Source organism: Emydura macquarii, unplaced genomic scaffold (genome assembly GCF_026122565.2).
Source record: "Emydura macquarii macquarii isolate MOO-44397 ecotype Brisbane River unplaced genomic scaffold, CSIRO-AGI_Emac_v2 contig_1027, whole genome shotgun sequence".
In the NCBI taxonomy this organism is placed as follows: Eukaryota; Metazoa; Chordata; order Testudines; family Chelidae; genus Emydura; species Emydura macquarii.
Window position 1 is genome coordinate 20958439 of NW_027131164.1, and position 72089 is coordinate 21030527.

Consider the following 72089-nt stretch of genomic DNA (forward strand, 5'->3'; position numbering starts at 1 on the left):
TCCCAGTTGGACCACATTTATCTATCTCATTTCCATCTTTCGCGGGCCCTGTTCTCGGACCACCATTTCGTTACCATGACAGCCTATCTTGCCATGGAGAGGCCAGGGCCAGCCTATTGGCATTTTAATAACAGCTTGCTGGAGGATGTGGGCTTCATAGACTCCTTCCGGGAGTTCTGGATGGCTTGGCGAGGGCAGAGATGTGCCTTTCCCTCAGCGCAGTGCTGGTGGGATGTGAAGGAAGGTTTGTTCCTGGCTCTTGTGCCATGACTACAGGGGTTAGCAGAGTGATATCATGACAAAGCAGCTGGAGAGGCATCTGGCCGCCAATCCCTGTGATCCATCCCTCTGCAGAGCATGCTGGGAGAAGTGGGAGGAGCTCTGAACCCTCAAAGAGCACTGGGCTTGGGGCGCCTTTGTTCAATTCCGCATCTGTCTTCTTCAGGAGATGCATCACAGCTCCCGTTTCTTCTATGCCCTGGAGAAAAAGAGGGGGACTAAGAAGCACATCACCTGCCTTTTGTCAGGGGATGGCATCCCCTCACGGATCTGGGGCAGATGTGTGGGAGGGCCATTGCCTTCTATGACAGCCTCTTTTCCCCAGATCCGACCAATGCTGATGCCTGCAGGAGATCTGGGATGGACTTCCAACGGTCAGCATGGGTGACCAGCATGGATCTACAGCTGCCTCTCACTCTGGTCGAGTTCTTGGAAGCTCTCTGTCTCATGCCTATTAATAAATCTCTGGGCATGAATGGGCTGACTGTAGAATTCTACCGTGCATTATGGACATTCTGAGCCAGGATCTTGCCATCGTCTGGTCTGAGTCTTTAAGGAATGCTGTGCTCCCCCTGTTGAGCAGGCAAGCCATGCTCACCTTGCTGCCAAAGAAGTGGGACCTTCACGACCTTTGGAATTGGTGTCCTATCTTGCTCCTCAGAGTGGACTACTAGGTCATGGTGAAGGCCATCTCACAGGGAGACGTGGTCCAACCTGACCAGATCTACACCTGGGCTGCATCATCTTTGATAATCTTTATTTGGCCCAGGATCTCCTCAAGCTTGGCTGTAGGGATGGGGGGGGGGAGGGGGTCTATCATTCACCCTCCTGTCCCTGGACCAGGAGAAGGCATTTGACAGACATGGACCTGACTGTGCAGGCAGAACAGGCCCATGGGTATCTCCTGGGCACTCTGTGGGCATTTGGCTTTGGGCCCCAGTTTGTGGGCTTTCTCCAGGTATTGTAAGCCTCTGTGGAGTGTTTGGTCAAGCTTATACTGGACGCTGACTGAACCTGTCCGCTTTGGGTGAGGGGTGCATCAAGGCTGTCCATTCTCAAGCCAGCTGTACATTTTGGCCATCAAGCACTTCCTTTGTCTCCTCTGTAGAAGGTTGATGGGGTTGGTGATTCATGAGCCAGAGTTACAGGTGGTTCTATCAGTGTACGCTTATGATGTGATCCTCGTGGTCCAGGTGGGTCAACTGGGTCAACAGCTGTAGCTTGATGGTTGGGGATGGGTGGCAAATGAGCTCCCTCCCACGTGTGCTTCAACTATACGGTGGAGTGCAGGTCTGCTGCTCTTTATCTGGATGTTTACCTTTCTGCCACCCATCCTTCTTCACTGGAGAACTGGCAGGATTGGGAGGACAGGGTGGCTGAGCAAATGTGGAGGTGGACAGGAGAGCTCCGGTGCCTTTGTATGTTGGGGAGGGTGAGGATGCTCAACCACGTGGTCCTGTCCATGCTCTGGCAGCAGCTCAACACCCTGAGTTCGGCCCTGGGTATCCTGGTTGGCCTCCAGTGGTTAGCTCTGGAGTTCTTTTAGCCAGGACTGCACTGGGTCTTTGCAGATGTTCTGAGTCTTCCCTTGGAAGAGGGAGGATGGGCCTGTTCTGCCTACACAGTCAGGTCCATGTCTTCCACCTCCAGGCCCTACAGAGACTCTTTTATGGTGCAGTGAGTCCGGTGTGGAGTATGTTGGTGCACATCCTCCTCTGCGGCCTCTAGAAGGATCCGATATGACCAGCAACTCTTTTATCTCCATCCAAGGGGTCTTCCGTGAGACCTCTCCAAGCTATGGTCTTCTACCAGGATTTCCTCCGGACCTGAAAGCTGGTTTCAGTGACCAGATCTGTGGTGGCCACTGAGGGGGCAGATCTCCTCACAGAGCCCCTGCACCGAGCCCTTAGCATGGTGTGCAGAGGTTGGTCCTGGAAGGAACCACCAGAATTGGAGACCTCCTGGACTACAACCAGGGACAGTGCTTGGTGCCTGGTGCTTGGCCGGTGCATGAAGTTCTCCACCCCTCAAACTCTCAGGCTCCAGGAGGTGAGGGCAGTCTTATTGCCCACCTCTCAGACCTTCCTTGAGCAGGTTCCACGGGAGGGTGCTCCCTGCCCACCCTACAGCCTCCAGATCTTTTCATTGGGCCTTTGCCTCATAGTCACCCTCCCCCTGGGGTACCCCCCTCTTCACACTCTGAGCCGGCTGCTTGATTCATTTCAGAACTGTTCCTAGACATTAGCTGTACACGCTCGTGCTCCACACATTCCATTTCCTCATACTCATGACCTGCCCCGACGCTAAGTGGTAGGACCTCCTTCCACCTGTTGAGGGTGAGGAACCCTGGTGGGCCAGCCTGTATTCCACCTTGGTCCCACGCCCTCCGGGGATATCAGCTGGTGGCTCCTTCATGGAGCCATGAGCACAGGCGTGTACCAGACGCAGTTCACCATCCTCCCAACACCTGCCCTTTCTGTGGCATCAGGGAAACCCTGACACACGTCAAACTGGAGTGCACCAGGTTGCAGCCTCTTTTCCAGCTCCTGATCCTTCTTCTTAAGTTTTGGCTACACCTAAGACACCTCCTGATTTATGCACACCCTATCCATGGCCCCATGAAGTTGTGAGACCGTCTTGTCAACCTCCTTCTGGCACTGGCCAAGGTGGCCATGTATAACACCAGGAGGAGGATGTTGGATGAGGAGATGCTGTGCAACTTTGGGGCCTATTTTCATTCCTCTATTCGATCATGCATCTGGGCAGAGTTTCTCTGGGCTGCATTCACTGGCTTCCTAGACACCTTTGAGGAGTAGTGGATACTGTCCAGTGTTCTCTGCTCAGTGTTCCCTTCCAGTTTCCTACTTATGACCCTGTGACCCTCACACCCGTTCCCATTTTATCATTTGTTGTCCCTGCTTTCATTGGAATCCTGGGCCTAGTAGCTCCTCCACTTAGGCTGAGGAAGGGCTTTCAGATGTTGCCCCAGGGATTCAATAGGTCCTGTTCCCCAGCACTCTGTCAGAGGTTCTGCTCTGGACTTTATTCTCCATGCACGTTATAAATGTGATCAAGTCATGATCAGTTGTACCTGAACTACCAGTAATTTTTAGTTTTGTGATCAGTTCCCTCTTTATCTCTTAGGACAAGATCTAATAAAGAATTTCGGCATGTTGGCTACAACACCTTTTGAGTTGGGAAATTGTCATCTGTAATGTTTAGAAATTCCAAGGATATTTTAGTACTGGCAACATGAGACCTCCAGCATACGTCACTCAAATTGAAGTCTCCCATGATCAGTTTTTTCCCTCTCCACATTGCATAAGGAGGTGGTCATCCTGCTCCCTAGAGTGATTTGGTGGTCTGTAGTGGACATCAACTAATACCCCATCTTATGCTTATCTGTTAGGACATTTATCCAGAAACATTCAAGCTTGGGCAGCAGATATAAGGTATGCTATTGGAAGCTCCCACTCGGCCTCTGCCCCCGTGGTCCCATCCATATTGTTCCTCTTCCCACCCCTACTCTGCCTCTTACCCAAGTTCCCCTCTTTGCACCACTTGCACCTCTCGGCCCCCTCCCTCTCGGCCCCCCTTTGTCCACCACTTGCACCTCTTGATCCCTTCCCCCGAGGCTGCTGGGCATGCTGCTGATGCTGGAGCAACTCAGTTAGGACCAGCGATGGAGAAGGGGAACCTTGGGGGAGGGGTGTGGACCGGCACGAGCAGTGGGCAGGAGGGTCTCAGGGGAGAGGGCATACTGACGCAAGTGGCGGGTTGGGGGCTGAGCAGGGGTGGAGTGTGGGTGGGCGGTCTCAGGGGAGAGGGGGTGACCAGGGGTGGGGCCTGGGGTGGAGCATGGGCAGGACCTCGCGTGGAGCATGCGCAGGACCTTGGGGGGGAGGAGGCTGAATGTGGGCAGGGCCTCAGGGTGGAGCCAGCCTGCCCAAATGCAAGAGGCATGTGCTGCCCACGCATCCAAAAACATTTTCTTCCGAGTTATTAGTGACTTGGAAACAGGTGATGCCATTTATGACAGAGTTTTCACTCCCCTTCCCTTTTACCCACTCAGTCCTTCATTAATAGATTGGAACTATTGATTTTAATGTTCCAGTCGTGAATTGTCCCACCAGCTTTCAGTAATACCAACTAGATTGCATTTATACTCATAAATGAGCAATTCTAATCCTTCTTGCTACTCAGGTTCCTAGCATGAGTTTGTGGGCAATTCAAGAATTTCTTCTCTTTTCTCAAAGCCCCTTCCTCCTGGTATGTGTCCATGGCTTTTGTTACAGTGTCTAGATGGGAAGTCTTCCTTTTTCTTTAGCCTGGCTAGCCAACTGGGAAAAAACAGCATCTAAGAGCATATTCCCATGATAGTTGCTCCATTGTTTGGCAGTTAGACCCATTCAACTTCATTGACTTTCAGTCCTTTGTCTTGTGACAATGGTGGAGTATGCTGAGACTGACTGCCCCCCTTAAACATTCCAACATACCACCTCAGAGATCCTATACCTCAGCCACATTTTGGGGGTACAAGTCAGCATGCACCATAGAGTACCCTCACATTCATCACAGCTGAGTTTTGCACTTAAAGCAGGGGTTCAGCCTCTTTGTTATGTATGAAGATTTGTGTTGTTATATTAAGATCATTCAGGCCAAAAAAGGGAACACATTTGGTGAGGGATTTCTTAATGGGCTCATTTTAAATTATTTTAACTCAGTTGACAGATTTTAAATTCACAAAATTTTAAGAGCTGTGCATTTGAAGAAGAAACTATTCAAAGAAGTGTCCATGTAACCTTGATACTAGAGTCATCGGTATATACTTGAAGAGTCCGAAAGTTTCAGCTGTTTGATCACGTATTTTTTTCTACAAAAGGATTCAAAAGAAAAATGGTAGTCTCCTACCTTACCCTCCCCAACAGTGGACAGGAGGAGTCAACAGCTCAGTCAGGCTCAGTGAAAAGTACCTCAAAACTTTTAAGACATTTAGATTTATTTCTGCTTCCTTCTTGGGTAGATATCCTGAAATATAAGATGTTTACCTGAGCAATTCACAACATAACCAGTCAACTTCACCATAGTCGTATTGAAAATATAATTGAGACAATAGAGAGCTTATTTGTTTCTTATTCCACCTCCATTGTATAGCATGACCCATATGTCCAATTTACAACCTTTGCTGTTTGATATTTTTTGAGTCTTGGCTACACATCCATGGCTAGACAGAAAATTGAGGTCCTTTTATCAGTTTATACAGGGAATATCATGAAAAATGCAGTATTTGCTGTTTCCAGCAATCAGCAGAGAGAAAACAAATTTCTAGTATCTGTGTTGGTATGAGAGATCTTATAGAAAGAAGGCCTGACTCATATTCCCTAGGTAAACACATCTTTGTGCCTATGCATTTATGCTCCTCCTTTCCAATACCTATTACCACGTAAATCCTCAATTTGCATATGCACCTTTGCTGATGCACATGACTCGATGAATGGCCAAACATATGTCTACATAAGGTCTGCGAACAAATCCCCTGATTATCAGGTAAAAAATGTATTCCGAAATAAAGATAATCTCTACATTAAAGCTGTCACTTGTAAAACTGTATCTGATGTTAAGATACTTTACATTTCCTTTTATCTCATGTATTGCATGCTTTATGATTAAAATTCCCTGAGTCTCATGTAAGTTCAAAGAGAAGTAAGCAATTATGTAGTATATTAGCTAAGAGTAACACAAAAGTGTTAGAGAGAGGGATATTTTAATTTTTCAATTCTTTCTGGGTTACACTTGTCTAAATTGTTACATATACTTTAGCCCTCAGACTTCAAAGGGAGCCTAAACCAATTGACCTGGTAATATTGCATCTCTATTTTCCTGAATCCTCAGGGGGTATAGCATCTACCAAAGAATGTACATGTTACTCATTGAGTTCTTTGATTCATAGTTGATGCAAAAGCTTTAATATAGTGGTTATTTGATGACACTGACTCGGTAGTTTGTAATTTGAAAGGAGAATGCTAATTTAATAAATTTTAGGACTAAGAAAAGGCAATGTATATATAAGCCTGTGATAAATAACTATGATTCTCCACCACCATGCTGCATCATGTGTAAGCTACTTAAATTTTGATCCAGCCATTAATGAGTTTATATCCAGTATACTGTGGGCCAAGATTCTCCTTTACACTGAGGCCACTTTACACCACTCTGGAAATGTAAAGAGACCCTAAACCAAGTATAAATGTAATGTACACACCCGTTAGGCACTATTATACATGTAAAGGACCTTAATATAAATGAGAGTAAGGCCCTATAAAATTAGAACCTCTTTTCATTTTGGAGAATTTTGAATGTGGTCTGTTTTGATGGCACCTATCTTTTTGGGCAGTTAAGAAAGGCAGGAGTCGTCTGTACTGCTGTGATGTAAAGACAGGTACACTTCAGTTGATTTGCTACAATAAGAATAAGGTTGTCCAGTTTAATCACTTTTCAGTTCAGTTATTATGGATGAGACTTTGATTTTAGGTGCAGCCCTGAGCCAAGGGTGTGTGTGTGTGTAAGCTTCACGACCCCAGATAAAATGCGAGGAGGCATTATGCCTCAGAAAACCTTGCTTCAGGAGGTTAGTAATTTGCCGGGAAATGAGGATGTTCTCCATTATTCACCAAACCTACTCTATGGAAGGCATAAGCAGACCTGCCTGCCAACTCTACTGGTTTTCAGACCTTGCTAGGGATTAGCGAGGAAGAGAAACCTATCAGAACTGCTTTCTCTGCAAAGGGTCAGCCTAGTTTCAGGTCAGGAAGCCTGGAGAGCTTCTGCTTCCCATTTCCCAGCTGATGGACTGGGAAGCTTCTCAGTGCTACAGCCAGCTAGGGATCAGCTGCTCCTACTGGCACTGCAGCTCCTGTTATGGTTCCTTACACTGTCCTGTCTTCTAGGTTGGGGGCAGGGAGAGAAGTAGAGAAAGTGAAGATCTTCCTGGAATGAAATCTGTTGGCCTAAACACACCAGGTTTGGGAGATTGGAAGGAAATGATCCTCCCAGCACTGTTGTCCCTTCCCTTCTCTGGGTCTCTAAAAGTCAGGGAGGGGAAGTTTTTTATGTGAAATTGGTTGGGGATTTTTTTGCACAATGAAGTTTGTTTTTTGGTGGGTGTCGGTGTGAAATGTTGATGCTGAGATGGGAAAGAAGAATAAAATGCTTCCATTGGGGGGAAAGCAGATGGAGACTCCAGTAATTCATGATCTCTCTCTCCCCTTCTCACTCTGTCCTCCTTTGTCTCTTTCTGTACATCTCTAGGCATGTTTAGGAAAATCTATTCACATCTATGCATATATCTATATCATATTTGGAGTATTGTGTCCAGTTTTGGGGCCCCCACTACAGAAATGATGTGATCAAACTGGAAAGAGTCCAGCAGACGGCAACAAAAATTATTAGGAGGCTGGAGCACATGACTTACGCAGAGAGACTGAGGGAAACTATGCTTATTTAGTCTGCAAAAGAGAAGAATGAGGGGGAATTTGATAGCAGCCTTTAACTACCTGAAAGGGGGTTCCAGGGAGGATGGAGCTAGGCTGTTCTCAGTGGTAGTAGATGACAGAACTAGGACCAATGGTCTCAAGTTGCAGTGGAGGAAGTCTAAGTTGGATATTAGGAAAAACTTTTACACTAGGAGGGTGGTGAAGCACTGGAATGGGTTACCTAGAGAGGTGGTAGAATCTCCATCCTTAGAGGTTTTTAAGGTGTGGCTTGACAAAGCCCTGTCTGGGATGATTTAGTTGGGGTTGGTCCTACCTAGTGCAGGGGGTTGGACTAGATGACCGCCTAAGGACTCTTCCATCCCTAATCTTCTCTAATCTATAGATTTTACATAAATCTGAAATCTAGTGGTGTTTGCTCTGAGAATTTTGGCAGCTTTAAATAAGCAGATCGGCCGCACCTGATTATCCATGTGAGCCTGGCTTCAAAGCCTGGGTAGCCCACAGAAGAGTTTAAGGGGAGATTCTGTTATTTCTTATTCTTCTGCAGAGACACATAGTGATTTGGACTATATAGTTATGTATTATTAGGATGTAGGTCAGCTCATGATATGACTGACTCAATTTTTTTGATTCTGTGGGACTGATACAGAGGCAGAATAAGCTTGTATGAGGTTTTAAGTACACCTGGCTTTTGTGGCTTCTAACTCTTAATTTTTTTTGAGTGTGATGTTGGTCTCTTCTAGGGGAGCCATGCTGAGATAGCTTAATTAGGGAAAACTGCAGAGAATGGAACAGGCAATTTCCTTTATCTTGTGGTTATTTCTAAAAAATTAGATTCACCAAGCCAGCAACAAACAGCTTCTCAGTACCTCACTGGTTATCCAGAAGCCAAAAACACAGTTCCCCTAAAACAGGGGTGGGGAACCTCCAGCCCGCGGGCCGAATCTGGCCCGCGAAAGAATTTGATCCAGCCCGCGGGCGGGCGGGAAGTGCACGCCGCCGAAAGCCTGCCGCCGTCTGCCCATTTTCGGCGGCGGGGGAGCTCGGAGGGGGTTACTGGCCCACGGCACCCCGCGGACACTGTGAAACCGCGCCGCCGAAAAGGCGGAAACGGCGGCGGCATTTCTGCGGCGGGGGTGGAGTCAGCGGCGGCGCGGTTTCACGGCGGCGGCGGGCAGTGCCCCTTTTCGGCGGCGGCGGCGGGATTCGGCGGCATGGCCCGCGAATGACGGTAGGCATATCAAAATGGCCCTTGGCAGGGAAAAGGTTCCCCACCCCTGCCCTAAAGCCATCATGCCGGTCTGTGGCTTCCACCCAGACAGGCAAGTCAAATATGATGGGGATCTATGAAAATCTTATCCATTGCATGAAAAGTTCTATCAATCGCAAAGGACCAGACAGGTCAATGAATATTTCAGATCTTACCCAAATAAACATTTACAGCCAATTCTTATAAACTAAACTAATTATTTTTTTAAAAGAAAGAGGAATGATTAAATGATCCATTATATATACAGATGAGAACCATAGGTCAGTTTCATAGCAGAGATGGTGAGCTGAGTTGCAAAAGTCCTTTTAAAATCAGTTTCACAGCTTATAGTCCAATAGACAATCCATATGCAAAGTATGGGACCATAAACTGGCGACTTGAACTCCCCCTGATGAAATCCAAGCAGTCCTAAAATGACAGATTTAGGGCGATAGAGACCTTTTATAGATCCTTGGTAAGCTTATTGATATCTTCTTTATAGCAGGTATCTCCATGAGCAATTAAGTAGTGATTGCTATGGCTTTGAAGTAAAAAACCCCTATTAACTAGCTACATTAGCACAAGGTAATCAGCCATTTACAACAATTCACAGATAGTTACTACTTAAATTCCAAAGATAAATGAAATAATAACCACTGACAAGATTATAGGTACATACAGACATACGCAGCCATTATTTACTTCCAAGTTCTAACAATATAAGTTTACACTTCAAAGTTTTAGTTATTTTACAATGAATGGCTCTAATTACCATTTGTATTTCCTTCAATGTGTTCTCAAAGGGTGTGTTTGGGTCATTTAGCCTGCTAGGCTTAACTCTTTCTGTCTTAGTGTCACATTGAGAAAACTGCAACATTGTCTTAAGGTCCTTCCTCCCTTTAAACAACAGCAGGACTATGGTCAGTACAGTTTATGGTATTTTTTATGATTGTGTGCCACACAATGGCTGGATCTATTGTCAGTCATCAGTTCTTTTGGTATCTTCTAGTTTGTTCAGGGGAAAAATATATATATGTAATATGTGAAATCACTTCATATGACTATGAGCTAAAATACTGGGAGAGCCAGACTTTAAATGTATCCTTTAATGATGAACTGTTTTCAATATATGGCCAGATTCTCACCTGGTGTAAATCAGTGTCTCCTAAATTAAATGGAAATGCACACAATTTACAATAGGTGAGGATCTAGCTCATAGTATGTACACCGATATGTACGGGGGGAAGCTGCAACATATAAAAGTGATTTGGGATGTGTAGATAATATCAGTTTGATGGAAGATGAGTTGTGATTTAAACATTTAATGCTGGTAGGCAAAACCAAGCTAATTTTTATCTTGATTCTGAAGCCTATATATAAGTTATACTACTGGTTCTTCAATAAAAATGAACTTCCATTGAAAAGCTACAAGTGTTGTTGGTGATGTAAATATTTCAGTGGTAAGTCAAACCAGAGTGCCCACCTTAAAAAAAAAAAAAAATCCCATGCTCTTACATTTATCTTTAGTACCTATCTGGTCCACATTATTGTAGTATGTGAGCACCTCACCGTCTTTAATGTCTTATCTTCATAACACTCCCCATTTAGTAAATAGGAAATAGAGAGAAAGAGGTCTAGATTCACAAAAGGACTTAGGGGTCTAACTACCACTTTAGGCACCTAAATTCCAGAATCAGGCCCCCACAGGGTTTTACAAAACTCTTGCTCAGCAAATCTTTTAGGTGATTTTTGTTTATGTGCCTATGTTTCTGCTTCTACAACCTCACTCTAGGTGTCTAGACTCTTAAACGCCAGAACAATGCATGAACTATGGGTATTCCTCTATCAAAAACCCAGGGCAAGGTAGGAAGAAGGAAGGGAGTAGGAGTTCCCTTATAACTTTTAGCCTTGCAGTTAGGGTACTGTCATAGGTCATAAGTGAAGATCTTCTTTGAGCTAAGTCCATAGGATGGTTCCCTGAAAGTTCATTCCACCATCAGTCACTGACAACCACTACTCCAGGTCTTCTCAACTACCACTGTGCTTTATTATATGTTATACTTATAATCCCTAGTCTCCCTACTTACCTCTAGGACTACTATAACAGCCAATCTTACCTGCTTCTACCTTTTTTCATGCCCTGTACTCACCTTCCACTATAGCCTTCCAATTTGCTTATATAGTGTGAGCTGCTGGGGGCTACTTCTGAATTAGCCCTTCTGCTGTATCTCTGCTCAGATTGGCCTGTTCTGCTAGCTGCTTGTCTTTCAATCAGAGCTCAATTGATATAAATGGGGAGGGAGGATTAGCAGGAACTGAGTCAGCATGCCCTGTTACATGTATTTACCTAAGATGTGGGAGTCTCTCAATTCAAATCCCCCTCTGCCTGACGGAGAGAAGGAATTTGAACAGAGATTTGACATCTTTCAGGTAAGTGCTTTAACCGAAGGGCTGTGGGCTATTCTGATGTGGGGCTCCTTCAGTCTCTCCCGTTGAAGCTGATGCACTGTGGATAAATAATGAAATTGTTATTGGGCCCTAGAGAGAATGATTTTGTGGCCTGGTAGTTAGGGTCCTGTCATAGAAGATGAGGGACCCAGGATTCACTCATTCAGCATCACTGACAGTTGCTTGCAAAAACCGTATGTGACTACCACCCAGGGCCGGATTCAGGGGCAGGTGACTGCATGGGGTGCCAGGCTTAGGGTGCTGTTTTGTAAATGCAGACTTTCAGATCTTAGTATGCAAAGTTATCATCTTATATGACTGGGCTAAATCATGCATGCAAATTGCACATAAAAATCATGAAAGGGGCTAGAAATGCGATAAAAACAAGGTATTCAAAAGTTTAACAAATTGGGGGGGGCTGCACCACAGGTGAGGAGTGTCTTGGCTGCTGTTTGGTCTGGGGCTGGTCCTGCTAACACTGAGAGGGTTTACAGCTGAGAATCCTAAGCAGAGAGAGGTGTGTGAATTCACTGAGAGGGCTGGGGCTTAGGATACATCTTTGTCATTGGCTAGTTTAGGTGGGGAGCTGCCTGGTGTGCTCACCTTTGTGAATCCTATTTGTTGTACAGGGAACTGAAGTACTAAACTCAGCCTTCATGAAACCCAGTGATTTTCTAGATGCTTCAAAGTTAGGGATGGCAGTGCTGAGCATCACCATGCCCACATTTCTTTGTGAATCTAGACTAGAGAGATTAGGGTCCTATTTTTAAAGGTAATTAGGCAGAAAGACACCTAGTAGGATTTTCAAAAGTGTTTAGGCACTTAATTCATTCACTGGAAGTCTGGTGCCTGAAGTTCTGCTAAACCCTAGCAGGAGTCACAAACTAGGTATTCCCTGGCCTATTTTGTCTGTGGGGCCAATCTAGAGGGCATGGTCAGAGGCTGCCTATCAGATCAAATGCCACACAAAACATGGCTGAAGGAAGACATGGTGGTGGCTCCCCTTCCCCCCCGCCCCCTTTACTCAATAGCTGGAGCACTCATCCAGGATGTGGCACTCCCAGGTTCAAATCCCCATCCTGCCTGGTTCGGAGCAAGAATTTGAACCCCGGTCTCCTATCTCCAAGTAGCATACTCTTATCATTGGGCCATTCGGGGGTGCTCTCAATTTCTCTTGTTGAAGCTGTTCCACTTTTTATAAAATAATTAAATATTAATTGGAGCAGGGACCAGAACCCAGGACACCGCCTCCCAGGTACAAGCCCTAATCAGCAAGTTATAGAGTCATTCTCACTCCCATGATGCCCCAATGAATGATTTGAACCCAGGTCTCCTACATCCTGGGTGAGTGTGCTAACCATTGGGTTAAAGGCTGCCATCTCTAAATTCTGCACACTTTGTGATCAGTGTGACACGGTATGCCCGATTTGCAGATCAATAAGGTTTTATGTGCAAGGTTTTCTATAGATATACTAGTTGAATACAAAACCTAAAATTAACTACAATATGTCATACTCACTAAGCCTGGAGAGCTAAGCAGTCACTCAGAAGGCTGTATACAGGAACAGCTTTCTTCAGGGGCCCCGCCAGGGAGTCAGTGGATCCTCTGGTCCAACTGGCAGCACCTCTCATGGAGTCAGGTGTTGATGGAGTGCCCCCCTTTATCTAAGTGGTGACTACTTATACCCATCCATAAACAACCTTCACCTAATTATCTCTCTCTTATTATCATATATGCTAATTACCTACATTGGGTTTCCACCCTTAACTACATTCCATTCTCACCATAAAAATTGGGGTCGTCAAAACAATATCTGGTGATAGGAGGGGTGGAGTAAAAATATGCCCGTTGGCAATAAAACAGTGTACCCCCAGATGTTCAAGGATAACTTCTTGTTCCCATCACTGTTATTTATGTGCAGCTGCAAGCAATACAGTATCTGTATTTTGTCTTATGTGCCGTGGTATGCAGAAACTGAGACATCTATAAGGTTATTTAGTCTCTGCCAACTGGAAGATGTCATGCTACAGGGGGCAGAATAGCCAAGCAAGCAACTGAAGCTATGCTAGGCCTGTAGGAGAGTGATCAAGCAACTCAAATTGTACTGGGCCTCCAGCACCATCTTGTGTTCATTTTTTTTTTACTGTGAGAAAGGTGCCAAAATCAGGTCAGCCCTAAGTCCAGGAGAGAGTTCAAGACTGAGAATCTTGAGCAGATGGAGACTCATCCCATTAAATGCCTATCTCCCTTTGAGGGACAGGGCTCCGGCAACTTCCCTCTCCTCAGCATTTCCTATTAGCTGCCTTAGGTGGCTCCCCATTTAACATGCTGGATTCTGTGAATCCTAATTCTCTCCTTGCATTGTGTAGAGAGCCTGGGTGCCTAACTCAGAGCTGTAGATTCCACTAGTGGAACGGTGCCTAAAAGTTAGGCAGTGCAATGATGAACAAATCTGCTTTGAGGACCCACTCTCTGGCACCTCTGAATCATCTTCTTACTACAGTAGTAAGAACACCCTCACTTTGGCTCAGTTTTATTGGCCACTGCACTGGGGAGACAGAGTCAAGACTTGTCCATTCCCTGCCTTTCTGTACAGTGTGGGAAGTGGAGGCTGCATAGTTATTCTTGTGTGCCCAGACTCAAAGTCTGGGTAGCCCATGGAGAAGTGTCAGAGGGATCCCTGCGTGAACATATCCCAAGTCGCAATCTAGACCAGTGTTTTATTTTCTGGGCAGTGGAAATGGATATTTTTTCTCTTTCACCGCATAACTGGCTGAATGATCTCACTGCTGATTTTATTGATTTGTACCTACGATACACTATCTGCTAGAATCAGAAAAGTTACTTTATTTTTTTCTTTATTAAAAGACTATTTGTTTTTTATGTGAGATGGGCCTCACATTTCTTGGGATTTGAAAGGGGAAGTGTGGTGAATACTGAATACATTTTCCATTTGGTGGGGGCTATTAGTGAAACATGACACTACGTTGATTAGTTTAAGAAATTGCAATATTTGTTTTAATCAAATACTCTCTATGTATGAGTAAAATACACAATACATGCTCTATTTTGCAAGTGCACAACCGGAAGAATCAGATACTACATTTTGTCTGTAATCCAATAGCATGGTTTGCATGTAAAGAGCAGAAGAAGTGATGAGAACTGCTAGAAAAATACACAGTGGCAAAGTTAAACTAATCTAAAACTCTTTCCTTGGTATGATTGTTGATGTGCTTGCTTGTTTCATGCTACATTGCTGTGCTCAATTTAATTAAATGCTGCTTGGGACCATTTTTGTTTTATGTGCACACCACATGGATTTATATTTTACTTTTTCTTTGGTGGGGGTGGGGGGTCTTTTGCATTTTTATCATATTTTTCCCCATTTCTATTCACTCCTCATCTTAGGATTTCAGATCCTCTGAAGCGTGAGTGTAACCACTGCAAGTTCATCCACTGCTGCTACTTGCGAATGCCTGCAACGTGCACAAGGCTCAGACATTATGGGGACAACTCAGGTACTGTTTTAACCTCTAGGACACAAATGCCTTGTATTTCCACTGAAGAAATTACTTCCCCACTTCACTGAGAATGCAAAATGGCTATTACTAGTGTTAGATAACTTCATATGTGGGCTAGGTCTGCCATGCTTACTGATACTGGGCTGTATTGAAATCAGTGGGAATACTTTTAGAGTGTGGTCCTCTTCAAGGTGAGTAGAAGTGGCAGAATCGGGCCCAAAGGAGAATCATCGGTGTCCTGCATTCATGTTTGCTACTGACATAAGAACTTTTACATTATGTTTGCTAATTAGAATGCAAGTTAGCAATTTAATTGCAACAAAGTTTAATTTTTAACATTTAAATATTACAACAAATTAACAAATATTCTGTACTGCAATTCTGTTAAAACGAGAGGAAATGAAAATTGTGTGGAAAGAAGTGCACTGCATCATATAAAGACTATTACAGCAACGCCCCCTAGTGTTGCTCTAGTTACTGTGTCAATGTTGTCAAGATAAAATCCCATTTTAAGAAATAAATTAGAGACCCAATCCTGCACCTTCTACTCACACGAGCAAGTCATTAAAATATGCAAATAAGGGGAGAAGAGCACTGTGTAAGCTCGAAATATCTTCTCTCTCACCAACAGAAGTTGGGCCAAAAAAAGATATTACCTCATCCACTTTATCTCTCTAAGTGGAGAAGGATCAGATTCCAGGTATTTGTATGGGATGGGTTTCAAATTTCTGAATATGGTATTATTTAGCATGAGGTATTTTTATACACTTTTTTAAAATTGGGGAAATGTCACTTTTATCAAATTATAAAAACTGTATTTATTATTTTTTTGTTTGTGGTTTTTTTTTCTTGCATATCCAGAAGTCAAAACTGAATAAAAAGTCCAAGCCTTAAGCCCTTTTTAGAGTCCCTTTGGAGTTTGATTTTAATTAATTTTGAATACATTAAAAGGATCAATTTGTTATTAGCATTCTAACTCCCTTGACAAGAGTGAACTTTTTCCAACAAAAAGTATTTTAGTTTCTTTTAACACTGTAACAGTATTTCCAGGGGAGAGGTAGGACTTAGAAATCAAATTTTGGATTATTTATATAATAGTATGGAATATTAACTACAGAGCATGACTGCAATCATATTTTTGTGTTTGAATAATACGGAAGTGGTTCATGTATTGAAGTGTATTTGTTCCCTCTTGTTTGTGTGGTCACTTTTTCATATGGCCACCGTGTATTGGCGAAAGTGTAAATGAATCCCTAAATTTGCATGAATGATTCATCTAAAAAATCACACCAGAGGCAAGTTGTTCATTATGATCATTTAAGTTTAAGTCATCCATTCAAAGAGCAGAAACAATATCATGTGACTTCAGTGACAAATCACACCACAAATATCAAATGACAAATATTAAATAGTCAAAGTGAACAGAGAAATTAGTTTGAATAAACTATTTCAACAAATAGATGTTAAAATACCTTGACTATCAGGAATGTTTTTGTGGGAATGAGTCTGATAATACAAGAATTTCCTGGAAAGGAACTCAATATGCAAAAGGAAATATATACACGGTTATCACTATCTTTTCCAGACTCCTGCTTCAAACTAGCTAAATCATTTTTTTTCTTTACATTCTAGGTTCTCTAACCTTGAGCAGATGAGGGTCATTTGTTTTAATGGCTCTTACTTTTTGATCTGTTTTGTGAACAAAGTATTGGCCGTTAGTGCTGGCAGGCTACTTATCCTTGCAGCATTAAAACTAATTAAGTTACCAGGAGAGTCTTAAATGCCATTCTTAAATCCCGATGTGTGAAGGCATATGTTCCTACATAGAGAAAGATATATGCTAACATACATAAACTAACACAATAGCAGGAGTAATTAAGGATGAATTAAAAAGATTACCATCTTGGCCAAACCTAGCAATTTACCTATATTCCTTTTGAATCTTCTTCCTCTGGCTGAATGTAAAGCAGTGTTAATAACCATGAACACCATTTCCTGCACTCCAGGTTTTTTACAATGTAAATACCCTAACCACTCTTGTTTTGCTGACCTAGATTCAATTTTAATCTTTTATGGGCTCTTTGTTTTAGATTCTTACCTACTAAAACATAAATTCAGAATAGCACAGTTTATTTTGGGATATAGAATAACCTCTAAAATAACACTTTCATTTGCCTGTGAAGTCCGCAGGTATGTGGTGTCACCAGTTCATTGCATGGCAGTTTTTGTGTTGCATTTCATTCAATTTTTAACTTTCTGCCATTAGTTTGTATTAAACATTTTCTAACCATAAATACAGTTAGTAATTGTTAAAGCACATAGCATCTGATACTTATTCTGTTGTATTGATGTGGCTACCATGCCCCTAATCTGTTGACCCTCACAAAAGCTGCAAAGGGTAAAATTCACCCTTTTGCAGAGGTTAGCACGAGGCCTGTGAGTGATGGATGCGATATTCTGGAAGCATGGAATATTCACACTATTATTCTGAGATGTGACATATGCTGTGGTCACATGGAATCTTCAAAGACTACTATATCACTGCTATGCTATAAATGTCTTATGTATGTTCATGGACTGGAGAGTGATTGTGTTTCTGGCTCTTTGGGTGAGCTAAAAGATGTTTTAACAGGAACTAAAGTCACATGGGGAGTAATTAATGCAGATGCCTAATGTGGCAGTTTTGGCCTCTGGGACAACAGCATATACTGGTTGGACCTGGTTCAAGACGGTTGGCAGTCAAAGAACATGAAATAGTGAATAGGCCTCAACTACTCTAACTGAATGGACTTTGCTTATACCTACCTTCCCCATTGTTGTTCCTTACCTTTGGATGTATATATATGCCTCCTATCTGATTATATTCCTTATATCTGATGAAGTGGGTTACAGCCCACGAAAACTTATGCCTGCAGAAATTAAATTTGTTAGTCTTAGTTAGTTAGGACTCTTGTTGTTTTTGCTGAAATAGTATGAAGACTGTCCTGATCCAGGAAAAGAGGTCTATCAAAATTCAAAGCAACTGTACTTGTATTCCCTCTCTATGGTCCAGCAAAGGCACCCACTCCTCAACCATTACCTCTCTTGGGCAGAGATCTGTATCTCCTTCCCTCCTGGCTGGGGTTTTTCCACGTTTCATAGTTCCTTGCCTACACTGTGAGCTCAGTTACAAGTTCATAACAGTTGTTGGCTCAGAACAAGCCACCCATGGCTCCGTGAATCATTCCTTTGTATGGATTGAACCTTTGATCTTACAGGTAATCAGCAATCACCCCCTCCTCAGAGTGTAGCTTCAAAGGACTGGATTTTTGCATAGGTGAGTCAGGGGAGAGGGCGGGGGAGAACAATTTGCATACGTCTTCTGCCTAGATATTTCCCAGGAAGTCCACTGAACACATAATGTGGCAGACAAGAATGAATCTTTGGGACAATGTTTAATATAGTTCTTGGATCATCCAGGCCCAAAATAATACGTAACCTTTTCATGTAATACAATGCAAATATACTTACGTCAATAAGATGTGCCAAAGATTTTGCAGGGAATTGCCATAAATGTCACAAGGTTAGTTTCACTCAATTCAAGAACTGACATGAAACTGACCAAGAGAGACAGGCCCCATGGAAAGGGCCTGAAGTACTTTAATCCTACCAAGGTCTCCATGTGGAAGATGGGTGACTGCATGGTAAACTAAGACCTGGATATATGCTATTTATTGCTTTTAAGATAAGATTTCTCTGTAATGCGTTTGTTCTGAATAAATAGTGCTCTGCTTTATGAGAGATGGCTGGTCACTGCTTAACCCTGTCATTGCCCATGAGAAACAGGGCTGAAGTCAGACAGGCTGAGATGATCAGGTGAATTGCAAGAGTCTGCAGCCTAGCTCTAGAGGGAGAGAGTCATGGGGTTCCCCAAGGAAGCCAGGAAGGGATCAAAGGTGTGGTTGCCTGGGGAACTGTGACAGTATGCCTCAATTAAATCCTGCTACAACCCTATTTTGGCCCTACTGAGTGAGATCTAAGCTGTTCATAGGTCTTGTATTGGCCCTTTGCCCTGCAATCTCATGTGACAACAAAACGTTTTGGGCATCCTCCCCCATGAGTATTGGAATAATTTCCCACATTCCACATAAAGAAAGAGAGGGGGTTGCACTACTCTGAAAGCTGTTCATACCCCCCCCCCCCCCCCCCCAGGTGGTAACATCCCAATTGGTAGCCCAGGGTGCTAACATCCACAATTGGTAATCTTTGCCCCAGAGGAATAGTTCCAGCATTATAAATACAGCAAATAGTTCAGGGGGGAAGGAGAGCACCAAATCCTAGGGCTGCTCTAAAAGCAAAGAGAGAGCTGAGATTGAGGGCATGAAAATAATGTGCATGCTTCATGGTAAGCTCACTATTGAATCTGGATATTTGAATCGAATGAATCTACTTTGTTATAGTAAGTTTCTTTTGCAGGGTGCTGGTGTGCACATAGCGGATTTGATATAATCTGTCTCTGCTTAAATACATCTGTGTGAAGGGCTGTTTGCACACCGATAATTACTTTGTGCCCAACTGTCAGTCAGGTGAAACTGCTCAGCAAACACCAAAAACTGGTTTAGCTGCTTTTTTTCATCTCTAATGTCTTATGCTTTGTCTTCACTGCTGAAAAAAATTATGTGTTTACCTCAGGTAAACTGACACATTTGAACTATCCTGAGGTAAATGCATAACAGTAACGACAAGCACTTTAATTTTACTGAAAGGTAAACTATACACCCACCTGAGTTTGATCTCAGTGAGTTTAAACTAAAGTGCTTTGTCATGACTGTTTCTTTATGTTGAGATAGTGCACCAATGTGTGTTACCTTGAGTTAAACAGCACATCTTTTCTTAGCAGTGAAGGTAAGGCTACAGAAGGTATCCCCTCAAACAGCTGTTGACATGACTATCAACTAAAGTAGAACACTAAAATGAATTTCCCATTCTGGTTAAGATGCTGATTTGTGACAGATATATTAAATATCATATTTAAAATGTTTCAGGCATAAACAACTGGTTTCCAATAAATATACTCGTGTTAATTCTTTAAAATGATGCTATGGTAAATACAGAGAGCATTTTCCTTCTAGTGTGTGTACTGTAAAATTCAACTCCAGATTTATTTATTCATTTATTTTTGTATGTTGTATTCAATTCCAAAATCGCATTAACCCACCTCCGATTTAAACTATAAATAAAATTAAATACATTGTCCCATCAGATCATTTTTTAATTATACATTAATCAAGTTCTCAGCTACTATATAGTGTGGACTTGTAATTAACTATGGCTGTGTGGAGCAGTGGTACAGGATAAGCAGCTATTTTGATTTCCCATTTATGCCTTCCATAAACACCTTTTTGATGTTCATAGAGTGTGTTCTGTCAATACTGGTGCTTGTGTGTTAGAACTGCGTAGTTGTCAAGGTGGTAAGATGGTTTCACTGGGGCACAGATGCCAAACAAAATTATTTAGATGGGCAACCTGTAACAGTGAAGTAAGTGTTGCTTTGTGACACATTCGTCTATATATTTACTGAAGAACACCAATTCATTTTTGTATGCCTAAAATGGAATATCTGAACAAGGAAAGAAGGCAAAACATGGAAGTCAAAGGTACATGCATTTTACCAAAAAACCCTACAGAGTTTCAAGGACATGTCAAAGCTCTGGGATGTTTTTATAAGGATTAGCAATCTTTGTGCAGATTTTGACATTTGTATACGTCTTTTCAAATCATACGGAGTATGTGGTGGATTTTTGCTAGCTTCACCATTGTCTAGTTGTCTTTGAGCCGGATTCTCCAGTAACAGTCAGTGCAAAGGATATTGTCTGTAAATAGAGAGCAGAGAATACTTCTTGTGAAGGGAAACTTTCTGCAGGCATAAACCCTGACAGCAATGTCCTCTTCCTTCAGCATGGGGGGCCATGCCGAGGAGAGAGGGTGGTATGGGGGCATTGAAGGGATTCTTTGCTTTATTGATTCTCAACTGGCATAAGGTCAATTAGGACCTCATGCCAGTGGCATAAATTAGAGCAGCTACTAAGCTGCGCTACTTGATACTTGAGCTGGGCTGGCACAGAATGAAGAAGATATAGTTGGCTTCTCAAAATTTCACTTACACCTAGTGGAACTGAGAGGTACAGAATCAAGCCTTTTGAATCTTGCAGTTTGACAGGGCAGCAGATTGACCTTTTATTTGGCTCATTGGTCTTCGTTGACATATACTAAAGAATATTCCAGGAACCATTTGCGGGGACTTACTCTAGGTGGTGATTTCTTCTTTCTCCTCCTCCTCCTTTTTGTCTATGCGGGTTTGAAACAAGGTTATTATTGGGATAGTTCTCAACATTATTCCATGCTTCTGACTGATCACTCTGAAGTGGTCTTACTATTGCTGTCTTGAATGAATGAAGTTTATTTATGGATGCCACATGTAAAAAACACAGCCTTTCATTGTTGTTCCTCATTTATTCCAATTTGTGAATTTTCTGTTAATACAGATTTGATTGTTTTTGTTTGTAACAGAAAAGATCAATCTCTTACGGATGGATTACAGGAGAGCTGCTCTATCTGGGACTAAAATTGTCTTCCATTTCTATCGCTTCCTAATTACTTTCCAGATTTCAGAAAACACTTTGAGAGTAATACAGGGGCTACAAAGATCACTTTGATAACCACTCAGACTATAGCAATGACTTGTCCTGTGGTCTCCCTGAAGAAGCTCTGCATGGGCTCCAACTTGTGCACAGTGATACGACTGTTATTTTAACTCAATCACAATAGACTCAAGTGAGTAACTGCATCTATAAAGAAATTTTACTGGCTCTCTGGGAAATATTAAATCGCTTTGAAATTGGTTAGTGCCTTATAAAGTAGAGTGCAGTTTAGGTCATATGTCTGCTGGGCTCTGCTCTGCATTTTGTGTTATGCTCTCAACTAGCGGTATTTTTACACTGATAATGAACACTCCCCTTTGTTACAGTCTTACATTTTCTTTCATAAGAAAGCAATCCCATTCCACATGCCAATCTTTAAGAAATCTTGATGGCTTTCCTTTTGTCCTAACCACTAAAGAATACTACAGTTTTCTCTCATTAAAATTTACTCCAAAAAAAGTTAAGTGAAAATAGAGCCTATATTATTAAATGTTCAGTAAGCATTGGGGTAGAGCAATCTGCTCTCAAATTTTATATGTGATAAACCCAGTTATCAGGGTCAAATTGAATTCAGTGGAGTTACATCAAAGATACAGTTGACTCAAAGACTTTGGTTTTTGGTTTGGAAAGGGCTGGGCACTTGCTGGAGAGGATTTTGAGATGTTCACAGCTGTAGAAGATTTTTGTGCCCAGTGAGGGATATAAGGTTTTTCATCAGCCTTATTCTTATACAGTTCTGAGTGGGGCCACAAAAGTGGAGACTAAGGCACAAGCAACACTATATATATCACTGGTTCTAACCTATGGAAGCTAAAATGTGGATTGTGTGCTATTTTTTTGTGCACTTGAAACATGGAACTTAATCCTGGTTGGGATTTTCTATTCTGAGTTAATAGATTCAATCCAATCTAATATCTTTCTTTTCTTAGTCCTGTTATGATTCATATTTGTTTATACTTTGAGTTTTTAAACTACATTTTGGTTGCTTTATAAGAAAGGTGCTTCTTATTCTTACCTTTTTAAGCGTCTTGTATTATACAAGGGTACAATTGACAAACATTGTGCATGAAGACAAAGTGAGAGCAGACAGTGACTTTGGGAATTAATTCAGTCACTAAAGAGTCCAGATGAACAAACCCAAATGAATTATATGTTATATATTCTAAGAACTCAGCAACTAGGCAAAGACCCTGAAAAGCAGTGTTGTGGGCTAAGCAAGTCTAGTGAGAGCCAGGAAACTTAGGTATAGCAGCCCGAGGGCTACAATAGTCCCCATGGACCAATGAGCTAGCCAGAGCACAGCGCCTCTCAGGCATACCCACTCTTTACCACAACTCAGATTGCTCCGTATGTTGGGGTGATGGGTGGCGATGGTGTGGGAGATGGGTACGCTTGCTCTCTACCAGATGAGAGCTCCTCCATGCTGTGGAATTTCTCAGTTGGCCAGGGTAGCAAGCCTTGTGAATGGGGGGAAGCACTAGATGTGATATATTTAGACTTTAAGGCTTTTGATACAGTCTCATATGACTGTCTCATAAACAAACTAGAGAAATATAGCCTAGATGAACCCCAGTTGTGTGGTTGCACAACCCATTGGAAAAGCATACTCAGAATATTTATTAATAGTTCATAGAATCATATCATAGATATTAGGGTTGGAAGGGTCCTTGGGAGGTCTTCTAGTCCAACCCCCTGCTCAAAGCAGGACCAACCCCAATTAAATCATCCCAGACACACCATTGGCCTCCAGAAGGTATCCCATAATGCTCTGTTGTGACCGCTCTGGATATTTGTGCTCTGCTGTAACATGGCCACATAAACAGAAAATAGGTCCTCCCCTCAAGCCCTGGGAAATTTTGAATTCCCATTTCTGGTTTGGACAGCGTGGAGAGAGCTTTGTAGCTGAACTGCTCATGGCGACTTCACGGCCCAAACGCGCTCCAGCATGGAGTCGATCAGAGGTCTTGGATCTCATTACTCTGTGGGGCGAAGAGTCTGTTCTGGCTCAGCTACGAGCCAGCAAAATAAATTTAGATATCTATGAGAAGATATCTTGCGGCATGTTGGAGAAGGGGCACAACGGGGACGCGTAGCAGTGCCGCGTTAACATCAAAGAGCTGAGGCAGGCTTATCAGAAAACTAGGGAAGCTAACAGCCATTCTGGCTCCTCATCCAAAACATGCTGCTTTTACGAGGAGCTGCATGTGATTTTCGGTGGTGACCCCACCACTGTGCTACCAGGCAGCATTGATACCTCCGCAGAATCTCAGTCCAGAACGAATGAGGAGGACTCTGTGGACGAGTAGGATGAGGATGAGGAGAGCAGGGTGCAGGAGTGTGGGGTATCCATTCTCCCTGAGAGCCAGGACCTGTTAATTACCCAGAGAAGCCCTGCCACACACAGGACAGCGTGACTGATCGAGATGTCGGGGAAGGCACATCTGGTGAGTGTATGTGGCAAATCTAATTTTTGCGGTTATGTCCCCAGTCCAATTTCCTAAAAGGAGTTTGGGGTTTTGAGGGGATGGGCTTCCTGAATGTTGGCAAATTTCAGTGGAGGGTTACTCCCGGAATAGACTATTTATGTGCAGAGTTATGCTCCGAGAATGCTCTGTGGATATCTCAAGGAAACGTTCATATAGGTAATCAGTAATCCTTTGCAGAAGGTTTCTGGGGAGGGCAGCTTTATTTCTTCCACCACGGTAAGAGACTTTACCCTCCCATTTGCTATTAATTGAGCAGATGTCATCACGGAACACAGCATAGCAGCATAAGGGCCAGGCCTGTACCCTGATGCTTGCAGCAAATCTTCCCTTTCTGCCTCTGTTATCCTCAGGAGACTGATGTCACATATGGTCAACTAGGGAAGATGGTACAAGTTTAAAATATCCGATCAATACAGTCACTCCGCTATTCCTCTGCCATGGACGGTGTCCTTGGCCGCCTCCCCAAGACAATTCCTAGTACTGGTATTGTTGCTATGGGCATTATGGGTCAGGACACTGTTTGCATTCTGCTGCTACACTTCACCCGCAGCATCCTCTAAACTGTTTTGCCCACATCCCCTCAAACCAGTTCCTGGGATGTTACAGGGGAGCCTGGTGATCCCTTTCCTTGCTCAAGTGCGGATTGTGGATTTTAGTGCTAATGAAATCTCTCCATAATGGATGCAAGGGCTCCTTGCTTACCATGTCTGAAATGCCACTCTGACCTGTCTGATACGTACAGATTGGAGTGCGGGTCTGGCTTTGCCTTGCAAACATTAAGGGGAATTCTTTTTACATTGTAACATTTCTTTTACTACTTTGGGTCAGCTAACAATGGCAACTTTGTGCTTTGCTTTTCTTACAGTCAACACTTTGGCCTTCATCCCACCTTGCAGAACTCCAGCTGAAAGGCTTTCCCAGATTAGTAAGCAGAAAAAAACCCTGCGGGATGACATGTTCACTGAAAAAATGAACGCCTCCACGACTGCTGACACAGAGCTCAGAGCCTGGAGTATGTCCTTGTCTGAACAACTAGACATGGACATGGAACACAGAAGATCAGCACAGGATCAGGAGTGTGATATGCAACAGGAGATGTTGCGTATTATGAGGGATCAGTCTGATCATGCTGAGCTGTCTAGTAGAGCTCTAGGAAGAGCAGTGGCAGGACAGACTCCCTCTGCAGCCCCTCCAAAATGCTCCACTGCCTGCCACTTTATTAGCCCCAACCCCCAAGCCCTCTAGGAAGAGGCTGAGCAGGGTGTAGTACATGTTGCACTCCACACCGGTGGAGGTGAGCAGAAAGATGCAATGGCCCCTTTAAGAACTGCATGCAACCACAGTTGCTTGCACAATGACACTTTACAATGTTAACTTATCCTCCTTTCCTCCCATTGAAATGGGTCACAAATAAACTTTTCAGCTTTAAAAAACATCTGTCTTTCTTCATTCATAGCTGGGGAGGGGACCGCTGGTGCAAGGGTAGGGGATGGGAAAGAAGGGCACAGCAGAGACATACATTACTGTGGTTCATTGCAAAATCGGATTTTCAATGCTTCCCATAGGCAAAGCACTCTGCGGTTGGCTCTGAGTGTAGTGCTGGAATCTGGCTGCTCAAAATTAGTGGCCAGTCTATCAGCCCCATGGCCCAACCCTGGGGGAACCTCTCACCCTTTGTTTCACACAAATTATGGAGCACACAGCATGCAGGTATAAGTGATGGGATGTTCTTTTCACTAATGTCAAGCCTAGTGACTAGACATCTTTATTTGGCCTTTAAACGCCCAAATGCACATTCCACAAATATTCTGGACTTGCTGAGCCTGTTACTGAAACGCTCCTTCTTGCTGTCCAGGTGCCCGGTATGTGGCTGCAGTAGCCAAGGGAGCAAGGGCTAGGCAGGATCCCCCCAGGATCACTATTGGCATTTCAACATCCCCAATATTTATAATTTGGTCAGGGAAGAAAGTGCCAGCCTGCATCTTATTGAACAGACCACAGTTTCTAAAGATGCACGCACCTTTCCAGACCACCCCACATTGATGTCTGTGAAACGTCCCCTGTGATCCACAAGGGCCTGCAACACCATTGAGAAGTATCCCTTCCAGTTTATGTAGTCTGTGGCAAGGTGGTCAAGTGCTAGGATAGGTATAATCTTGCCACTTATTGCCTCCCCACAGTTTGGAAACCCCATTGCGGCAAACCCGTCCACTATGTCCTCCACGTTTCCTAAAGTCGCTACCCTTCATAGCAGAAGTCTATTAATGGCCCTGCACACTTGCATCACAGCAGCTCCAAGAGTGGTGTAAGCCAGGTCTGAGTGTCTGAGTGGCACCCTCCCTGCTCAGCAGCTGAAAGCGGGGCACTTTATTTGCATGGGCTTTGTATCTGCATGAGTACAATTAAGTATTTAGCATAACTTACCTAGGTGCTGAGCATAATGGGAAACAGTTAGCAGGGCTGGTTTTGGGCTACAAACCACTTTTGTGTTAACTGCTGGGGTAATGAAATGTTGTCCTTCAATTGTATGAACAGATGTCAGCAAAAGTGTGCTTAGTTCTTTATGATAGAATCTGCACCCTAAACTAAACAGCGTTCCACAAGGGTGGCAGACAGATGTTTCAGCCTGGAAAAGGAGGAGGTGGAGCAGCCTTCCATGGGGATTGCACTGGCCCTGGCAAAGTGACTCTCTCCTCCCATTGTTAAAAGATAGAATTAATGACTCCTCTTGGAGTCTTTTGTTTTTTGAGAGCAGGGACATTGTCTGTGTGTCAGCAGAAGGTTTACCCATGAGCTGAAATCACTAAGAGCTGAACCAGTAGAGGATCTAGGAAACCTTGCCTGACAACTAACAGAGGTGAGTGAGCAACAGACAACTCTGGTGGGAGGCTGGCACAGTCGGTGCCAGCCCGGTGCAGTCAGCAGCAGTCAACAGAGGGGACCGCACAGTTGGTGCCAGCCCGGTCAGCGGTCGGCAGATGGGCCGGCACAGTCGATGACAGCCTGGTCGGCGGGAGACAGGCGTGGTCGCTACCAATGGTCGGGGACTCAGTGAGGCCCGAAGGCGATAGGAGACAACAGCAGAGGGGGCCTGGTCAAGCCTGTGTCGGACAGGAGCGGCATAGAGGGTGGAGCCACACCCAGGAAGTGGACATTGCAACTACGACGGTCGGTACAGGGGAAAGAAGGAAGGATGAGGCGAAGGACACGCCCCATACTCTGGAATGGGTTTGGCTCATTAAGTTCATGAATGCTGTTTGCACTGTTTCCCAAACCAGTGCTGTGTTACCTCTCTTTTGCTATTAAAAGGGTTCTTTCTACACTCAAACTCTGTGCTTGCGAGAGGGGAAGTATTGCCCTTTGGGGGTGCCCAGGGGATAGGGTGTAATTTCCCAGGTGACTGGGTGGAGACTCGAGTGAGTTTGGTTTTGTATCATTGACAGGGACCCCTAGACATAGAACCCGGCCCTTACTGCTGCCGACTCGGTCTGGCAGAAGGGTTACAGTGGATTTACCGACTCCGAATTGATTCCCAACCGACCGGTAGCAGTCTGGGGTTGCCAGATTCCACAGAGCGATGGCCACTTGCTTCTCCATTGTCAGAGCTGGTCTCAAGCGAGTATTCATGCACTTCAGGGCTGGGGACAGCTCCATGCAAAGTTCAAAGAAAGTGGCCTTTCACATACGAAAGTTCTGCAGCCACTGCTCATCATCCCACACCTTCATAACACTGCGATCCCACCAGTCTGCGCCTATTTCCTGGGACCAGAACTGGCGCTGGACTGAAGATGATGTGTGACAGCCTGCAGAAAACAGGAATTGCTTCACTCTATGGCTTGCAGCAGGGTGGCCTCAGTAACATCACTATTTGCTGTTCTGTGGCTCCTGTCTCGCCTTTGAAAATACTGATAAGCTGTGAGGTATTTGTGATGCCCAGAATGATAGTGCAGAGCTGAGCCGGTTCCATGCCTCTCCAGCAACAGCATGCGCACGGCATAGAAAAACGGTGTGAAAAAGCGTTTGCAGTTTGTTTGGGACAAGAAGGGAGGGGGAGGAGGCACATGCATCATGGGAGGATGACAAGCTTCCCAAAAACCTCTGTGGCTAGTTGTACTGCTTTGAAGGTTGAGCCAAGCGTGGCGAGTAGAGACGCAAGAGCCCAACACAAGGAACATGGTATGATCACACTCCTGCAACTTCTGCAATTCAGCACGTGGAAGTGGATTTAAAGTAAATCAACTTCACACTGCACTGTAGACATACTTCTAGTGTAAAAAGTCATTTGAAAATGAAAGGGTCAGTGATGGTCTCTGAAATACTTTTTCAGACTGGCTGCAATCTTACCACAGGTAGGTCAGAGCACACTTGAAATACACTAGGATTACAGGTGGCATCATTGAGAAGAAACCTAAATGCCTGCGAGATCTCGTGCTGGAAAAAAAAATCTTAATTTTGAAAGTGGTAGATTTCTAAGAGTTTCTTTGGTAACACAGGTGAAGTGATTGAGCATCATGTTTAGCTTTTAAATGGGTCCAGGCAGTCTAACCCTTGTAAACTTTACAGTGATATTTGAGTTTTCCTGTACCTTTTTAAGTTCTTTCAGAAGTTTGTAAATTAAGATAGTTTAAAATGTTCTGTCATTGTTTTCAGTTATTGCAAAAATAGATCATTTTAAACTTTGTAGTACAATGATTAGTGTAGTGTTTTTAGTGTGCACAGAAACATTTTCATGGAATAAAGAAACAAAGGTTCTTTCCATATTATATTTGGAAATGGAGATAAATTAAGAAACTAATTAAAGTGTGGCTATGTTGGCCATGGTTCAGTAGGTTCTGTAGGAGAAAAGCCTTTTCTTCAATTATTTTTAAAAAGTGACCTTAAACAGGAGAGATGCATTTTAACCAATTTGTAAGCAAAAACCCACCGCAATAATTAAATGCATCAAATTATTCCCTTGATTTTCCAATTTATTTTATTACATTCATTAAGTTCAAACACATAGGCTTTGCAAATTCTTGCTCATTCTAAATACTTGAAAACTGCTTATAACTGGAGAATTTATACAATGAACTTTGGGTGAAATTTGCCCTTCTGGAGAGACCCAGCATAAGGTTTATGCAGCTCTTTAATCCTACTAAGGCCTCAGTGGAAAATCAGAACCTAGATGCCCAAGATTAATGTACAAATTGAATTTATCATGGTAATGTTTATAATTAATCTGATTTGTAAAAGATGAATGGATCTGATGTGGATAAAAGACTACATTTAAAAAAAACCTCACCACGTTGACCTTGGATTTCATTTTGCCTTTAGGTTGAAGACTGTCTTCTCTTTTTCTTGGGGTTCTAGCTGAGATCGTCCTTTGTCAGAGACCCAGCAAGTGGTCCCTTAAGGCCATCCATTAGGACTGCTGTAAGGGGAATCCCAGCCTTTGTGCTCTGGATCCCCTGGGGTGTGTTAGCCTTCTAGAGTCTCAGCAGACTGCAGCACTCATTCCTCCCTTGGCCTCTCTGGCACATTTCCTGGGCACTGACTGTCAGTCTGCTATTCTTGTTCAGAAATGGGGCTTCTCAACTCACCTGTCCTAGGCCCCCAGGACCAGCATTGACCCCTGGGATAGCTGAGTTATTCAAACACATCTCTCTCTCAGAACTCCACCCAGAGATGTAAAACTTCTGGTTTACAGAAATCCTGCAGGGGCACACAGTAGGCTGCTACCTGCTGGATGACTTCTCTCTCCCGGACTGGACCCCTGAGTAAAAGACCAGCGTCTGCTCTTTTAAAACCTTCGGCCTTGTCTCAGGTGACACCCTTGCCAGCTTCCCCACAGGAACACAAACCCCTGCCTGGTGACTTTGTTCCCAAGGTGACTCCCTCCCTGTTAAACCAGTTTTTCTGGGTAGGCAGTTGCCTCTCGTTTCTTACATGCAACAATCCTGTTAACACACCCATTAACCATTTTGGCAATTGCATCACACTGTTGACTCATATTCAATTTTTAATTCACTATAGCCCCCAGGTCCTTTTCAGCAATACTACCACATAGCCACCCATTGTGTAGTTGTGCATTTGATTTTTCCTTCCTAAGTGTAGTACTTTGCACTTATCTTTATTGAATTTCACCTGCAGGAGACCTCATGCCCCAACCATGTGGCTTTCACATATACAACAACCTTTGTTTCAGACGGGGGTGTGGGGTGAAACTGGTAAGTCATTAGTAAGTGAATGGCCATTGACTGATAGTGTTCATTGTCCTGCTTGGGTGAGTCCATGCATTTGTTGATTGTCTTTATCAACTGTCTGCTTCAGGAACAGTGTAGTTGTAGCCCTGTTGGCCCAGGATATTAGAGAGACGAGATGAGTGAGGCAATATCTTTTATATCTTTTATTGGACCAACTTCTGTTGGTGAGAGAGACAAGCTACACAGAGCTCGAAAACTTGTCTCTCACCAACAGAAGCTGGTCCAATAAAAGATATTACCTCACCCACCTATTCTTCCCCTATGCAGGATCAGTTGCTTGCCCCTCCCCCTCTTCCTAACTTAAGAGGGATGATGTGAGGATACACTGAAAGATAACAATAAGGATATAAACACAGAGAAAGGTCATAAAATCAAACTGGATTTCGTAACTTCACATAGACAGATCCGCAAACCACCACATTTCGTGTCTCTCAAACAGCACTGTTAGAACAATATGTTAGTTTAGACTCCTTCCCTGGGGACTGTACCTTGGCATGGTGGGAAGGCTTGTGTGTCCTGGTGATCTTGAGAGCTATGCCAGTGAGAGTTTTAACATCTGGTAGGGGCACTCAGGCCAGACAAATCAAAAGGTAGGGACCAGATGTAAAACAGTCCACTGCTCCTCTAGGTTGGGGGGGTCAAATGACAGGTCAACAACTTATCCTCAAACAAAAGTTAAGTTACAGAAACACAAGGCAGCCATTCCAGCAGCCAGCATTATGAACAGGAATGGCAGAACCTTGTTCATGTCCTAAGTGACATCTGACGGTGTGGGGAACATTCAGATTCCATTGAATAGTAGGAGCAGCTGGTATATGAAGCAGGCTCTGTTGGAAATCTATAGGCCATGGTAAAATAATGAAGACTAATATCACTTTCTATTGTGTACATGTTTTGTATAAATATTATGAATAGGTTGTTTTGGTAAAATGTGTATTTGTATTGAAATTTAAAACCAGCCTTTAAAATACACACTGTTGTGTTGGCAGTACTTTTTGTTAGGATACCACATGCAAAGCTACACCACTCAAATATTTTGCAGCTATTCATGCCCACCAAACGTACGTGTGTCAGAGCTTTCCATTTTTATTTTGCTCTCTTTTCTGTGTGAAGTATTGTAGGGGCTCTTAGTCATCAACTGATTTTTTTCCCCCATATACTGATGTAAACATTTTCTTTTCCTATGAGTTCTCAAAGCCCTTTTTGCCAGGTTCCTATTCTATTATTTTGACCAGCCCTCACACACACAGTTAATTAAGAGATAATGTCAATGGACTAGAAAGCTGTCACAAGAGAGTGGTCTCCCACAGCAATGGTGCTGTACTTAATTCTGAGACATTTATTAAAAATAAACATCGAAGTGAAGCCAAGACATTTATTTTTGAGCCTGAGACATTTATCCTGTGACAGCATTCGGTTCCAATGACCCTATTCCTACTAATCCAAATGATTAATTATGTTGATTCTCTCCCCCCCCCCCCCCCGTCTCATGCATATTGCAGCAGCAGAGATAGAGAGCTTCTTGCTACAACATTAATGGAAGGCTGCATTGTGTGAGTGGCTTATGGAGGGGCTTGTGCATCTCAATTGCCTCTAATCACTGCCTGAATATGGGAGTTGCATTAACTCTCCACCTGCTGGAAGAGATGAACCCTAAATACCTATCATGCTGACAGCTTTAAAATACATCCCCTCACTCTTTTTAATGTAGTCTACAATTTCTCTGAGAATTTTTAGTTTTAAATCCAAGTTATGGAGCGCTTTAGGTGATATGGTGATAGGTACAAGAGGACAAGTGCTACAGAAAGCCCTGATACAGATAGATAAATCATTCTGTTTTAATCTGATTTTTTTTACTTGCTCTGGTGTGACCTTCATGTACAATATTTTGTTGTTTCCTCTTTCCTATCCTGGGAACATAGGAACTGCCATCCTGCATCAGCCCAATGATCTTTCTAGTCCAGTATCCTGACAGGGCTGCTACTAAACACTTCAGAGAAAGGTATAAAACTCCCATACTGCATAAGTGCAAAGTAGTATGCCCCCTCTAACTCCAAACTAGTGATTAGTTTAAAAAGCATATTAACCTGATAGAGAGAAGGATGTGTATTATTTATAAGTTTTTCACTGTCTAATGTAACTACAAATACAAATCAATAGTCCTTTTTCCTCTCTGTAATTATTGTGTTTTCTTAGTTTCTTCAGTGTTCACTAGGTAAAGTATCTGGTTGCCAGTCATACGGGCCTCTTTTTTGCACTAGGATTCCTTATCTCTCCTTTAAGTAACTTTTTAATAAGTTAAGTTACGATGCCTCCTCATTTCCATTCTCAGGGCTCTACCAGCCAGAGTGATGTCATATGTTTAGACAGCTGAGCTTCTATGTAAGTCATTCAGCTCTGGTCAGTATATAGTCAGCCAGCGATCTATTTGCCCCACACATTGGCAGAGCAAGGTTGTAACTTATTACTGAGCGTACACTAGATCCACTTTTTCATACCATCTGTTCAAAAACAGATGAAGCAAAACACTAGAAAGTATCCAGCAGGGAACTCTCCCGCCCTGGCAAGGTGATAGAAAAATCTTATTAGGCCACTTCATATATCTATAGACACAATCCTATTGTTCAAGAGCTTTTCATGTGTGACACTACCAACTTTCATGCCATTTCTTTAATTGTGACTTTCCATATTCAGCCTCCATTAATTTCATGTTTCACTCATTTATAATTCTCTGCATACACTCCTTCAGCTCTCCTATTTTTGGATCTGTGTAGCAAATTTCATACCAATTTACCACAGGAAGCTATCCACTCCTCTTGATTACCTCTTATACTTGTTGCTGATGCAAAATGTTACTACATCGTCCCTTCCATCAGTTTTTATTTGTATTTTAAATATGCTGATATTTGTACACACTTTGTTTCCTTATAGCTTAAACATTATTCTGCTACTCTATCTATATTTTTTGTTCGTGTTGACACTCACTACTGCATCTGGTGGGATTATGTATTGCAAATAACATAACTTGATTAATTCAGCTCTTTTCTCTGTTTATGAATCATTCACAAGAACTGATCCAGATTGTTGCCAGTTTTGTAGAAGACTTCCCTGTATAGTTTAGACAAACATTTTCTAGCCTGTGGGTTCTTCACAAACTGTTTATTTTGACTATTAGATATTCACAGAGTATGATTAGTCATCTAAATCGCATGGTATCAGCATTGCCAGCCTTCAAAAATCAGAGTCAGTTCCCCAAAATAATGAAATTGGTATAAAGATGATGAGATTTAAAAATAATAATTCATTTTGGGTTCTTTTTATTTGCTTTTTGGTTGCACTCACTTCACATTTTCAAGCTTTCCTTCACAATCCAGAGACTAGAAACTTCCTTTTTTTTTTCTTTCCATTTCATTCATCTGAACCATACTACTTTAACTCACTGGCAAGAATACTGTGGGAGACCGTATTAAAAGCTTTGCTGAAGTCAAGATATATCATGTCCATCGCTTTCCCCACATCCCCACAGAGCCAGTCATCTCATCATAGAAGGCAATCAGGTTGGTCAGGCATGACTTGCCCATGGTGAATCCATGCTGACTGTTCCTGGTCACCTTCCTCTCTTCCAAGTGCTTCAAAATGGGTTCCTTGAGAACCTGTAATATATAAATAACATTAAAACATTTATGTTTGTGTACTTTTCTCAATGTAGCTGAGATACTGCTACTTATTGCCCAGTTCTATTCTGACCAATACCCAGAGTAGCTCACTGTATTGAAACATCAGTATATCGAACTGATGTGTAGGCCGTGCTAGTATTTGGCACTTAATTACTTGAACTTCATAATTATTCACTTCTCTCTCCTCCCAACCCCCATTCCTTTGTGTATAAATTTGTACAAGGATCGTTTAGTTTGCAGTGTGTGACCAACACCCTTACCAACTCTTCTGTCCTGCTTGATCCTTCAGCTTCTCCCTTTGTGTTCACTTGCCATAGCTTGATGCCAACAGAAGTTAGTGGGAACACCACTTCTGTCCACCTTGAATGAGACTGTAGATTCCAGAATTCTTTACATTTCAACACCTTTCCTTAGAGGTTGTGGGGTTTTCTTTTCTTGGTGGACGTCTGAGTGAAATTACCCCTGCAGCAAGATTTATTAAAACAGAGAGAACATGGAAGAAATGGTTTGCTTAACATATCTAGATTGACAGTTCTCATAAGGTACTCTAGGTCAGGCATTTAGTTACAGAGACAAAAAGACAAGTGCATAGCTTACACCCCTTGAAATCAAATTCCTGTCCTCACTGCCTGCCCAGAGCAGCACAATACTCTGCTCTGTCTGCAAAGATCTTTCTTATCAAGTCCCACCTGATACTGGGCCACTATCCCTGCTTTCAAAAACCAGTTTTCTGCAGTTATCTACCTCCACAATAGGGTTTCTTTAGGAAACGGACCATTGAGGATACAAAGACCCAAAATGCTGATTAATGGCTGCCTTTCAAAGGCTTAATGACCTATTTAGATACCACTTTTACAGACCACCTTGGCTGGTTGTACCCAGTTTTGGTCAAGCCTCTTGTTATGGTGAGCAGGTTTTTCCTTTTATTATGAAATATGGGCAGGTCCCCAGAAGTGCTGGTCACACTGTTATGACGGCTTCTGTGTTGTCTCAACCTTGTCTCCTCAGCTGATTTTCATTTCTTCTAAACCTATTCTCCACGGAACAGACAACATCTCCCCCTGGCTTCTTGCTGCCAGCTTCACACTCCTTCAATCCATACTCCATCTATCCAGTCTCTCTTTCCACCCACCTTTCTTCATTTGCTCTGCGTTTTCATTGAACAGCCTCCCGCAGTTCTTGTATAAGCAACTTCCACAGTTCATTTGGCAAAGTCCAAAGCAGTAGCAATGTCCGCAATACATTCCACCAAAATGCTTGTTTCTATCCAAACTGTGTTGAAATGGAAGATAGAAAAGGAAAAGCTAAAAGATGCTTGCACTTATAAAAGCCTAAGAATAGTATTATCATGTCAATTCTACAGTACTCATCCAGGTAAAGTTTCCATTGAAAGTAGTGGGAGTTTTGCCTGTGTAGGGACTATAGGATCTTCCAAAAGTAATAAATATTCCCTTCTCATACAGCCCTGGTAAAGCTCCCTCTGCTGGACACTCACCAGGCTGCTGTGTTTGGGTCCCACCACTGGGTCTTTGTGCTTTTTAGCTTTCCTTGGTTTGAGTAGGCTGCGGCACTGTCTAGTTCCTTGGCCTCTCTGACACCCTCCTGATGCACATGCTCTTTGTCTGTTACTGCTCCACAGCCCATCTGCCCAAGGCCCCAGCACCAAGGATAACTTCTCAGTTTCCCCTGTAGCTTAAGCACACCCTCCGCCAGAGCTCCAGCCTGGTGGGTGCACTGGGTTTACAGTTCCTATTCAGGGACATGTGATGGTGAAAGCATGCAGACACACAAGCTTTGTCAAGGTTCCCCCGACCAATCACACTTTATTTAGATAGCACAGGAAATATAGAGATTTAGACAAAGTAATAAACAGCTGTACACATTTTCCCGTGTTAGTTTCCTCACCACCTCCTCACCTTTAAAGGAATCTGGATCCCCCTTCCTGCACACAGCTTTTCCTCCCAATCATGGGGTATCTCTGAAACTAGTTTAATAGATAAGGCTATAAGGGACCACTGTGATCATCTGATCTGGCCTCACATAACTGAACTGAACATGGTATTAGGAACACATTAGGAAAGATGTAGACAAATTGGGGAGGAGGACAACAAAAGTGATAAAAAAAATTTAGAAAGCCTGACCTATGAGGAAAGGTTAAAAAAAACCTGAGCATCTTTAGTACTGAGAAAAGAAAACTGAGGATGGAACCTGATAAGTCTTCAAATATGTTAAAAACTATTATAAAGTTGATGGTAATGAGTTGCTATCCATGTCCACTGATGGGAAGACAAGACATAATGAGCTTAATCTGTAGCAAGGGAAATTTAAGTTAAATATTGGGGGGGAAAACTTTCTAACTGTAAGGATAGTTAAGCTCTGGAATAGGTTTCCAAGTGAGACTGTGGAATCTTCATCACTGGAGGTTTAAAAGAAAAAATTGTACAAATCTGTCAGGGATGGTCTTTGTTTCCTTGTTTGTGCCTCTGCCCAGGGGGCTACACTAGATGACTTAGAGATCCCTTCCAGACCCTACATTTCTCTGATCCTGTTACTACAGTAGTTGTTGCACCAGTGCCAAATACAGAGGTAATATAACCTCCCTATTCTTAGGATCACAATAGCCCCTTTGTCCACAGTATCATACTGGGAACTCATGTTCAGCTGGTCACCCACAGTGACAGCCAAGTATTTTTCAGAGTCACCACTTCCCAGGATAGATTCCCACATCCTGTATAACTTTATATTTGACTGTATTAAAACACATATTTTCTTGCACCCATCTCACCAAGCAATACAGACTGCTCTATATCAGGGACCTGCCCTTTCCATTATTTACCACTCCCCTAATCTGGACCCCCTGCTACAAAAGCATGTCCCTCTCTTCCTTTCTCCTCCCCAAGCATCCCATGTCCATGGGCCCCACAGAGTTCCCCTTGAGCCTCTTGGGCTCTGTGGCATTTAAGACCCAATTTTAACACTATTCTGTTCTATATCGGTTTTTATACCATACTCATCACCATAATATTGGAGCGCCTTCCAGGGGTGCATTAGGCAAATGTTACTACACATCTGTCATGTGGGGTTTGTTCTGTCATCCTCTCCTCAGAGGGAGCAGCATGTGCAGTGGAATGTCTTGTTTGTTTAGGACTTTTAAAAAAAATTATTGAATATATCTGTTGCTGAGTGTTTGTATTGGAGAAGGTAAAGCCAATGATGGTCCCTTAGTTCATGGGAGATTTCATTCCATGCTCTTGGACCACCCCCATAGAAGTTTGTCTCACGAACAAACAAACTTTATTCTCACTGTAGACAGTTCCAGTGTGTCAGAGGAGCAAAGCTGACAACCACAATCTTTGTTCCAGAGCTTTAGATGGTGTTTTAGATATCCAGGTCTCAGACCATGGAGCACTTTGTAGACAAGGACCAAGACCTTGAACTTGATTCAAAGTCCTATGGGAAGCCACTGTAGAGAGTGGAGAACAGGTATGATGTGGTCACAGTAACCTATGTTGCTGAGGAGTCATGCTGCAGTGTTTGCAGTGTTTTGTACCAACTGGAGTTTCCTAAGTGCTGAAGGTTCATGCCCAGCTATGCTGCACTGCTGTAGTCCTGATGAGAGGTAACAAAGGCATGAATAATTGAAGCCAGCTGTTCATCCACCAGGATTGGATTGAGTATTCCATTGAGTATTCCATCTTGGTGGAAGTGGTGTGGTTGTATGTGGTGAAGAATTGATAGAGCTGTGTGTCATCTGCATATTGATGGCACTTGAGTCCATGCTGTCTGACCAACTCACATAGTGGTTTCAGTAGATTTTGTAAAAGACCAGAGAGAGAATTGGAACTCCACAATGTGGAACTCCACAACTGAGGGGTCTAGTGGTGGAAGTGAAGTTTCTCATCACTGTGCTTTTGGTGCATCCCTTCTGGAAGTGCCCACACCATTTTGATTCATTATCATGGTCTCTTGCCTCCTTTTTCAGGTGAGACAGCAGTAGCTCATGGTCAATGGTGTTAGACACTGTAGAGAGGTCCAGGAGGATGATAATGGATGTCAATCCTCTATCCATGGACAGGAAGAGATCATCCATCAGTGCCATTAATGCGTTTCAGTTCTGTGTCCTGGCATGAATCCAGATTGTGCTGGGTCTAGAATGCTGCTTTAGTTAGATGAGCTAGCAGTTGGCTTTTCTTTAGGTTCTTTATGAACTTGTTCAGCAATGTGAGGTTTGACATTGGGTGGTAGTTAGCTAGGATTGAAATATCCATGTTGGGTTTCCTCAGTGTTGGTTGGACTACTGAGTGTTTGAAAGAGGAAGGTAAGATTCCATCTCTGCACGAGGCATTGGCTATTTCAGTCAGGAGTGGCACCAGTTGTTTGTGACTCTTTCACAAGTAGGAAGGGCATAAGTCAAATTTACAAGTCTTGGGTCAAGACTCCATTGTCACATGTTGGCTGCATGTTCTTCCAGCGTGCCATTCCAACTCTGCACAGATAGCGATCAAACTATCGCCTCGATCAAACTGCTCAATAAATCCACAAACCCAGATTCAGTAGCAAAGGTGCCTGGTGAGGTTTATTGTAGACAAAGCATGTTGCTAGCTTCCTAGATCAGTCTACAGTTATGTTAGTACATGTATGTTTGTTACAAAGGACACAGCTCAGTGAATGGAGGGACCTTCCATTCCCCTATAAGTTGGCCAAAGACAGCCTCTGAAACCCTCTTTTATACACTGATATAAACAAGTAAACGCTTTGCCCCATCTGACATGGCTTGTTACCACCCTTTACCTTGTGCATGTTGGTTTGATCAAAACATTTCTATTCATTGTCCTGTCATCCTGACCTTATCTTTAAGCAGAGTTACTGTGTCCTTGTTATCTTTGGGGTGTGTACGTGTACTGTTCTTGGTATTGGATGTTCTGGTACCACCTTTCTGGAATGTACTTACGTGAGTGTTCTGTGCCCAGTTCTTAGGAACGTATGTGTTTGCCACTTTCTGTGAACTTACAAGCAGGCTCACAGCCTGACTCCTGCTAATTTTGCTTTATAACAGCAGGGCCCAACTATCTTAGCTGAAGCCTCAGGCCTGTTATACTTGCTCTCATGTCTCTGGCTCTCACTTTCCATTACAGACTCCTTTACGCTGTCCAGAACGTCTTGATAAGTGAATGTACTGACTCTTGCTTGGTGGGTGCAGACTGAGCAGATCCATGCTTGAGAAGGCTTCCCAAATATGTGTGATCTTTTCAGCAAAGTAAGATGACAGCAGCAAGCACTGTGAAGTGTTCAGTAGTGATGCAGGTTGTAGACATTCAGGATTGATGAAGCAATTTACCACCCTGGTAACTCCTTGAGGTGAGTTTTGGCAGTCTCAGTGGAGGCTGATAGGAAGGTTCTCTTGGTCTGTAATACAGTCTCAGCATAGGCATTGAGGAATATATGTTTCATCTTGTTTGAATCAGCATTTGTTTTCCTCCATTAGTGCTCAAGTTTCCACCCCTCTCTGGAGCAGGGTGTCAGAAAACCAAGAAGATCTATGTAGGCAATGGGGAGGAAGGGGCCATTTGGTGGGCCAGTATGTCAGCGGTCAAGGCCAATGTATAGTGGTAATGATCCACCAGGCTCTGGACTCCTCAGCCTGTGGGTAGAGTATGGTTGTCTTTTAGAAGGCTTTGGCATTTGTTGGAGTCCACCAGTCTTTGTTATTGAATCAGGATCATTGGTCTTTCTTGTTACCTGGGCAATGTAAAGTCTCTGACCACGGCCCTAATGAGGAGATGGTCAGTCTGAGACAGCGGCTGGAATGAAATGTCCTCTATCTTGATATCTAGATTCTAGACAATAGATCAGATCCAGACTGTGACCCACCATGTGGCTGGACCAAAGGTGACCTGTGAAAGTCCTAGGGAGGCAAGTGAGAAGATGAATTTTTGGGTTTTTGCATCTGCAGCCTTGTCTGCATGTGACTTCTATGTTTGCCTGTTTGGGTATTTTCCACTCTCCAACCCCCCCCAGCTCCTTCAAGCAAACTTGATTGGACCAGTTTCCCTAGGCTTCAGCCATCCATTCTCAACAAGCTTCCAGTTGAAGTGAACCATCAAGTTTAAAGTCCCTTCATTTTTCCTGATCTGGGAGATGTGATACAGCCCTGACAGCATATGGCTGAACTCAATATATAGATTCTCCAAATCGTTACACCCTGTAACTAAGAACTCCTTTGGCAGTGAATAAAATAAGCAATTGTAGAGGGAATTTTGTTCAATTCTATGCCCCAGATAACACCATAATGGGTTATAACATTTCATCTGGCTTCAGTGCTTTTGTGGGTTGGATAATCAGCTGATCCACAGAGAACTCTCTAAGGAACCCTCATTTACCCTCTGAGTCAATGATCTACCTAGTCAGAAGGGTAGAAAGAAATGCAGCCTTGTTTAGCTCTGATTTTAATAATTTCTCTGTTATCCACTGCTTCATTAACTGGGATATTGTATCATAAAAGACCAATTACATCAGATTGTCTCAACTACAGACCTGGATTATGGAAAAGGAAAAAAAGGCCTCAGGAAAGGAAAGAGACAGCATTACATGATTAGACTGAGAATGTGGAGATGTGGTGTTGTTGTGTACTTAGAAGCTTGAGAAAAATGCATCCAAAGTCTGATGGAGGCCTGTAAATTGCTGGACATGTGTAAAATACTCTATTTTTGCAGATTATCATTTTGGTCTTAAAGCATTAGTGTAAAACATCTTTGTTAATTTCAGTATTAGAACATTTAAATTTAGTAAACAAGGAGAAATCATTTTTTGGGGCCAAAGAGCAGACAGCAGAATATTATTGCATTGCCAGCATTTCATAAAATGTTGTGAACTCATCTGCATGAGTCCATATGCTACGATGCAGAAAATTCAATTCAAAGCAACTTTCTGCAGAACATTGGTCTTCATATTCACTATTGAAAAGGAGAGAGTTGGAAGGACCTGACTGATGAGAAATATTAGCATATTCTCAAATAAAGCATATTCAGGAAATTGTAGTTAAGTCTCTTGCTCCTTGAAGAGATAAATGGATTGATTCTCTGTCCTGATCAAAGTCTGATCAAACGCCGCCTTTGTGCTCCCCACATTCTAGGTCCTGCTGCTTTGACACCAGGTGCAAGTTATAGCATCAACGGGTTGTTTCATCTGGAGTGCTGTTGCACTTTGTTCATTCCCCTTTTCCTGGTCATACCCTCTCTCAGGAGCTGCAGGGGTTAGCAGAGATTTGCCGTGCCAAATGCACTCTAGCAGAGGATTCCCACATAGCCAGTTATAGAGCCTTTCAGCTCCTTTGAAACCACAGAGGGGCCATATCATAACAGAGAATTGAGCCACAGAGTAGTTTTTGTCTACCTGGGAAATTTGAAATAAGTTCAGGGTGAAGCTAAGGTGTTTTTTTTTTTTTTAAAGGAAAGCAATACTCGCAAACATGAGAAAGAAGACAATATCAAAATGCAAAGAAGACAAAATGCAAAGAGTTGGCCAAAAGTAACTCATGGCAAAGTTGTTTGAGTTTGTGATCTTACTAAGTTGTTTTTATCATCATATTTTGGTTCATTCAGAAGTGAGGAATAGCTTTACATATAACCGTACAGAATACAGTTGTGTTTTCAGAAGCTTAGGCACATCAGCAAGATGCATCTGGTTGATCCACAGAACTCAGCAAGCTCTGTTACAGAAGCATTTAATGTTACAGTGGTAAACCTACTTTACTTTCTATGCCAGGAAAGGGACTTTATTAAAAATATCCAATTTAATTATTCTTAGATATGATTCTCCTTCAGATGGTGTTAGAACTCTAACATTTTCCTTATGTATTTCTTTTGAGACCTCAAAAGAACTGTTTGTACAGAAATAGTGTTGGAAAATTGAGTTTTATGAAGAGTCTGTGCATGCAATAGGAAAATGTGTTACTAAAGATGAATGATGGGGCTTAGTCTCATACAAGCACTGAATGTGTCTTACTAGATCAGTTCCCTTTTATTTCATAGGGGGAAAACAGCTCCCCCTTTTCGCTCTCTCATTCCCATTTAATAACTTACAGGCCTGATTTTTCATACTTGCTGATTCTCATTAACTTCAGTTAGAGTTTTGGGTGTACAATAATACCTTTGCAAATCAGCCCCCTCCTCACGCCACCGTTCACCTCTTAAGACAGTTATGGCTCCAATCATGGCTCAAAGAATGGTTATAATGGGTTTGCTATCACACTGGGAGGATGTTTCTAGTGGAGTCCCACTGAGATCTGTCCTGGGTCTGATATTTGATATTTTTATCTCTTGATAATGGAGTAGAGAGTATGTTTATAGAATTTGTGAATGACACCAAACTGGAGGGGTTGCTGGCATTTTGGAGGACAGAACTAGAATTTAAAAGGACCTTCACAAATTGGATAATTAGTCTGAAATCTAGTCCATGCCAATTGCAAAGTACTACATTAAGAAGGAAAAAAAATCAAACGCACAGCTAGAGAATGGGGAATAATGGCTAGGTGGTAATGCTTCTGAAAATTATCTGGAGTTTAGAGTGGATCACAAATGAATATGAATCAACAGTGTGATTCAGTTGCAAAAAAAGCTAATATCATTCTGGAGTATATTAATAGGAATGTTGCATGTAAGACATGGAAGGTAATTGTCCCACTTTACTTGGCACAGGTGAGGCCTCAGCTGGAGCACTGTGTCCAGTTTTCGGACTCACACCTTAAGAAAGATGAGCCAAATTGGAAAGAATCCACAGAGGCAAGCAACAAAAATGATAAAAGGCTTAGAAAACCTGATCTATGAGGAAAGGCTAAAAGAAACTTGGGATATTTAGTCTTGAGAAAAGAAGACTGAACGGGGACCTGACAACAGACTTCAACTATGTTAAGGGCTCTTATAAAGAGGATGGTGATCAATTGTTCTCCATGTCTGCTGAAGGCAGGAGAAGAAGTAATAAGCTTAATCTACAGGAAGGGAGATTAGGTTAGCTATTAGGAAATAACTGTCCTTATAGTTAGGAAGTTAACCCCTGAAATAGGCTTCCAAAGGAAGTTGTAGAATCCCCATCACTGGAGGTTTATAAGAACAGGTTAGACAAACACCTGTCAGGAATGGTTTAGGAGGTATACTTGGTCCTGCCTCAGCATGGGAGGGTGGGGGCAGGAGGAAGACTACAGGAGGCCCTTCCAGCCGTACATTTCTATAAGATCAGTTGTGTGTTCTGGGAAGTGTTGCTGTCCTTGTAATAGAATAGCTTATCCCATAAGATTATCTTATCTCGATTCTCTCAAGAACTATTGAGTTCTATTAATTGTAGAGCTTGATGGTATTGCTGAGTGGAGCAAACAGGAATCCAGCCAAAATAGAGTTCCTCCTCTTTGCAGTATAATTGGGGCTTGAGGGGGGGAGGAGCAGGGGATGCTCAGACAATATATTGTGTAATTATTACACGCCTCCTTCTTCCTGAACCTTGACTTAACTCTTTGCTGAAGCAGTGTCCAAAGTTCTGACTTTTCAAAAAGCATTACACACAGTTAAACCCGATGGCTATTGTATGTAAAACCCTGATAAATAGATGGTAATAGTTCCTAGTCAATTTTCATAACATTTTCTATACTTTAGCACACATCAAAACACATTCCCTGCTGATCGTCTCTGAGATGATTTCTCAGTCTTTGTGGTGCGACCATAGTACACAGGGTCACCTGGACTCTTCAGAGCTTGAGAAATGGCAGTGTCTCAGTCCTTTCAAACACTTTGGAACCCTGTCAGCTAACAAACAATCTGGGGGTCTCCACAGCTAGCAGCATTCCAGCCCTGAATTAATAGCTCACTGGTCCTTTTAGTTGCTGGTGAAACAGAAGTCTCTAGCCTGTATTCACAGTGGTACAGCTATTGGAATCATCATAAAATATCCATTTCCTGGATCTCTATAAGGCTTTCACTTGATAGCGCACCATAGTCTCCCTAAAAGCCCAGCTAAATTGGGCAAGAATTCACAAACCCTCATCTCACCAACTGCTGCCCCTTTCTTTCCATTTAACTTAGCCAAATACTGGCTTTTTAAAGGGAAATCATGCTTCACCAGTCTACAAAAAATATTTGAAGGTGTCAGCAAGCAGATGGACAAGGGTGATCCAGTTGATATAGCGTACTGGGACTTTCAGAAGGCCTTTGACAAGGTCCATCCCAAAGACTCTTAAGTAGTCATCTGATAAGAGGAAAGATCCTCCTATGGATCAATAACTGGTTAAAAAATAGGAAACAAAGGGTAGGAATACAAGGTCAGTCTTCACAGTGGAGAGAGGCAAGTAGTGGGGTCCCCAAAGGATCCATACTGGGAACTGTGCAGTTAACTATATACCCAAATGATCTATAAAAGGGAGTAAACAGTGAAGTGGCAAAGTTTGAAGCCGATACTAAATTACTCAAGATAAGTCTAAAGCTGACTGCTAAGAGTTACAAAGGATTTTCACAAAACTAGGTGACTGGGTGACAAAATGGCAGATGAAATTCAAAGTTGATAAGTGCAAAGTAATGCGTATATGAAAATGTATTTCCCAACATGCATAAAAAATGATGGGTTCTAAATCAGCTATCACTCAAGAAGGATCTTGGCGTCATTGTGGATAGTTCTCTGAAAATATCTGCTAAACATGTGGCAACAGTCTTGAAAGCTAACAGAATGTTAGGAACAATTAGGAAAGGGATAGATAATAAGACAGAAAATATCACAATGCCACAATATAAATCCATGATACACCCACACTTAGAATACTGTGTGCAGTTCTGGTTGCACATAATCTCAGAAAAGATGTATTAGAATTGGAAAAGTACAGGGAAGGGCAACAAAAATGATTCAGGGTATCAAACAGCTTCCATGCAAGGAGAGATTAGAAAGACTGGATTGCTCATCTTAGAAGCAAGATGACTGGGAGCTCTATGAGAGAGGTCTATAAAATGATAGTGTGGAGAAAGTGGAAAGAAGGAAGTGTTGTTTACCTCTTCACATAACTGAAGGGCTAGGGACCACCCAATGAAATTAATGTCTCCTCCCCACTGCTTCTCTCCCACTTCTATAGAGAAGCAAAGTTAAATGTTGAAGTATAAAGCATGTGGGTTACAATAGCACTGATCATATGCTAAACATTTCTAGTAAAGATTCTTTTCTACAATCACCCACCATTCTCACAAAGCAACTATTTTCTCTTGACTACTATTTCTATGTGAAGTTTGAAATGTTAAATTTCAGCTATTTGGAGGATATTTATGCACAAAAATGCCTTCGGTTATTTTTTTCAAGAAAGGAGCAGTATACTTTCTTCTACACACTCAACTCAGAGCTGAACAGATTATGTTCTAACTTTCAAAAAACAGGAACAAAAAATAAAACAAAAGCAAAAAAACCCAAACCCAAAAAAACAAAACTCAAACCAAATAACCCAGCTACCTTTTGGCTCAAGTCAACTCTGGAAGGATAATTTGAGAGAAGGGAATGAGCACATAAAAACCAGCAGTTATTATAATGAGAGACTTAATTGTTTTGACTGATGTGAAAGATATAAAGTCACCTCATCGGTTTACAGATACTGAAGGACTGAGTTACAGGTTTGTCCCTCTTTTAATTTATATAATTATAAATACATATACATAATTATAAATACATATAAATTTTAGAGATTTATAACTAGCAAATCTAAGATGCTAGTATAGGAGATGAATGCATGCACATAAGTATCAAATGCTTGGTGAGCAATAAACTGAGATCCTGGCTCTCCTGCAAAGTGATCAGATGCATTTTCTATCTTTCTGATTGTAGGATTATCTCTGAATGATAAAACAACAATTCTGGTCCATTGTAACACCTCCATTCATTCTAGTACAGCAGTAGATTTCCAGGTAAATTAGAAAGAACAACAGTTTATCAGTAGCCCTAATCTCAGGTACAATACATATCCTTTGTACATGGATATTGTGAAAGAATATTGTCTCATGCTGATGTATAAGGCCAGATTCATCATTATGGACTGGCTGCTTTGTGCCACTCTGGTGAGGCAAGCTAGTGATCTATCTACACAGCAGCTAGTTAGTCAGCAGTATGGTATCTTTGTCTTTCTGGAGACACACAAAGCAGCCAGTGCATACCAGTGACTCTGGCCCAGAGTTCCAGTGATTGCGCTAGGTAGGGGCCTGCTTTCCTTGCCAGTATTTCCTCCATCGCTAGTGCTTGCTGAAGACTTGAGATTTAATTAGCACCAGTGTAAACTGCACTTACACTAGCATATGTGGAATCAATAACAGATCCCTGAATTTATAATATTATCTAGTAAATAGACTAAATTCACTGTGATTGTGTTTTCTGAAATGTACAGGGCTAGATTTTGACTTGGATTATATGCCTGCACAGGGGAGCAAAAGGGAGTCAAACTCCCATTATGTCCTTGTGTGAGCTGCCTAGAATATAGATCTGGGTAGGTAGGAGTAAACAGGTACTGCCTGCCCACTTACTCCCCACCCATATGCTTCAGAGCAAGCTGAGCCAACACAGGGGGTGTTGTAGTTTACTGTTAGTAGAACTCAATTTGTGACTCAGAGTCACATTGCCTTCTGGGGCTACTTCTGGCATGGTGCAGTTCATACACCACCCCATGCTTAGAACTGAGCTTGAAGGCATAGTCTAGCTCACAGACAATATAATTAGAAGAAATGTTACTGTAACGTTCAAAATGCATCACTTATCTATGTTCATAAAGCATCCCTAAATGGAAGGAAAAATATCCTCTTCTGTAATATTGTTCGACATTGCCTGATGGATGGTACATTATGGTGATTGTCATCTTTTGACAGTATAGGACATTAACAATTCTAGGTCATCAGCACTTTGTTTTGCTTGTGCAAAGAATTTGTTAAATTTATTCTTATTTTGAAACTAATTTTGGAAACTCTGTTTCACCATTTCAAAATGTCTGTTAGCCCTAGCCAATCAGTTGGAATGCACTGTAGTCCAGCATGACACTTTTCTCTCTCAGAAAACTGCTTCAGGAAAGTTAAGTGACATGATGAACTACATCCGGCAAAGTGCAATGGGGAATAATTGCATCTCTTGGTGTATTGCAGTTCTCCAGAGTATCCAAAATAGATAAAGTTTGTGGGAAATAATGACAGCATCAAGTCATCCAATTGTAGTAAGTCTGCAGAGAAGTATCATCTCAAACATTTTTTTTTACATGAAGTTCTAGGAAAGTCACTTTTTTAGGTGTGTGCGTGTGTGCTGAAATTCTATGAACGTTGTTGTAGTTGTACTCTGTAGAAGAGTGACCCACCAGCATATGGCTGGACACAGCATTGCAGGACCTTCCTTCCCCTCAGTGGCTTCATCTGTCAGCTGTTCAGGTGCTCTGGTGGTCTGGTTCTCTTCATGGTTTGACTGTTTGGCCAAATCATGTACAGTCTCACCCATTCCAGAGTGAGACTGTCTCAAACAGTGTCCACCACAATACTGGTCATCAATACCACATCTTCTTCTGCCCCTCCTAGGTTCGTCTTCAAACCCACTCTTTTTCAGAGTAGCAGGCTCAAGCCTTGCATCCCCCAGTGGAAGACAGAACTCCTAAATGTAACAAACATTGTAAGCTACTTCTGCCTGACCTGGGCTTGCACTTATAGTTACTCTGGGTTCTTCACAGCTCCCTGTTCTTCGGGAAAACCAACCCACAGGGCTCGCTCCCTAGAGCTTTGCACCTGTTTCAGGGACCACCACAGGACTAGTAACTTTCCTGTAGTCATTTGCTACAGAAAGGGAATTTTGGACCCCTTTTCTCCCAAATCTTTCCTTCCCAAATCTGTCACCCACTCACTCCCCAGAGCACTATTCCTTCCTTTATGAAGCAGCCCCAGCTTTTTCCCAACTGCATCTGACAAGTAATTGAGTCTGACACTCCTCCAGATGCAACAAAGTGGGCTAATTGAACTCTGTCTCCTGCTAATCCTTGTCTACCAATGTGAGGTTTATACATCCCATCACACACCCCAACATATAAGAACTGCAGGAATCTCACTGGATACACTGACAGCAAAGTCAAGAATGCAGTTCAGCAAAGCACCTAAGGACATGCTTAAAGATAAGCATCTGCTTAAGTGGAGATGGACTGCTGAATCAGAGCTTTTATCAGTGACTTGCACAATGGAAATGCAACTGTGCGACTGAGTACTAACTGCAAATGAGCACCTGAGCTCCGGTAAAACATCCATTCATTATTCTAGCTCCGTCAAAGCCCAAACACACAAGTCCCTTGAGATCCACTCCTGTGGTTTGCAGCTCAATTAATACCTTTTTTTGCTATGCCTCTTCCATAGTCATATTGATTTCTGTAAATTCTCCTCCCTGAAGTCCTCTAAGATGACATTATTGTGCAAATACCTTAAGCAAAGGGTTTGTTCCTTCCATTTCTTCAGTGTCAGTTGTTTAAATCTGCAACTACATTCACAAACTTTGAATTGTTGATGTGTTTCAAGAGTGTCTTATTTCTTGCCAAGAACACTATGTATGCTGACTATGCACTGTGTGTTTCCACTGTATGGGAAGATTCTGATAGATGAGTAAATGGGTCAGAAACCACGTGATAGCCATAAATATGATAATCAATATTACACTAACAGCAGCCAAAATCAACAGGCCTTTCTGTAGGCCTGTGCAGCCTTGGCATGACTAAGCCAGGAGTGAAGGGGAGCTATTCCTCAACCTTTGCCTATCCCTGCACCCCTTCCTGATGAAGTCTCTGGAGGACATGCTGGGATCTGTCTTTTAGGAGAAAAGCAGGAAGTTTATTTATGCATGCCCTCTGGGAGATATTTGTCTGGGCCTTAAGATATGCAGATTCTGTAGGAACACATCTAATTAATTAGTACTCTGGCGACCTTAGATCTAACTTGAAACTGTCACTCAACAAGTTTTTTTAATTGAAGTGTTATTGTCTACTAACAAGGATAAATGGGCGGGGGAGAGAGGGCGAGAGGTGTGGACTCTTTGGGAGCTCTTCTTGGACACAGCTTCGGGATCCTCCAATGACAGCTGGAAGATCAGGGCAATCAGAAAGCCGTCGTTGTACCACTCGAAAGCCACCCAAACTTCAGTAGTTATTGAGGGTTGGGAGTATTTTACTAACCTGTTGCGGATGTGTGTAACTGCTTGAGCCTAAGTAAAGTATAGCTTTAAAGTCAAAGCACTCTTGTGTTATACTGTTTCTATCAGTTCTTCTGGTGACTGGACAGCTGTATCTCCCTTGGGTTTATTTCCTGACACCACCTCGCACAGAGTAAAGTTACCAGAGCTTTGGGTTGGTAGAATGCTGGGTAATACCAGGACCAGAGTTCAGATGATTCCAGCTTCCTGTCACTAATGGTGACAAGTACACAGCAAACTTCCCACAGGATTCCAGCACTGTGATAAGCCTTTAAACAGAGCATCCTCTCTGTGTCAAAGAATGAACTGTGACACATCCTGGAGCAAGACTAGCCCGTATCATGAGTGGATTGTCAATAGATTCAAAGGGATATTCATGACCACCTTCCCTTCATTTGTGGTTACATGAGAGGAAGGCCTTAAAACAGTTTTCTGTTATAACATGGGATTATGACATGGGGGAGGTTGAGAATCATGTCCCTATATGATTTTATATAGAATCTTGCTGTTCTTCCTAATCTTATGTCAAATCTTACTGAGTGGACTGCAAATATTAGGCTCCTAGTCACAGAGTGACATAGACATGAAAGACTAAGGGCTGTTTGACTGTCACATGACTCAGCAAGGAATTGAAGGAGGGGGCATGTCTTCTTCCAGCTGAAAGACACAAGAGGAAAGGTCTGGGGATTGCAGCTGGTGTTCATCAGGGAAATTGCTTTGTGTTACACTTCATGAGTTTTGTATGTTTTAATAATAAATTGTACCCAAGGGCCTGAAACAAAATTGGATATGACACTGTTTCTTCCTCGGGCTAGTGAGAGGTTCCATCCATGTACTTAAGTTCTACATACTATAAAAGTTCTGCAGACCACGTACTACAAAAGTTCTACGTACTATGAACATTCTAGGTAAAATTCTGTTTTGCTGTGATTCAAGAAGATAGCCAGTATTTTATGGAAATTCATGAAGGACTTTTTCACAAATAACCCCAAGTTTGTGAACCACATTTCTGTTGCCCAAAAAGCCCACTGTAGTTTTTTAAAATCACTCCTGAACATTTGAATAAGTAACCTATCTGGTCACGCTTTGGAAGGTGCTTGTGAGGAAAATACCATTTTCCTGTAATCTTTTGGGTAACATTTGTGATGAAGTGAAGCATAATATGTCTGCAATCTGGCACTGTTGTACATAACAGAACATTCTGGTGTTCTTGCTCATTCAGGTTGCTATAAAAAACTAGTCCCGCATCCTTTGCAGACAGTTCTTGATGGGATAGATTCAGATAGTTTCATTGGTGGTTCTTGACCAGGTGTGGTTGAGATGTGAGAAGTAGTGGTTTCAGTAGCTGAAAAAAGAGAAGGTGCTGGAGTAGACAAATGATGACATAACATGAATACAGAAGCATCTGAAAATGGGATGACCCAAGAGGATAATTAAAGTGCTAAAACAGGAGCACATGTCAATGGAGACAGCTTGTCTGATAGTCATAATGCTGATTCTTTAGTATGTTTCAGTGGGCTTGTCAATCAGCCTGGTTGTATAGTTCAGTGTTGCTTGTCTTTTAACCTTTTCTTCTGGGGAGGTGACATTTTCCCGAAGGCAGCATGAAATGAAGAATTAAAAGTAAATAGGCTGAAATCAGTCAATTATCTAGTCCAAAGCCATGCTGGCCAAAATTTCCCCTTTAAAAAAGTTTATTTGGATTAATAAAATAATAAAACACCTTTCAAAAAGCTTTGGGCAGCCTGCCATTATTTAGATACATGTACAAGGAGAGATTCTTCTGCCCACCCAGTCTCCATCTGCCTCCCTATTGGTGTATGGGAGCTGCAAACACTGCTCTCATCAAAGGCGGGGCGGGGGGAGAAGGGCTTTGCTAGGGATAAAAAGGCATGTCTCCAATAGCACATTACACTTGGGAGATTTTGGGTCATCACTCAGAGGCTGCTTTAAATTAGAGCAAGCCCTGGGGCTGCTGTAATTTATACTGAGGCCTCATCAGTTGCCAGCTATCCTAGAAACCATCCTTGCCCTCCTGCCTCTTGGGCTGGTTTTTTTATGCAATGCTTTCAAGAGACACACTGACAATTGTCCAGAGAAATTATATAATTTGCCTCCCCAAAGAATACAGCCGTAAGCAAATCAGTCCAATCATAATAGCCAACTAATGCCTCCTTCCAACTCAGAACCTGTCCTTCAATAAACCCACCTTCCACAAAGCCCTGAAAAAGAGCTGGGCTTTTCCACAAGCTGCAATATTGTTCAGTCTCAGACAAAGCTCAGGTGGGCAGTAAAACCAAAATTATTGTTTTAAGGTAAAGGCATTTATTATAAGAGTGTGTTTGTGCTAGAGGGAAAAAAAATCAAGCCATGTTATGAATCTGAATCCGTCCTGCACTGTCAAACATTGCTTAAGGCATGAACAAGGCTCACCATCCCTGTCTATCCTGGGTCACTCTTTGCATGCAAGATCTGTGAAACCTGAATTTAAGTCATGACTGTCCTTAAAAATAAATCATATTTGTTCTTTGTCTTTTTGCTGTCATTTGCTCTTGTCTAGCTGGGGTGAATTGCTTGATTTTGCTTGTTCTTTTCTGTATAATTTTGAATCCTTGAGGGGCACTACTGCTTCAGGTAGTATTGTGGGCCAGAGAGCACGTGGGCCTGATTTTCATTCAGAGGCAGTGTGGCTTAGTGGATATAACTCTGGACTGGGACTTGGAAGGCTTGGCTCTGCTACTGACCTGCCAGGTGACTTTGGGTGAGTCACTTTGCCACTCTGTGCCTCAGTTTCCCCATCTGTAAAATGGGGATGATGATACTGCCCTCCTTTGCAAAGCTCTTTGAGATCTGCTGATGAAATGTGCTACATAAGAGCTAGATATTTATTATTATTAATTAATTAATTTATTTTATTAATAAAGAAACTATCTCTGGAAATGTCAAGGCTGGTGTCCTGTTCTACCTTTCACCTGGCCAGTGAAATGAGTAGTGCTGACATTTAACTGTTCGTTACATTATTCATAAAGTGGCTGAGCACTTCCCTACTAATTCAAGGGACAAGCCTGACAAAAGTGAGGATCGCCTTTATCTACTGTGAAACTATTCACATGAGCCCGGGCTGTGAAACTAAGCCCTTAAATCAGGGGTTCTCAAACTTTTTTGCTAGGACCCCTTCTGAAAGTAGTTCAGGCTGTGATGACCCCCGACCCCCTCCCCCCCAAAAGTGATGATCCCTCATGCCATGCCATTCTTACTGGCATGCATGGGGGACTTACAGCTCGCAACACCCCCCCCCCCCCAAATAACCTCACGACCCCCTTAGGGGTCACGACCATCAGTTTGAGAACCACTTCCTTAAATGCTAGTGAACTTTCTGTTGTTTGGGATACCTTTTAAACTTAATTCACTCTATTTGTAATCCAAGGACATTCTCAAAGGTCTTTCTCTTGATCTCTTATAAAAGGATGGATTGTTTTGCATTTTCACACTTTGACCTCACTCATCACTTTTCAGATGGATTTTTCCTTGCACACCTGTGGCTTTAGGCAATAAACCAAAGCACACTATAGGAACAGTTTTATCTCTCCATGTCCTAGCTCTAAACTATCCATTTTAAATTTTAATGAGGATCAGCTTGTTTCTACTTGAGATACAGTGGATGATTGTAATTCTATTCTTACTACTTAATCGATTTGCTTTTTTGGTTGTATTGCACAGAGTTATCAAAACCTTTTAGACTGTCAAACTTTAGTATAAATCTCAAACACAGTATTATGTTCCACACAAATGGGAATATCACCCAAAGTTTTTGAGACCAGCATGCAGTTGCTTGCATTTTTCTTAAAACTTATGTCCATTCTCTTTGTATACTTGTGTAAATTGGAATAACATACTATTTAATTGCACAACGGTAAGTTAAATAGACTTCTCACCTGACAAATCAGAGTATAAACATATCCCATTGTGCTCTCCCAGAAAAAAAGCCTGTAGGACAGCTGCACGTGATGGGATTGAGGAAGAGACTGCAGGGACGGGAGCCTTCTGTCTAATGTTGCAATCCTATGTAGGGGCTACCTACAGCATGGCTACGGAGCAAAGGCATGGTGCACAGCTGATGCCATCAGGTCCAGTACATCCATCACTGGGCAGGCAACAAGAAGAGTGCATGCTCCATCCAGTGCAACATGCGTTTCTGGGAGCTCCCAGGAAGGAATCTCATAGATTCCAAGGTCAGAAGGGACCATTGTGATCATGTCATCTGACTCCTGTATAACATAGACCATGTCAGAACTTCCCCAAAACAATTCCTGTTTGAACTACAGCATATATTTTAGAAAAACATCCAATCTTGATTTAAAAATTCACAGTGATGGAGAATCCACCACAATCCATGGTAAATTGTTTCAATGGTTAATTACCCTCCCAAAATCAGCCAGAATTATTGTGGATTTCTGCTGCAGCTACTGCTTCGAGGGATTTGGCTATAAGTCTTAAGTAAACAGATGAGCTTTACAGTTTGTCCTAAAGGTCAAGTAATTCAGGCTGTATCTTATCAATAGAGAAAGCAACTCTGAGTCAGGGGCTATCTACTACGGAGGCCCAGCATCTGTCCCTACTCCTGTAAACATATGGCATGTAGCAAGAGTGCATCAGCTGACTTTACTATTGAAGCAATGCACCAGGAAGAGAGGTATGTGTTGAAGTGGCTATGATCCACCTGTGCTTGCTGTTAATCTGCTGTATCCATGTTGTATCTGTACAAACCGCATAAGCATTTCATGTGGAACAGTGTGATATAATGGTGATAAGTATCATACCAAAACAGCCCCTTTTGAGAGATTTTTGTGGCTGCCTTGTGGTTTATTTTATATTAGGATCCCAACTGAGGTTAGGGCCCCATTGTGCTGAGTTTGATTCAGATGCATAGTAAGAGGCAATCCTTGCTCTGATGATGTTATAATCTAACTAGAGAAGACAGACAAAGATGGGAGAAAAGGAGTCTTATCTTTGTTCCCGAGGTAGGAGACTGAGAGACAGAGAGAGATTTCAGGGCTAGATTTACCAAAGGACTTAGGCACCTAATTGCCACTTTAGGTGCCTAGATCCCAGAATCAGGACCCAATGCAATTCATAAAGTCCCTGCTCAGTGGCCTCCAAACCTTGTAGGTGCCTAAATTCGCTCAGTCCCTACATTTTACAGTAAAAGGTCCCTAGGCACCTATCTGCCTGTCTGCATGTGCGTCAGGACACCTAAGCCCCAGAGTGATGCACAAAGACAGACATTCCTCTGCTTAACTTGCCTGAAGGGCCCGATCCAGTAAGAGTGCTCTGAACATGCTTACTGGATATGGATCGGGCCCATATCGATAAGCTTACACAAAACGGGGTGCACTTCCCTAATAACTTCTACCCTAGTGGCTAGAATACTCACTGTGGTATATGGGAGACCCCACTTCAAATCCCCCTCCACCACCTGATGGGGGGAAGGGATTTGAACCTTCCTGTTTAGGTGAGTGTCCTTGTTATGGAGCTATGGGATATTTTGATGTAGGGTTACCTCATTCTCTCCTCTTGATCCTGTTCCACTGAGGATACATAATTTTAAAAAGTCACTGGAATAAGGGGACTGCATCCTGGTTTCCCACCTCCCATGTGAGTTCTCTAACTACCAGATTACAGAGTCATTCTCGTGCTTGTGTCCTCTCTCTGTCTTAGTGATGCTTTCAGTATTTAATCAGATTGCACCACTTCAACAGGAGAGACTGAAGGAATTCCCCAGTCAGAATATTTTAGTGGTTAAAGCACTAATCTGAGAGGTGGCAGATCCCTCTTCAAATCCTTTCATGTCATTCAGTCATGGAGGGAGGAGGGGACTTGAACCGGGGGTTTCACACATCCCAGGTGAGCCCCCCCTACCATTGGGCTAAAATTATGAGGGAGGGCTACTGCCCCAGCCTCTTGTAAACATGTCATAGATGCCTAATGCCAAGAGCAGGTTTACAGCTGAGAATCCCAAGCAGAGAGATAGGTGCCTTTCTCTGGGAGAGGGGTGGGGCTTAGGACACACCCCTCAGTTTGGCATCTGCTATTATGCTGGCTTTTGTGAATTCCATTCTGAGGTGCCTTCTTCCTCCATTCATTGTACAGGAATCCTAGGCACCAAACTCAAGCTTTGTGAATTCCAGTGATTTTCTGGACACCTAAAAGTTAGGTGTGGTGATGCCCAAATTCTTTGTGAATCTAGCCCAATATAATAGATGTCTGCAACAGATCCTGGAATCATCTCACGTTCCCCAGTCAAGTTCCTAAACACACATGGTCCCCATGTTAACAACTGTCCCCAATGAAAAATTGCCTTTTATAAGAATTTTTTTCCCAACATGCCTTTTTAGGGTTGGCCCTCTAAATTTCATAGGGTTAAATCTCTACAGCCCTAGAGTGGCAATTTTGTATCTAAGCAGCTTCTGGCTGAATATTTTTCTCTCACTTTCTTCCAGCTGGTGAGTATCTATCCTATTTCTCCCAGTTTTCCTTTGCTAGTTGCAGCAAATTCCTGCATTATTCAAACTTAAAAATCCACTAGCAGGAAATTGGAATGGGAATTGCATATGTCTGTGTTTGTTCTGAATTGCTTTTTTGGTAGCGACATTAATTTGGTTTGCACCTACTTCCATAGCCTAGAGGGTTTTTGTTAATGCTATGCTTCTGACTATGGTGTTTGAACACCATAAAGAATGAAATATGCTATGTGAATGCTGTACATGGAAACTTTAATTTTTTCATCCCTCCCCATCTCTACACACACATTCCTACTGTTAACAGGCAAGTAGGAGTAGCTAGAATGTCTTCTCTCTCTGCTTCCTTGTACTTATGTGCCCCATTCTGAGTGCATGCAAATTGTTCTTTCAAATTAAATTCATTGGTGTGTGTACATAACTACTGGATTGTGTGAGAGCACAGCTGGTAGGGGAGGCTACACTGAACCAGTGGGGGTTGTATTTTGTCCTGAACACTGTCAAGTTTATTTTCATTTTCAGTCCTTCGGGAAGGAAGAACTGTAGTATCAGCTGAAAAGTCTCTATCTGCTGCTCCCATCAGTCTTGCTCTATTAATTGAGAGATTCATCATCTCCGAGGATCATAGTTGATTCAGGAGATCGTAGGCATGGTCTTAGTACGAGCTGGGACCAAGATGTACCCAATTTTGAAGCTTAGGTCTTTAAATTCAATGGACAATCAGTGCAACTGTCTGAGCATTAGCAAGACATGTTCCCAATGACCTGTATTTATCATGCTGTGTTTTGCACTAGTTTGAGGGATGTTGTTTTTAGTAGCTGTGGATTCTTCCATAAGTATAGTCAATTACAATAATTGAACCTGAAGGTCACAAATGCATGGATCTCCATAGCCAGGTCTGTGTCTGACAGACCAGGATGTAACCTTCTGACCAGTCAAAGGAGAAAAAGTGCTGTTCTGTTGCTCTTGTTACTGGGGCATGTAGTGTTAAAGAGGAGTCTGGGAGGGACTGAGCTTGAGGCTGTTGTAGCTGCCAATGCTTATTTTCAAATACTATCAAATAGAAAACACACTATTTTATGGCATTATTTTAAGTAATTTAAAAACTGAAAGTGCTGCAGTCTTCCTAAATCCCTCAATCCCTTTGAGATGTTTGTTTTAGTTACGGTCCACAAAATAAACATTTACTCTTCTTTAAAGGCAGAGTAAAGGGAATGTGCATGCCATGATGCCTGGGTGAGGATTTGGTAATTAAAAGTAACAGTGGTCTTCAATCTTGGGACTATTGCAACTGCTCTTATTGGTGTTGACGTGAATCTGCAATCTGTGGTAGAACTAACTCACGTTTTCTTTTCTGGGACATCTGGAAGTGACATGTTTAAAATTGAGTTGGGCATCATTTGCTGTGTGACATTGATGAACAGATCATCAGTTACTGTAAACTGTAGCCAAATAAGATGCATCCATTTACCCCAGTTGATAATCTAGCCCTTATGAAAATTTATCTTTTTGTTAGGGGGAGGGTCACTTTCCTTTGTTTTAATTTGATTTTGATATATAACATATATTATACATTCATTGGGTTCATTATCACTGGAATTATCTTCCATTAATCTTTTAATTTTGAGGTAGGAAGAAACAACTTTTATTGCTTTTGCCTACAACATCTTTTCAAATTACTGTCCCGTGTTACTTCTTCCAGATCTTTCTTTAATCATAGAGATAGTTTTAGAAAATTTCCATCTGGTTGAAGATTTGCTACAATCTGAAAGAGAATTCTAAATTAATACAACTCTTAAAATAAGTACATAAAATTGTACTGAAATAAGGCTATATAAAAGTCTTATTTAATGGCTTTGTCTCATTAAGAGGAACACATTTCTAATTCCAGAGTATAGGTTAAAATATTATGTGTGTGAATGTATAAAGAAACTTTTGATTATCACTGAGCATTTCCTTCTTTAACTTGAAAGATTTTGCTTTAATGGGCAAGAAAAGAAAGACAATGTAAAGAATTTATATCTGATTTCTCTCTATTTTCTCTAAATTGTTCAACAAAGGTTGTCCTTTGTTTATTCCTGACAAAAAATCCTGGACCTGTTTCATGTATGCTCATGCTATCTAAATCAGTGGTTTTTAACCTTTTAAAATTTGTGGACCCCTAAAAAATTTCAAATGGAGGTGCGGACCCCTTTGGAAATCTTAGACATAGTCTGCGAACCCCAGGGGTCCACAGAGTACAGGTTGAAAACCACTGATCTAGATGGAAAGTTGGAATTTTGAAGAGACTGATTGCAGAGGGGAGATATGCTTTTTTTCCCCAGAGTGACTCTCCAGCAAGTGCTTTTTGACATTAACTTGGCATGAAAGTTGACCAGTATGAATATGAAATTGAATAACAGCAGTCTAGTAAAACGTTGGAGAAACATAATTGGACAAGTCTGGGTCATATCATCAGAATACAATGAAATCAACTGACAAGATAGGATTTTTATTGAAATCCTTGTGGGTGGGCAAAGTTTTGTACAGCCTGTTTTTGCCAGGAGATGGGAGCTAATAAAGAGCTACAGTGTAAGATTGTTTCTTTAGGGATGGTAGAGATGCTGACAATTAGCAGAGAATGATTGAAAGGTATTGCAAATGCTTTGCAGTTTCAGTGGCACTAGCACTAAAACTTGGGCATTAATATTTCCCACACTAGTATTGAGCTTCTGAGATATTCCATTCATAATGGCAAGGCCATGTTACTTTAACATGGTTTTTTTTCTACAGCAAAAACCTACCTAAGGGTGTATGCAGGAAGGCCAGATCACTCTGTTTATGCTTGGTTCTTCAAGAACCAGATATTCCAAAGAACAGTTTTACAAATAATCTGGGAATGGGTTGCTAATATCTGTGGGTATGGCATTTAATAACGTGGCATAAAGTGGGAGTAGTCAAACTGACTGAACCCCCTTTAGCCATACCACCTTGCTCTAGAGTCAAGTTGGTTCCATAGAAGCTGAATCTTCTGAGTGTTGGTTGGGGATTGAAACATAACAACTTTTCAATGCAGCATTTCAGCACCTCTATTACCACTAGTGCTTGTGTGTTCTGAAAAATGAAATATAGTAATGCTATAAAGGAAAACATTTGATTTATAATAGTTTGCAGCACACAACAGCTTGCAAATAGGAGAGCTTTTTTTTCCCCCCTAGAAGAGAAGTGTCCCTTCAGAAGTCTGATAGGAAGCTGGTAATTATAAGAGGCTTAGTCCTGCATACCTCATTTTTCCTAAGTAAGGAGTGTGGAATAGTTCCCAAAAGCAGATACTTCAAGATACTGAATGCTCTCCACTCCCAATGGCATCATTGAGATTAGGGGTTCTCAGCATTTTTCAGGTGGTGCTCAGCACCTCACAGTATCAAATCCAATAAGAAAGGAATAAAAGAAAAATAGAATAAATCTCAAACTTAAAAAAAATCAATAGAGGCAAAAATAGAAAATACATCTACAATGACAGGAGGAAGCAAAGGACAATTCTAAGTAGTGAAATTTCAGCACAGTTGTAGAAGTTATTAGCATTACAAATTGTGCTCTGGTACATACAATTTATCCCAAAGTGTCCTTGTATTTGATTATGAAGAAATCTTGCACAAAACACAAGCTTCATATCAAAAATATGAAAAAGCAAACAAAATAATGTAATAAAATATGATCTGTAATCTGAAAAACAATTAAGACTGATCTGACTATCTGTGGGGAAGAAAAAACCAGCAGTATTTAGCACAGAGATGCTGCAGATAACACAAATGTTTAAAAATGTGTCTGTTTTTTAAGAAAAAGAAAACCAGATCATCTAGTACAGTATCTTGGCTTCACCAGTGACCTGTACTAAGATACTTCAGAAAAAGGTGCAAAAAACCCCTTGGTGGACAATTGTGGAATAACCATCTCATAGGAGGTTCCTTCTTAATTCTCAGCAGTTGTCTTAATGTCCTGAAGAATGAGTTCATATCCCAATATATTTTTAATTTACGTAATATAATTGTGGATGTTTATCCATATAAATGTCTAATCTTCTTTTAAATCCTCCTGAGCTCTTGTAATAATATTTTATGGCAGTATCTTCCACAAGTTAATTGTAATGATATAAAGTATACTTGCCTACTTTTCTGGGGACATGTCAAGGGATGGCCCTTGGAGGTGGATGCAGGCAGCTGTAATTTAAGGTAGCTCTGAGGCTACTCCGGCGTATGCCAGGGCTGAACTGAGCATTAAAACTTGGTTCTCACTAAAGACATAGGAATGCCTGGACACACACACAGACGAGAACTACTAAGCAGGGCAGGATATAGGGGCAGGCGACCCAGGCAACTACCTGGGGTGCTGGGCTTTGGGGGGCACTGGGCTTGGGGTCCTGTTTTTGTTGCTAGCGACAAAAGGGAAAACAGAATGTTTCAAGTAAAATGATTCAGGTATTCCATATGTGGATTCATTTTTTCGCTAACCTCCTAGAATGTTCTGGACCTTTGCAGAATCTTTTGGAACCTTCCAGACTTTCTGAGAACTACATTTTCCTCAAACCTCCTAGAATGTTGTCAGCCATGTCCTCATGGGTATATAAGGGGCTGGGCATTACCAGTCAGTCAGTGAGATAGAAGAACAAATTTAAGTGAAGTGAGAGCCTAGCTGCGATATTATGAACCTTGTTTTATTGTATAATTGTACTTGTGTTTTAAGACTTCAAGAGTGGAGTAAAGTTGTGAAATGGGCTACAAATGCAGTACAAAATAAGGTATTCAAAAAGTTGAACAAAATGGAGGGGGAGCACCAAAGATGCGCCTAACCAGGGGTGCTATTTGATCTAGGGCTGGCCCTGCTGCTAAGTAAACAGGTATAATTTTTACAGTCACTTTTTGTACTAAACTTGCTCTTTAAAGTTTAGTTTTCCTGTCTGTGAAAGAAAAAAAAGGATGCTGGGCATTAATAATCATTACCAACTCAAAGAGGTTTTGTAGGCATTAAGGTAATGTTCTTTATTAAAGAACTTTGAAGATTGTTGCACGCTCAAAATTCACAAAGTACTCTTTGTATTTTCTTAACAAAACATTTTATTGGCTGACCTTATGAAAGCCTTCCTCTCAACTTGTTGGCATTACTGTATCTATCTGGCTGTAAAACTGTAATTTTTGACTTCTGCATCCAATTAATTCCAAAATTTCAGGGAATATACTAGGTATCAATGGTCAAACCTCTATTGACTGGGTGGGAGGGAGAATGGGGAACACATGGAGTCCCTCCCCTCTATTTAGAACAGCCACAGCTTCAAGTTCCTCTGCAATTTTCTATCTATGAAACAACTGGTTGATGTCACCCATTGATTCTTTCCAGTATAACAATACTGCTCATCCTTCTATTAGAGTTTAACAGTATTGATATCCTGAATGATTTATCTCCCAGCCAATTAATAAGCTGGGAGGAAAAAGGCAGTCCCATGTCCCCTGGCATGGGGATGAATGGGTAAAGAGCGTGGGGTATGTGGAGATGGAGGAATGGGGGCACATAGATTCCCCTATTGGGGGAGAATTTGGGGGACCCTCTATGCTGAGAGGGTGGCACAGAATCCCTAGCATAGGGGGAAGCCAGGATGGAGGACAGAAAGAGACACAGGGAAGGGGTGAATTGGGGAAAGGGGTATCTGTCGAACCCTTGGAAGGTGGGGAGATTGGGAGAAAGAGGAAAATGAGTGATCACACAGAACCCCTGGTGGGTGGTTGTGTGCAGGAAGAGAATGGGAGACCCATGGGTGAGGGGAGGGGAAACTGCTTTTCAGTTCAGATGTGGGAAAGATGAAAGACAGAGTGAAAGGGGAAAACAGAAAAGAAGTCAAATGCCAGGTCTTGCTGGTGACTTTATACCAAATTACAGCAATACGAGTGGACATGCTTTTGCAGGTGGGAAATATCTGAATGCTAGGCTTTTGCAAGTGACCTCATGGCTCAACTTGCTCAGCCCTATCAGATCTCAAAAAAAAAAAAAAAAAAAGCTTAAATCCTCCTATTTTTCAAAGTGTCTGCATTGAAACACATTTCACTCTACCTTTTCATTTCACATTGCGATGAGAAACTATGGCTCTGATTCAGATACTTAAGCACATTCCTAACTAAGCATGTGAGCAGTTGTCGTTGACTTCAAGCTAGGAATATGCTGAAGTATCTTGCTGAACAGAATAGGTAATGCTAACAAAAATTTTGGAAGGGATGTTAAACCTTATGCTTCAGGGATTAAGCCAATCTCTAACTATTAGAGATGCAAATGAGATGTAAAGTGTGGAGGCGTTGGAAGGGCAGATTACCTCACATCTGCCTAAAGTGATATTCTTCCACCTTTCTGTGAAGCGTCTGGTGCTGGGCACTGTCGGAGACAGAATGCTGGACTAGTTGTCCCTCAGGTCTCATCCAGTATGGGAATTCCTGAGTTGCTCACTGGGGGGGTCTATAATACTCAAGGTAAACCTGCTGGCTTTGTATTGCTAACTTTTATTATTTCTGCCTTTACTGTTGTTGTGGAAAGGGCATTGTATAAAATAGTGCATGTGTCTGCATGTTTATATTTTTCTATCTACAATACATTACAATTCTGCGTACTGCGGTTCCAATCACTCCAGATCTGATCTGATTTGGATGAGGATATTACCTGCTTAGGTAGAAATGCAAACAATTAAAAATTAAATCCAAGACATCTCTACGTGATTAAAGAAAAGTAAGAAATTTTAAGGAATAGATTGCAGAATGTAAGTTATTTTAAAGAAGAGAGGGCAGGAGAGAGGAGAAAAAAGTGGAGGGAAGGGGGATAATTTACTAAAGAATTCTGACTCTCTCTACTGAGTAAGGAAATGGAAGGGAGAAAGTGGGAGGAGAGTGATGAGAAGAAGCACTTGGATGCTATGGAGATGGGTACAGTATAAAAATCCTAGATACTGTAGATTGGTAGGTGGTTGGTTGATATTAAACTCCTACCAGCCAGAAATTGGTTTTATGCAGGGCAGCAATGTAAAGGAAAAGACAGGAAGAACTGTCTTCCTCTCTTCTGCACTATTTCTGTTCCTGGTATAGAAAATGGGCAATAAAATGTTTTACCAAGGCTCTTCCTTATACCCTAAGGGCCTGATTCTCCACTCTTCTCCACTAGTTTTACACAGCAACGGATAGTTGAGTTCTAAAGCTTTAGTTTGTCTCCTGTACATTCACTTTTTCTTTAATGTCTGCTTTGTTTTTCTTAATTTCAGTCTAATTTGACTGGAGAATCAGGGTCTCCTAAGAAATAGACAATGTTTCTTCATGGTTTTGAAATTTTGTGGAAGAAAATTGTGCTTGAGTGGGAAGGAACTAAATGTTCAGCTTTAGACCTAGATAACTCAATAAGACAGTGTGTTTTCTAAACTCAGTATCTGTGTAACACTGTTTTGAAAGATTGTCCCTTTTCATTTTAGGATTTCTTTATTCTCTGTTTCTAATTTTTCACGTTCAATACCTAAAAACTGATGCTTTTATTTATATCCATAGGCATACAGAAAATGTCATAGTTCAGGTTTATTATATTGTTCTCAAAAGAAAAAAAATTCCATAAAATGTAATAGAACAATTTTAGTTTTTTGAAAATTATGGTATTAATAATAATAATAATTCTATTCTTGTAAAACTCAAGTTTCCAGCAGTTTTATGAATTGGTATAACACTTGGACACTTGGGTCCAAATCCTGCTCCCTTTACTTATTTAAGTAGTCCCACTGAAGCCAGTGGGACGATTCCTATGATTAGGTTAAGTAGAATTTGGCCTCTGGTCTGCAGGTCTCTATGACAGTAGTAAGTAGTGCCATAGGAAACGACTGACAGTAACTTATCTACTAAGAAGTATATTGCATACAAAAAACTTGTATTAAAGAACATTAGCTTTGGCTTGCAAAAGCAATCACTCAGAAGTCCAGAAATGGCAGCTTTGCAGATCCCTGTTCAACCTTAATTCTGTCCCCTTGTATGTATGTCCCATGAACTGAATGAGACAGGGGTCCTGTGGAAAAAATAGTATGTGTTCATATAATTAAAGATCGTATCCTAATGCATATGCACAGAGGAGCAGAATTAAGGTTGCACAGGCAACAGTAACTCTTGTGTGTCACAGTGTTATGATAACTGCACCTGTATTCCTCTTCCCTGGTCCCTGGAGGGCACCCACTTAAGGTTTCTGGCTCTACCTGTCACCTCTCCTGGGTGGAAACCCATAGGAAGCCAATTAAAAACTATTAAGGTATTTGACAGCCTCCTTTATATCTATCCCTGCAGTATCTAGATGCTGATGTCCACTGAAATACTTTCAAGTATAACAAAAACCTGCTTTTGAACTGAAAGGAGATGAGCACTGCCACTCTCAGAAGATGTCAGTCTTGAACTAAAAGATTAACTCCATTAGCTGGCAGCAGGTGAATGCGGTTACCCTGGGAGGGTGGAGCTGGACAGGAGGAATGGGGAGTGGTTGGGAGGAGCCCAACCTGGCTGTATTTCTTCCCTCATATGCATTGGGAGTCGGGGAAGTTCCTCTCACATGTCCCCCCGAGTGGGGAATGGGCTGTATGCCAACTCCAGGGGGCTTACATGAAGAGGGAAGCTGTCCTCTGGCATCTCCCGGGCATTCCCAGTGCAGCATGGGATGGGGCTGCTGCTGCTTTGAGTGCAGTGTGGGTCTGGCTCTTTGGAATTGTTGTGTTCGGCTATTCTTTTGGCACACTACCAAAACTTTCCCGAGTAATTCAAGCCACTGCAGGAAAATGGTGATTTTTAACTTTATAACTCAGCCAAATGTAAACAGGCTTTCCTGGGTTAAACAAAAGGCGTATCCTTAGTGTGAAGGCTTCTCCTTGATGCATTTCAAACGGTTACTGCAAACAATGGAAGTTTTAGAGCGTCTCAAATAATAAATAAAAAATAAATTGTAAGAACCCTTTCTAGTGTAAAGTATTATGCATACTAATCACAATGGCAATGCCAACTCCCCCATGATGCTATTTTCGTCAACATACACACACACAAACAAACAAAAAACCCAACAGTTATAGCCTGACTGGCATTTTCTGAGAGTGGCAGTGTTCTCCTTTCAGTCAGAGGTTAATCAGGCTTTTGTGATACTTCTAAGGACTTCAGTGGGTCTTAAGGTATCAGCACCTAGCTGCACGGATAGATATAAAGGAGACTGTCAAATACCTTAATAGTTTTTAGTTGTGGGGGCGGAGGCAAATGTATTGTTAAGCTTTCAGACACAGTTGTAGGTAGGTTAATAGCACTTGTAAAATCACCTTTTATCTAAGCACATGCTTTATGATAATGAATTAAGCCTCAGGATCCCATGAAAGAGGTACTATTGTCCCCATTTTTATGGCAGAGATTTTATGACTTACACAGGTCAGTGGAAAAGGTGAGAAGAGAGCACCTGACTCCTAACATCAAGTCTTCTGCTCTAATCATTAGCCGTGCCTCTTCTCCTTCACTCACATCAATGGGACACAGAGTGCCAAGTTCCCTGCTGACCATTTTGGGATCTTGATATTTGCCAGCTTATCTCATTTACAAAAAGACAAGAGATGCAGCTAATATTTTCACATGTGAAATATAATGTTTGCTGTTTCTCTGTCTGCAGTTTTTAAGAAATCTAGTCCATCTTAAAAACAAGTAAACAAAGTAATGGTATTCTCTCTCCATTTGAAGTAATAGTGTACCAGAGTGTCCTGTCTTTTGCAAACAGAGAAGCTTTATTATGAAGTATGTCTTGTTGGGGATTGTGACAAGTTTTCAGTGCTTTCCAAAAGAGGGCATAAGTGTTGAATCAGAGGGCTTTTGGGGTTCATTTCAGTAATGTCAGGGATACATTGAGAGACTGATCTTGCATCTTTTAGTTTAGGTAGATCACCTCTACATCCAGACAATGAAAAAGATTGTCTTTTCCCTTGGTGAGCCTCCAGATTCACAGTTTTAAAGAAAGAGCAGTTTTTTACTGAAACCACTTAGGTGTCTAACATCTCTTCAGAAGACTCTGTATTAGGGGAAATTCCAGCATGCAGCACCATTGAGATTATACCTTGCTGTACCAGATGACTGGAAATTAGATAATGTAACACCAATTTTTAAAAAGAGCTCTAAAGGTGACCCTGGAGATTACAGGCCAGTAAGCCTAACTTCAGTACCAAGCAAACTATCGTAAAGAACAGAATTATCGGGTTCATAGATAAAACATGATTTGTTGGAGAAGAGTCAACACATTTTCTTTTCTAAAGGGAAATAATGTTTCACCAGTCTATTAGAATTCTTTGCGGGACTCAACAAGCATGTGGATAAGGGTAACCCAACCAATATAGTGTACTTGGATTTTCAGAAAGGCTTCGACAAGATTATTTATCCAAGGCTCTTAAGGAAACTAAATAGCCAGGTGATGAAAGGGAGGTCCTCTCATGGATCCATAACTGGCTGAAACATAGGAAACAAAGGATAGGAATACATATCCAGTTTTCATATGGAGAGGTGAATAGTGGAGCTCATAGACTATAAGGTCAGAAGGGACCATTATGATCATCTAGTCTGACCTGCACAATGCAGGCCACAAAACTTCACCCACCTACTCCTGTAATAGATCCCTAACCTAAGACTGAGTTATTGAAGTCCTCAAATAACTATTTAAAGAGTTCAAGGTACAGAGAATCTACCAGCAAGTGAGCCGTGCCCCATGCTGCAGAGGAAGGCGAAAACCCCCCGGGGCCTCTGTCAATCTGCCCTGGGGGAAAATTCCTTCCCGATCCCAAATATGGTGATTAACAAAACCCTGAGCATGTGGGCAAGACTCGCCAGCCAGACATCCAGAAAGAATTCTCTGTAGCCTCTCCCAGGGCTCTATGCTGTTCAACATATTCATTAAGGATCTGGAAAAGGGATGAACAATGAAATGGCAAAGTTTTTAGACCATACAAAATTATTAAAGATATTTAAGTCCAGAGCAGACTTTGAAGACTTACAGAGGGATCTCACAAAACTGGGTGACTGGGCAACAAAATGGCAGATGAAATGCCGTGTTGATAAGTGCAAAGTAACTCACATGGGAAAAAATAATCCCAACTGTACATATGCAATGATGGGTTCTAAATAGCTGTTACCACCCAAAAAAGAGATTTTGGAGCCACCATGGATATTTTTCTGAAAACTTTTGCTTAATGTGCAGCAGCGGTCAAAAGGCTAACAGTATTTTAGCAACTATTCGGAAAGGGGTAGAAAAATAAGACAGAAAATATCATAATGCCACTGTATAAATCCATGGCAGTCCCACACCTTACATGCTGTGTGCAGTTCTGGTTGCCCCATATATGCCCCATATAGTCAAAAACGATATAGTGAAACTGGAAAAGATTCAGAGATGGACAACAAAGATGATCAAGGGCATACAATGGCTTCCATATGAGGAAAGGCTAAAAAGATTAGGGCTATTCATCTTAGAAAAGAGATGACGGGGGGTGGGAGGGGGGGTGGTTATAGTAGAGTTCTATAAAATCATGAATGGTGTGGAAAAATTTAATAGAGAAGCATTGTTTATCCTTCACACAATACAAAAACCAGGGGTCACCCAATGAAAAAACAAGAGGAAGTTCTTTTTCATACAACACAAAACTAACCTGTGGAACTCATTGCCATGGGATGTTGTGATGGCCTAAAGTATAACTAGCTTAAAAAAAGAACTGGATAAGTTCATGGAGGATAAGTTGATCGATGGCTATTAACCAAGATGGTAAGGATTACAACTCCATGTATGGGCAACTCTCAACTGCTGATTACCAGAAGCCAGGAGTGGAAGATAGGGGTGAATCGATCCATAATTGCCCTTTTGGTACACTCCCCTGACGCTCTATTATGGTCCATTGTCAGAGACATGATATTGGGCAAGATGGAACATGTTCTGACCAGTATGGCAGCTCTTATGTTCTTATGTGTATGTAGGGGAAAACCAAGCCACAAAGTTAAAGTCAACATTTTCAAAAGTGGCCTCTAATTCTGAATTCTGAATGTCATTTTTAGGTGTTTATAGTCAGTGTGGTCTGCCTCTTTAAGGCCCTGGGACTATCTAGTCCTGTTCACTTATCAGACACAGCTGGGAAGGGGTCAGGTATTGCCTATATAAGGCTGAGAGTCCTCATTTGGAAGGAGAGCTACAAGAGGGAGGTTGGCTTTTGTGACTGGTCCTGAAGTGGAGAGAGGATCTGACCCCGGCCCCTGTAGCCTGCACTGGTCAGGTGAATAGTTTTGTTTTGTGTTACTTTGCAAGTTTTTTGTTTGAATTAATAAACTGCCCAGAAGGCAGGCCTGAAAGAGACTTGGGTGTGCTGTTTAGTTTTTCCTGGGCTGGGTTCTAATTTTCAGAAATGCTAGGAAGCATAACTTAAATTGAAGTCAGTGGGAGGTGGGTGCTCAAAGTTAGCAGTGCTGCAAATCAAACCTTAGGTATCTAAAGTCTAAAATCCAGAAACTGAGGCACCTAAATTAGATGCCACTTCTTAATGTGTGGGCCTCGGTGGTTTGCCCAAGGTCACATAGTGAATCAGTATCTATAGGGCAATTAGAATCCACATCTCCCGATACCCAGTCCTTTGCTTTATCCATTCATCATATTATCTCTTTAGCTCCCATTACCCTATTACTCCGACACCACTGAAGGGGAGTTATTGCCCACAGAGATAAGATTGTACTCTCAATATCTATTTATCTGAGTGTTACTTTTTCTTAGATTGAGTATGTGTGTCAAACACTTTCTGTGCTGCAGTCTGTTAGATGACCTTGAAGACAAGCAAAATGGTTGAGATATACTAGCTCAGGCACTTAATGTACTTGCCTATCAATACTTGATGATAAACACAATATTAAACTCATGGGGAGGTGTGTGAGTATGGTTTTGCAAGGATGTTGTTGCCGAAAAGAAACAATTATCCTCATTGCGGCCATCAGGCATTCAAAACTCCCATTGACTTCAGTGAAAGTTATGCTATATAAAAGCTGAACTTTTATACTGATTGCAGAACTGATTGCAGAACTGAAAGGGATTCCCATATCATTATGAGAACTATTTACTTTATGCTGAATAACAAATGTCACCTTTCTCTCAAATAGTAATAAAATTTACTAACTTTTTCTTTTATTTTGCAATAGGTTCTGCCTGGCATTTTCCAGAAGCATTGCTGTATTTTACCAGACAGGAATACAGGTAAACATTAAATCTTCCTTTTTTATTTTTTAATCTGTTAATGTGGCTTTGTCGCAAGATACAGAGAAACACGGAAGCACAATTGCATGAGATTGAGAGGATTTCCTGTTTGTTGTTCCTAGAATAGGACTTGAAAATCATTGAAAAGTGAAGAATTGGATATTTATTTCAAACAGTAAATTGACTCCTGTGTTTAAGTGATCTGTTTTCAGCTGAAGTAGGTTTAAGATTACATACTGTTTTTGGCTCTTATCTTTGTAGGAAATTGCTACCAGCTCTTGCTTTATAAAGTTGAATACATTAACTCCTGAACTACTTTGTATTATTAATTGAAAGTATTTTTCTAGCTAACAAAGAGATTCAGCATTGGAGTCCTTTTGTGGTTGGGTCCCTGTGGTTCTTAGATTTTCACACTGACAGTTGTGCCATGAACTGTAAATACTGGTATTGTATATACTTAGACTCTGTTTCTCAATGCATAAAAGACTAGAGTGGAAGATGATGTGAAATTACTTCATTGGGTAAGTTCTTACTCATATGTATGAATTATGATGTGGTAAATTTAACTTTTGAAGGAAGGAAGGAAAAATATCAAGGAGGGTGAGTGAGAGAAGAGATATTTGTTGTATTAATATTCTTCCCTCTCCCGAAAAACAAATTATCAATTTGAAATATGTTTATTTCATCATAAGCCCTTGCTTGGAACTTGGAGTAGTCGTACAACTTGAAACTAATTTAAAAATAATATAATAAATATGCTGAAATTTGATTGTGTGACAAATTGTGTGAGTATTTTAAAATACTTGAAGTAGTTGTGCATCAATTTCATAGAGGTCAAGAAAATACACAAACACTGACTTATCGTTTGTGTGATCTGTTTGAAAACATGTATCAGTGCCTGAGACACTTCCATTTTCTCCAAATTAACTAAAATTAGAATAAACCCAGTTTCTTTTACTCAGCCGACTTGCAGGTAGAACTTGACCCATACCTCATGTTACTCATGGGTATATTAAAGTAATTAAAGATTAGTTGAAATTTCATTTACATATTTGTTTATGAATTTACATGTCATAAAATAATAAAACAAAAATGTGTCTCATCTATCTAAAATTTGGAAGTCATTAATAACATGAGCACTGACTGACTATAAAAGCCAAAGTCCCTTCCTTCCTATTTTCAAATGATCTTGAAAAATTCTGTGCAAGATAATGACTATACTGACAACATTCCATATGGTGTCCGTTCACTAGTGTATTGTTCTGTATTGCTTCAGCTTTGCCCATAGGACTTGATCCTGATCCCATTGACGTCACTGGCAAAATTCCCACTGATTTCATTTGTACATAACTCTGTCCTGTAGATATTAAGGCCAACATTTTCAAAAGTGGTTGCCTAAAATTAGGCTCTTGAATCCATGTTTAAGTACTTGGATAAATGGCCCAACTTTCAAAAAGGCTGACCACCCACCACCCACTTTGGAAAGTCAAACCACTTATTTAGGTGCCTTTATATACCCAGTTTTGAAAAATATTGGTCTATGTTCTAGGAGACAGAACCTCTTATTTATATTTGGTGCACCTCTTTCATTGTACGGTGTCATTCACGTGAAAGTATTATATAAATAACTACAGTCTTTTGTTATTGCCTTGTGACACAGATGTACAAACTGCATGCACTCATATGGCTGGTATGTCACAATATGCCTAGCTGGGTTTTTTATGCTGCTCAGAGCTTCCAGCAGTGCCCAAAGAGGAACACATATATTATCTAATCTCCCATAACAATGCATAATATATTTGGAAAGCAAAATATGGCAGCAAACTTAATTTTTCTTGCATTTCCTTTCGGAAGGCAATCTGACAGTAAGTAAACAGGCTGCATGTGCAGTAGCTGGAGCCCAGTGAATAAGAGGTTAACCAATACTGAGGGGAAGACCTATGAATTGCCTTGATTTGACACTAGCCAGACTTGTGGTGTTTAAATTTCATGGGATCTAGTTTGGCTCATAAAAGGTTAGATTGAGCCCTTGCTAAACTCTGAGTAAGGGGTGCAGGGGCAGGTGTATCAACACAGGAGTTGTCTTCCCATCTCACACTGGCTCAGTTCTGCTGGGTGGCCCCTGGCAGCCAAGGCTTTGCCCACTCCCTGTTCCTCCTTACCTGCTTCCCACAGACTTCCTGTCAGTAGGAGAGTAGCAACCCTGCTGAACCAGTTCTCCCTCTGCTGCTGGACTTCTTGGTCCTGGCAGGCTGTGCAGAGGAAGGGATGTGTCTGTGAAGAACTTGATGACAATAGAGCCCAGAGAAATGCCCTTCTAGCAAACTTTAGATCCAGGTTTGGGTCCAGATTTTGAATTCTTCTGAAGTTTGAGGGTTCTTGGATTTAGGATTGTAAGGCCTTTGGGGCAGGGACCGTTTTGTTCTGTATTTGTACAGCACCTTGTGTGTTGGGGTCTGTGACTATGGCTCCTTGCCATTATGATAATCCTAATAATAACAGGGTCCATTTCTGTTAAAAAGCAAAAAGGGAGGGATGGAGGGGCAGAAAACAAATGAGGGGTGAGGTGGGGAAGGCATGAAATGAAACACAAGAACATTAAAAGAAAAAAGAGTTAGAATGAAACAGTGAATTTTAAAAGATGCAGAAACTAGCAAGTGAAAAGAACCTCAGAGAAGAAAATTCTCTTAACTATTAAGTCATAGGAAGAAACCTCTAAAGACAAGAAAGAAGCACCTGAGAATGATATACTGAGAGAGCCAAAAAAAGATGCAAAGCAGTCAGGAAATAAATCTGAAGAACAGTAGTGGACTCCCACATTTGTTTTTATTTATGCACCTGCTGTTAAGATTCTGAATGATAAAGAATAATTTTCTGTGAATTTTGATAATGAATATTTTAATATAATGCAGTTAGTTTATTATACACTCAATATAGCAAGATACTATGGTGTTATTCATACTACTCCCATTGTGAAGGTGTTTTGGATTTTCCTCTGTAAACTTCTTTTCAGGGGTTTATA